General features: G+C 35.9%; 1 protein-coding gene across 1 annotated transcript; it reads left to right on the top strand.

Annotated features, from left to right (window-relative positions):
* The first annotated feature begins 24963 nt into the window (after positions 1 to 24963).
* On the top strand, positions 24964 to 65050 carry LOC149237569 (uncharacterized). The gene is made up of 6 exons (XM_089369318.1): positions 24964 to 25002; positions 25646 to 25861; positions 26239 to 26320; positions 27699 to 27838; positions 47207 to 47279; positions 64731 to 65050. The coding sequence occupies exons 1-6, from the start codon at positions 24964 to 24966 to the stop codon at positions 65048 to 65050; spliced, it is 870 nt and encodes a 289-aa protein (XP_089225444.1).
* The last annotated feature ends 7039 nt before the right edge of the window (positions 65051 to 72089 follow it).

Below are 72089 nucleotides of genomic sequence, written 5' to 3'. Positions count from 1 at the left end.
ATTGCACAATGTTAGACCTTTGGAAAAGGAAGCATAAAAGTTTTCAATATCTATATGCTTTTCTAAGTATAATCAAATTGGAAAGCAGGTATCATCCACAAGGATATTAGACTATATTACCGGAGATCAATCGTGTTCTATTTGGACACTAAGTCACATGATATGAGCCATCCAACACAAGGGAGAATTGCTTATTATGATTGTTTTGAGTCGCAGGGTGTTAACATGGATCACACTTTGGAATTTGGAAAAATGAATAAAAAATTATTTATGTATAAGTATAATCTAGCAAATTCAAATTTAACTTTGATTTTACTATCTTGGATCTTAAAAAGATTACTTTAAATAATATAAAACAATTATGTATTACACCAAATTTTGTTACTTACATACAAGGTAAACATTTTCAAAAAATTACTCTAAATAGCATCAGACACAATTAGCTATATTCATCTAACCTTATTACATACAAGGGCTTGTTTTTCAAATATTCAAAAATAACTAAGAGTTACAAGAGCAGTTAACTTCCTTGCACTTCAAACATTCACTAATTATTCAAAGTGTGAAGAACATTTAAAGAAATTTTTTCACAATATTTTTTATATCAAGATGTAATGATCACTTTGCATTTTCAATAATCTTGTTAGAGATTTCTGGAATAACACTGTGTAAAATGTGTAATGTGTCCAACATTTCGGATGGTGACTCCATCCATCACTAGGGACCAACAATCTTCTAACATTCACTAGTTGAATGTGTAACGAATTTTCTGCATATTATTTTTAATATTAGTATACAACAATGATTTTTTATTTCAAATAAATTAATTGTTATTACAACATTCACCAATTGATCAAAGTTCTAATAAGATTTTTTTTGGTTCTAATAACATATATTTTTAATACATTTTCTTTTAGTAATGGAGAGACTTTCATTAATTAGAAAGAGTTATAATAGAAATTAACCATGGTTTGTCTTGGCCTTTCATTAGAGAAACAAGATCCAAAAAAAATAGTAAGACATCAGTTCAAAAAAAATAATAATGTTTTAACATTTTCAAGAAGATAATATATGTCCTCAATACTATAATAAGACCAAGACATATCAATGGAAGAGTTTATAGTGATAACTAGCTATGAACATATACCTAGACCACAAAAAGTGACCTTTAGAACCACAATAATAATAGCCATAAATAAAAATCTACTAAACATTTGGAAACTTAAGAGGAGGTGGAAACCTCAATGGGTTCGCGATTCATAGGATTGTTAGAAGGGGTTGCCCCCTTGCCATGTAGAATGTTAGTCTCAATCCTTTCCAAGCACTTATCTATTTCTTGGAACTGAATTTGAAGTTTATCCATCATTAACATGATATCATATTTTGCAGCATTCCTCTCAAAGAGGAATGTACCTAGAAGCGATTTTGATTTCTAGTATAGGTTGATTGTATGAAGGTACTAATTATGTCTACCCCTCATTTACCTAGTATTTAATTCTCAATCAACAATAATGGAAAATACCTTTGTGTCTAAGTGACAATCTTTCTCATTAAAAATCTCCTCCTCAAGCTCTCTAATTTCCTTTTGAAAATTGGGTGGCATCTACATGTGATAGAGCTAGGCGGAGGATTTGGATCCAACCCTAGATCTTGATCCTCCATGCACACCTCTTTGACCAACACATCTAGGTGATCGAGCATGCTACCTAGTCATCTTCACAAAATATGAGCCGCCTTGAGGCTCAATCAACCAACCCTTATTAAAAAACAACCCAAGAGTATGGTACAATAACCACCTCAAATAGAGAAAGCCCAAAATCCACCTGGGAGCTAGAGACAACAACCACCTTGAAATTGGAATTCCCAAAAGAAAACCAAAGAAGGGATAACACAAAGAATTCTCTAAAACTTCTATGAAGGAGAAGAGGAAGACGAAACCACAAGACATAAATTGAAGAGTGGCCCAAAGGAAAACATAATATACTTGAAACTAAATTCGTGTGGAGCTTTGCTGTATGCCACGAACATAGGGAGCCCCTTGAGCCAAAGGAAGGAGATGTTTCTAGACTAATAATTCAACACCGAGTGCAATGAGACACAATAAGTGGGTGGCAGACAAAATTTACCTAAGACCAGACTCTCAAGGAGAAACCAAGCAAACAAGGAACATAACTGAAATGATTAGAGGATAAGAGGCCTGGTCCTTTCCCCAAGAAAAAGCTAGTTGAAACACAAATGCTGGTAAATTTCCTCTAGGGACCAAAATGAAAAAATTACCAAATACCATTCAACCAGAGCATGGGTTAGAAAATATCACCAAATTAGTGAACCATTGAACCATGTCATCTCTTGTTGTATTAGCCACAATCATTAACCAACATATAATTCTTTGGGGAAACTTCTTAAAATCAATACCCAAAAATATCACCAAAGTAGTGAACCATTGAACCATGCCATCTCTTGTTGTATTACCCACAATCATTAACCAACATATAATTCTTTGGGGAAACTTCTTAAAATCAATACCCATGCAATCAAGCAATTTGACAAATACACGAAAGTAATCACCAAGATTGGAATTCATAATCATAATGAATGCAACTAACATCATGTCTCTTCTACTAAGGGAGAGTGACATCCATATCTCCCTCATCTAATCCTTATGGTATATGTGAAATGCCACCTTCACTTTCACCTTCACCTCCTCCTCCTCCCACCTCCCTTCTCTTTTTTAATATATATTAATTCATTTAAATAAAATTAAAATTCTAAAAAAACATAAAAATTTTATAAAAATAATATTAATTTATTTTATGTTTTCAAATATATATAAAATATTAAATCCATATAAATTTTATAGTTTATAGGAAAATTAATATTATAATTGAAAGTCTAAAACAACCATAATTACATCCATATAAACTTGAAGTTATTAATTCTACCTCAACATAATGCTCATTTGACCCACTAAATAAGCTAAAAAGTTCATTTGATACCCACTAAGTAGATTTAAAAATAATAACTAGTATCCAAAATATTAAAAAATATATATTAACAATATATTCATAATGATTTAGATATGGAGAAAGTATACTATGTCCAAATGCACTTAAAATATTATAAGTTGGGGTATTTTATTTGTACCATATGAACACTAGAATGAAAGTCATATGAAAGGTTATATAGACCTTTATGGCAAGCTGCATGAGAATGTTTCCCCACACCATCTACCTTTTTTCCTCGTTTGCCCTCTATTGATGGGTTGATTACTTCTGATGGCACATTGTCTTAAATATAATAACGATTGGCTTTTGTCATGTAAAAATGGTTTGTAAAATGATTGTGTATTTGATTGTTTATCATTTTATATATATCTATATATATATACTGTTTTTATTTTTTTATTTTATATATAAATACTTTTAAAATTATCAAATTAATTTAATAAGTTATAAATATATTATATTTATCTATTAAAAAGATGTAATTTAATTATTTATAATTTAGTGTTTAAAATGTATTTAAATAACTAAAATTTTAATTTATAAAAAAAATATTAAATAAAATGTTCCAAAAATAATATTCATAAAAAGTCAAATAATTGAATTATACCATTAAAAACTATATATTATATAGATATTAACGACTTTCTTCAAAATTACTTAAAAATACATCTAATTGACCATATATATATATATTCATCTGTATCTTTGAAGTGAAGATATTTATTTATGTATATTTTACATTCTCAAAATATTTATTTATATTTTGAATCTCAAAGTAGCTAATTGATATATTTATATATATTTTGAATGTATATAATTATAATTTTGAATTTTATTATTTGATTATTATTTAAAAATTAAATAGTATATTATATAATATTTTTAAATAAAAAATAAAATTTGAAAGTAAATTAAATATTTTATTTTATTTTTAATTTTAAGATTTAATAAATCAATATTAATCAAAATATTAAGTTATAAATATATTATATTTAATTTATTGAAAAAGATGCAATTTAATTATTAATATTTTTTAGTGTTTAAAATGTATTATTAGATATAAAAATAAATTTATTATTTTGAAATATTTTTATTATATTTAAATTAATTTAAAAAATAAATAAAAAATTTATTAAATAAAATTGTCCAAGAATGATATTCATAAAAAAAATCAAATTATTAAATTATACGATTAAAAACTATATATTATAAATATATAAACGAATTTCCTCAAAACCATTAAAATTACATCTAATTGACTACATAGGAATGAATGAAGAAGAGTATATATATATATATATATGAATGAATGAATGAAAGAAATATATATATATATATAGAGAGAGAGAGATATGTGGCCGTATTGATTTGAATCCTTGAAGTGAAGATATTTATTTATATATATATTTTCAAAATATTTATTTATATTTGAATTTCAATGTAGCTAATTCATATATTTATATATATTCTGAATATATATAAGTATATTGGATTATTATTTAAAAATTAAATAGTATATTATCTAATATTTTTAAATATAAAAATAAAATTGAAAAATAAATTAAATATTTTATTTTTTAATTTTAAGATTTAATAAATCAATATTAATTAAAATAAAATATCAAATATTATTATATAATACAAAATTATGTTATTGAAAATAGTAATACAATTCTTTAATAAAACATGTTGACAAGCTTTGATGTATCTAAATAATCAGAAATTTAATACCCTCACTAATCAAAAATATTTAATTTTCTTGCAAAATCTCATTGTTAATAATGCAAATATTATTTTGTGGACTATACTCGTTTTTATGTTATGTGTCTATGATGGGTGGTCAGGTCAATGAATTGCAGTTGTGTTAGCGCTTTAACGAAACATGTCATGTGAAAGAATGTTATGGAAACCTATCACCGACCTATGGATCTAAGGCATGTGAGGGACGCAGAGACTTCAATAAACAAATCTTCAATTAAACCTATAAAATTTAATAAGACATTATAATTAAACCTTTTAACACTTTATTCTTACTAGTACATTGGCCTTGTATTGGATATTATTAAATATTAAGGAATTTATTATGCCCTTTAAGCAGATTTTTTTATTGAAGACAATTCCAGCCATGTCTGGCTAGGAAAAATGATTAAAAAGTTAGTCCCAGTTATTAATTTATTGGCCATGGGAAATTATGAAAAAGTTAGCCCCATCTATTATCTTTATTAATGTATGGACCAGAAATATACGAATGGTACTAAAGTATAGAACAAAAGTCTATGTGAAATATGCCATTGCATTGCCATGGGTGAGAATTATTTATATTAAAATGGTCTTTAATTTGTTATGTGTTGCGTATTTGTGTTTCAAACTGCTGTTATACTTAACAATTTTAAAACAAATTAGGTTTTATGAAATTTTATAATTCTAAAAGTTATTAATGTAAAATTAAATTAAAATATAAATTTTATTGAGTAATATGCTAATATTCTAAAATAAAGTAATATTAAAGTTTAAAGTTTTCCTGGATGTATATTCACAAATATGAGGAGTTTAAAGTTTTCCTATGTGTATATTTACAAATATGAGGATTTTAAAGTTTTCCTACATATATATTCACAAATAAGATGATAATAATATAATTTAAAAGGCTAAATTTAACTATATATTAAATTTGATATATGAGAATCTTTATGTATTTAAAAATATATATTAAATTTGATATATGAGAATCTTTATGTAATTACAAATATATATTTGTATAATAAATAAAGTTTTTATCATTTTTAAAGACTATATGATTTTTAAGTATAAATGTATTATTAAAGAAAATTGTTGTTTCACATGTAACATTCAAAGTCTTGAATAAATCTTGAATCTTTAGTAAATATTAAATTGAGTTTATAATTTTTTTCAGTTTGTTAGTAAATTGTGGGATTAGTTTTTAACTAAAAAATCATGATCTATGGGATTTTAAGTTGTCAAATCATATGAGGATCGCACGTAACCTAAGCCACAACAACCTTTAACATCATTGGATATTTTGTACCCACCGAGTTTTAAAGTGGCGACCTTCACACAAGGAGTGCTTTAAGAGAGCACCTTATTGCCAATTATTCTTCATGACATGGATCAAATTATGCTTGCAATTTAATTCTAATTAAATAAAATGTATATGTAAATACACCTCATATAAAAAATCTCTCTCTCTCTAGATTTTTACACCTAAAAAGATGTGGTGCACTCTAAAGCTCAAGGTGAGACACATCCATTTATATGTCATGTCACATCATGTTATTAACATTTACATTTTGTCTCCATGTAACAAATTAATGTTGATGTCATAATGCATTCACGTTTCGTTTACATACTATATAAAAGCTAGAAATATGTTTTGAACATTGGATAAATTGTGTTTTCCTTGATTAAGATGATTAGTGTAATGTTTATTTTTGAAATCACACAATTATGTAGAAATTGGAACAATCTTGCATAAATATTGAAAAAGTCAAACATGTTCTTAGAAATTGTGCAACCCTTAACACAATGAAAATTGATCAAGTGGTCGTATCCCCCAGAATAAAGATTTTAAGGTTTTCTAGAAGATGGATCATTTATTCACCAAAATTCCTAGAGAGGTTTAATCCACTAAAAAAATCCTCTCCTTAACTAATTTGAGACCTTCAATCCATTATAGAGATGTTTTGTAAATTCTTCTTAATTGGAGTAATCATCATGCCATATTCTTCTAAATTGCTCACTCTCATGTGCAAAGATGGAGAAGACATTTGAAGGAAGAACTAGAAACCCTAGCGAGGAGAAAACTTGGAAGAGAAAAGGTTTGAGCCCACCTCATCATTTACATGGTAATCTATCATGCAATTTTTTTCTTTCAAATTAAGGTTTATTTTGATTATTAGTATAAACAAAGTGTACAAGCCTTAACACAAAAAGGTAGGTCACATGCGCAACCTCTACAAAGAAAAATTAAAAAACAACTCCATGTGTTATTGTCACTGAAATACCCACAAACTGTAAGTAAAAACGTCAAGAGGATTTCCTTAATCCAAAACAAACAAAGCCAAATTGACATGAAAATAATTGAGCATTAAAATAACATGTAGGTAAATGTGCTCGAGTAGATAAAGAACCAATCATGTGATTCATTGGAGGAGTTTAGTCATAACAATTCAAGTGTTAACCGCATCCCAAGCTCAAGGATCAACATCAATAGGTTGGACAAAATCTTGACTATCCCTTGCAAACTTTATAGACTTGGGACCCTCAAAAATGGCTAAGGCTAAAGTTGGAAAGTTATTTTCTTGTTTTCATGGCACTAGCAACCAACTCTTCCCACACTCTCAAATATGTCTTCCAACTTAGTGGATGGGCCTTCTATCCTCCCTATATGATCCCATGTATTTGAGCCAAGAAGGGCCACATTGTTCTCTATTTATAATATAGGGAAGCCACCCCAATACCCTTCTAAACCTACATAACAATATGCAAACACATGCTAACAACAATTAGAGTGTTATCATACCATGACTTGGAAAGCAATAACATAATTGAAAGAAACATCATTGTGTTGTTTCCATAACCAAAATAATATCTCAAGTTACTCTCATAGGGAATTCAATTACCTGACAAGGCAATGTTCCAAGTAAGAAAGATATTATATTTATATTTATATATGTAATACCTACATTAGTCTTATTAATATTTTTGATATATACGCAAACATAAAAATAATTAAATTAATATTTTTGATATATATGTATAGAGGTAATTCTAGCAAATTTAGATTTTTCAAAAACAAAATTCAAACATATATAAATAGAATATTAGAGGTTGAAACTTAATTGTAAAAAATGGAAAATAGAAACAATCCACCCAAGAAGGAGAGGTTGAAGGAAACTATAATTTGAGAGATAATATTAAAGAGTTAGAAGAAACACTAACTAACAATTTGGCCCTAATTAGTTTGGAAAATAAATTGGATATCAAACTCATAAAAAAAGAAATGAATAATCTAACTGAGTTGGATCATGAGCATAACAAAAGAGGTTTGAATTCATAATATTTGTTATGCAAGAGAAAAAATATGAGGATATGCTAACAATAGTAAAATAAGAACAAAATAATAAGTCACAAATTGACACAAACTACTTGATAGACACAAAGAGGTTTGGAAATATAATTGAACATAAAAATGGGTTGATTCATGTCAATGTGAGCTCTAATGATCATAAAATGACATACTCAATAAATTTTCGAGCTTAAAATATTAATATATATGAATAAATACCTCATTCCAAAGGAACAAGTTGAATTGAGGAAGGAAGTTCAAAAGGGAAAAGATGTGAGGAATAAAGGAAGAAAAATGAGAAATAACTAAAAATTGAAAATATATTATCAAGATTAGAAACTAATCCGAACTTAAACAGGAATGCGACAAATTACAGATATAGTCATAAATACATAGATGCAACAGAAAAAAACACTTCATTTCATTAATAGAAAAATATTGAACTATGCTTACAAACAAAATGGAAATAAGATAGCTCAGGTGATGGTAGCTTATCTCTAAGAAGAGATGTGGCGGCTATATGCCAACTGAACTATGTTACAATTAGGCTCAAGGGCCTATTTATTATTGAAAAACATGAGAAAACCCTAAACAACCAAAACCCTAACCCCAAGAGATGTAACCCAAGTTTTGTGGGCCCCGTTGGGGTTAGATGGGCAGCCAACTTCCCGGGGTTGTAACTTGGTCATATTATCTTTGTTTGGCACGTACGATACCTTGTTGGAAATGTCTCTCTAAGTACTACAGGTTCTGTGGCAGGGCCTTGCCTATGGTTATGGGCCTGCAAAGGACCTCAAAAAAACATCGTTTAGGGGGTCAAAACTGCTCTAGAAGTTCAGGACCCGAAAAACTGCTAAAAATAGTAAATGTTGAAACAAACAAGGAAACATACGAAACTGAATTAAGGGTCTAGGTGGAATAGGCGGGTGGCCACCAATATCCACCTAGATCATTCCTCCCCCTTTAGGAAGCAATGGTTCGCATTGCATGCAGAGCCTCCATGAAGTGAGGAAATTTTTGTTGAACCTGGTCCCCGGTGAACCACTTGCCCTAGTGAAGGAGTTGCCCTGCTTTAACAACTCACTATAGTTGTATCCTCTGTTGGCGAGTGTTCTTGATCTATGTGTCCATGATTTGATTAGTTGTGGCATGTTCCATGCAGTCCAAGTTGAGCTCTGTTGGTGTGAGTTGTTTTTGCAATGTCCAATGTGTCCAACAATGGTGGAAAGTATCGTCAAAGGCAGTCTACATTGAACACTGGGTGCAGACCAAGGAACGGTAGGATGCTGAGATCAAAGACACTGTCACTAAAAACCTTGGTGATGGTGTATGGTCCATATCGGAGCAGGTAAAGCTTGTGGTGGGGTCTAACGAGATGCTCCTTCTCCATATGTAGTCAAACTTTGTCACCCACCTAGAACTTGTGTGGCACTCGATGTTGATCATGGCACTACTTTTACTTAGCATTGGCTCTCTCCAATATATCATGGACCTAGTGGCGAATGTGTTGAATGTACTCAATGAAGCTATTAGCTCTTTCGGCTTTAGATTGGACGTGAGACGAATCTGCTTAAGTGGCTGCAAATGGTATCGCCACATCAATGGGACATAATGGATGAAATCTCAGCCCTACCTGAAGGGGTTGTGGCCTGTTGAGTTGTGGAGAGCTCTGTTGTAGTTGTGTTGGACATAAGGGAGACATTCATCCCATGTGCGTGGATGCTTTGAGTTGTACATGCACAAAATGTGTACAATCATCATGTTGGCAACCTTTGTTTTGTCATTAGTTTGTGGATGGAAAGTCGTGGACTTAGTAAGTTTTGTATCCATCATTGACCAGAGACTAGACCAAAATGCACTTAGGAATCTACTATCTTGGTCTGAGACAATGGACTGTGGAATCCCAAATTGTACCCACGCTCGCTCAAAAAAGATCTTAGCAATGGCCTCTGTTGTGATACTCTTCTTGCAGGCTTCCATGATGTCCATCTTGGAGAATTTGTCGACGACCATGAAAACGCAATTGTTTTCATGCTTAGTAGAAGGAAGGCCTGACATGTAATCCATGGAGACAGATTCCCAAGGCTGACCAGGAGTAGGTAGAGGAGTATACAAGCCTTGCTTCTTGATGGTTGGTTTGATAATTGGGCAGGACCTAATGCACTTCCCAACATCCTAACGAGGTTTTGTCTAATAAAAATACTTCTGCAATACCACAATTATTTTCTCTACTCCGAAATGTCTAGCAACCCAACTGTAGTGCGCCTCCCAAATCATCTTGGCATGCTCGCTTGAAGGAACACCTATGTGTCACAAGTGGCATAACAGTGCATCTTGAAGGTGAAAATTTGGAACTTGCTTCCCTTACAAGAGTGTCCTATATGTGCTGCTGAATTCTGGATTGCTCTTGTAAAGATGCGGCCACCCTGATGTCTCGTGCCCACAAGAGCCGAGCATAGTGATCAGCGTCATGACCGATGGTCAATTGGACAATCACCGACATTATTGGTGTTTCCATTCTTATACTTAATGTTCAAATGGAACTGTTGCAGGTAGGTGGACCATTTCTGATAGCGATTGTTCCACAACTTACCCTATGTCAGTATGAACTGCAGGGGTCAGTGGTCTATCTGGATTACCGTTTCCTTCCCTAGAATTTAATGCTTCCATTGATGACAGGCCTGCACAATTGAATACATTTCTTTCTCATAATTGGGATACTTTCATACTGTTTTTGAAAGTCTCTCACCTTGGTAAGCCACTGGATGCCCATATTGAGTAAGAACTACACCAATAGCATAGTTAGAGGAGTTTATCTCAATCTCAAATGGTTTCTGTAGGTCTGGTAATATAAGCATGGTGCAAAGCAGAGGCAATGCTTCAACTTTGAAAACGCTTTTTGTTTGGTTTGATACCAAAAATACTTTGCTTTCACTTCACCCTTGGTGACTTGACTTAAAAGCCAAGTGATATGAGAGAACCCCAACATGAACTTGTGATAGAAATTAGCAGGACCCAAAAAGTTGCGGAGCTTTGTTAGAGTGGTTGGGGCTGGCCAATCCCGAATGACTTGTATCTTAGCTAGGTCCACATGTACATCCTTCTCATCAATGATGTACCCCAGATATTGAACCTGGGTCAGCCCAAAAGTGCATTTCTCCAAGTTAGCACACAACTTGTGTTGTCACGGGGTTTGAAGGACCCATTGAATATGGTGGAGGTTCTCTTCCCACCTTTGGATGAAGACCAAGATGTCATCTAAATACACCACCATGAATGCATTGGTTAAGGGTCGTAAGATGTCGTCCATCAGTCTCATGAAGGTCGCAGGGGCATTCATCAATTTGAACGACATGACCAACTATTCGAAAAGGCCCTCCTTGGATTTGAAGGCAGACTTCCACACATCAGAGGGTTTGATAGGCACCTAGTGATAACCTAACTTCAAGTCAATCTTGCTAAAATATTTGGCCCCCTTGAGCTGGTCCAAAAGCTCATCAATCGATGGGATTGGGTACCTATTTTGGACTGTGATCTTGTTTAGTGCCCAATAGTCAATACAGAGTCACCAGGTCCCATCCTTCTTTTGTACCAATACAATTTGGCTCGCACAGGGTGATGAACTTGGCCTGATGTGCCCTTTCTATAATAATTCTTGAATCTACCTCTTGATTTCATCGCTCTACAGAATAGAGGGTCGATAGATCGGTCCATTGGGCAGCACATGCCTGGGGTCATATCAATAGAGTGCTTGACCTGACAGTGCAGAGGTACCCCTGTAGGTGATGTGAAAATATTCATGTACTCCTCCATGAACTTATCCATCTATTTTTGATGTTTAGAGGAGCCCTACCTAGAATCCGAGGCCATAACCTTATTCTTACCCTGAGGGCGAATCATAAGGAAAACAAATTTCCTAGTTTGGGGAATGACCTTACTGCATTTCTTTGTAGTGATCAAAGAGATGGTTGTAGGCAGGGCTACCTCTGGTACCTTGTACAACTTATTGGCCAAAGTAATAATCATAGAGTAAGGTCTAGACTCATATACAACATGTTTCCTCCACAAGTATGGTTGTCCTAACAATACATCACAAACTTCAAGGGGAGCAACATCACACAGTACCTCATCCATGAAGGTCTTGATGTTGTCGGGAAGGTGACACCGCTGGCTAACGTAAAGATCTTGTCCTTGGTGAAGCCACCTAATGGTGTATGACTGTGGATGTTTTGTATTCTTTAGGCCCAACCGCTTCATGACCTCTGCTAAAATGAGGTTCTTTTTGGCTCCTGCTGTTGACAATGAACTGCAATGGGGAACCCTTCACCCACATCTATAAGTGGAAGAGGTGTTCCCCCTCCTTCGGATCTACAGGCTCAATCTTCTGGATCTTGGTGGTGGCCACGATGGCACTGGGCTCTGCATCGATGATCTTCTTCCCTTTATCATTCCCCTTATCGATTTTTGATTCAGAGGCAGAACATGTGCATGATTCAGAGGCCTTCAGCTCGGGCACCAATGACTGCTTGGCCCGACATTCACTTGTGTTGTGAGTGGAGCTCTTATGGAAGTCACACCATTTTCCCGTGTCCTTCTTTGTCTTCGTGGTTTGGTTATTTTCTTACGACTTCGACGAGTTGTCTTGGGTAGCCCCACCTTGGCTTTGTTCTTTGCTCTGTGGTTGGGGGGCACCTTTTCCTTGCTTTGGATTCGCAGATCCAAAGTACCACTTCTTCTGTTTAAACTTTTACCCAATATTGACAACATATTGGTACACCATATCGAACGAGGAAATTTCCAGGAACTCCATCTCGTCCTAAATGTACTTATGTAGAAAACCACGGTACTTGAGTACCAAATTCCACTCAGTATCCTTGATACCCAGCTTCATGCGAAGGGTATGGAAAATATTTATGAACTCTAGCACATCTTGGTCCCTTCCCTGCTGTAGCGTGGTCCACTTTATGTATTTATCTTCATAGCTCCCGATAAGGTAATATTGTCCCTTGATGGCATCTCAGAGAGAATCCCAAGTGGGTGCGACTGAACACAAAAAGGTTTCACTCTTGTCCTTTTGTTCACAGAAGGTTTCCCACCAATCCTTGACATGTGGGGTGGCTTTAAGAAGTGCAAAAGTAATCTTTTCCTAATTGGAAAATTCATGAACTGAAAAATATCATTCCAACATATTTAACCATTTATATATGGTGTCTGCATCTATCAGGCCCTCAAATATGGGAATATCAAAGTTAAGTTGTACCTTCAAAGGAGTGGCGCTTCCAGAGTGTCTACTGGATGAATATGCATCACCTGTGCGTAGCCGTCGAAGGATCTGGGAAAACTTATCCATCATCGCGTTCTTGTATCACTCGAGGGCTTCGTTGAGAAACATTTTGAAAGGATCTCCTGCCCCCTCTTTTTTCTTTTCTTCTACCATGGGAGCTCATCGGGGTTTATGAGGCTAATCTTGCAATGATTCAACCAAATCGATCCCTAACTCCTTATACCCTGACCTCGTTGAGGACATGCAAAGAAAAACAGAGAAAGAGCATACTTCTCTAATACCACTGATCTGAAGTATAAAAGAAATGCAACAAATTACAGATATAATCATCAATACGTAGATGCGACAGAAAAATAGTTCATTTCATTAATAGAAAAATATTGAACTACGCTTACAAACAGGAATGGAAATAAGATAGCTCGAGCGATGGTAGCTTATCTCTGAGAAGAGATGTGGTGGCTACATGCCAATTGAACTGTGTTACGATAAGGCTCAAGGGCCTATTTATTATTGAAAACATGATAAAACCCTACAAAACTAAAACCCTAACCCCAAAAGATGTAACCCAATATTTTGTGGGCCCCGTTGGGGTTAGTTGGGCAGCCAACTTCTCGGGGTCATAACTTGGTCATATTATCTTTGTTTGGTGTGTATGATACCTTATTGGGAAGGTATCTCTAAGTACTACAGGTTTTGTCATAGGCCCATCCCTACAGTTATGAGCCTGCAATGGACCTCAAAAAAACATTGTTTAAGGGTTCAAAATTGCTCCGGAAGTTTAGGACCCAAAAAACTACTAAAAATAGTAAATGATGAAATAAACAAGGAAACAAATGAAACTAACTAGAGGGTCTAGGTGGAATAGGTGGGTGGCCACCAATATCTACCTAGAGCAGGGACAAAAGTAACAATACTAAATAGGAATTTTGGACACCTTGGATCCCCTCTTGAACTGTTATGGCTTTACGTTGTGCAAAGATCCTTTGCTAAGTTAGATCCTAAGAGAATTTGCTGTTATTTTTCTAGTTGAAATGTGGGAGCATGAAAATTTAAGGCCACTAACATAAAAGGATTTGTCTTGTGGTCAACACAGGAAAAGAAATCCTACCGCAGAGGTATTGGAGCCATATTTTGTCACATAAAAAATAACATCTCTCCTCACATTTGGCTTCACAATATATACTCTCTCAATAAATACATTTGGATAGAGATCTCAAACTAGTGCTAAGAAGATGTATATAGTAATATATTATTTCACACCAATTAATTCTAATTTTTATAAGAAATACAAACTAGAAAAAAAATTCTCCCTACAGTACCCTAAAACAAAATATTTATAGTCTACGAAGTTAAGGTAATATCGTGTTGTTGTGAGACTTTAATGATAGGAAAAAATTGACCAAGCGATTCTTTTAAGAAATGATTCCAACCATAATCCTTTATTGCTAGATTAAGAGCTCGTTTTAGATAGTAGATATATAATAAACTCTAAACACTTAACTGAGAATTTGTTTAGTGTTGAGCTAGTCCAACTTTGTGGTTCTCAAAGTCTAATAATTTGCAATGGTGTAATGAAGTGGCTAAACTCCAACTAGATGAATTGTATTCATGGGTTGGGAAGTGCTGTCATGTAATGTGTGATATATGATATTCTCGTATACAACCAAATAGTAAATTTTGACATTTTAAATGAGCATGAACCTGATTCTCATTAGAGTCCTTTAACTCTAGCTCTAGAATTTGTCATGCACAATATCCCCCCTAAAGAAAAATTCTATAATCAAAGGCACATATTTCTGGAAAAAAAAAATGATCTTTTCTTAAATGGATTAGATAGTGAATTAAATCTCCTATCTTATAATGACAACAATGGAGACCTTTAGTTTTATTTTATGACTACCCTTTCTACTCCATTATCGAGTTCTTGATCAAGGTATTATGTAAAAAGGAAAATAAAACTACCAATCTTGGTGTGATAGCAAGTGTAAAATCTCTAGGAAGACTATTAGGGATGCTTCTAATGAGTTCATAAAACCTAATAAGATAATTATGTATAAAGACCTAATTAAAAGAGAAAAAATTTATTGCACAAATAAAAAGCAAGAGTAGCTTTTGGACATATCTAAACTTGATCCTAGAAAGTTCTAAAGGAAAAATTTAACCATAATACTAAAGAAGATAATATGACTCCCTTCAAGGAATAGAATTCCTACCTTAAAATTATTTATGAATCTTCTAATGTCGTGGACACCATTCCAAACATTTTTATAAAGATTGAATATTTTTCTATGGAATACATAGAGTTTAGGGTTAAGCAAACTAGGAAAGTTGAGGACATTGAAGGATACCATGCTGAAATCTTAAAAGTGGAGGGCCGATCTTCATCCCTCATATACACAAGGTCATGAATTTAGCAATCAAGCAAGGCTTCACTAGGCTTTGGACACAAAGTCTCAATGTTTCTTTTTTAAAAGTGGAGATAAAGACAATCATGCTAATTATAGGACAATTATGATTAGCCTCATTTTAGCCAAGTTACATGGAATGATTTTGGAAAAAAAGATTAGCATGTGGCTAGAAAGGCATGGAAAAAGAGGCAAAGGTTAGGTTAGGTTTAGGAGTTTTAATTCAATCGTAAACAACTTTTTTACTCTTAGGATAATTGCAGCAATGGAGTGATATAATAATAAAGCCAATTTTATTTGTTGTTTCGTTGATTTTAGAAAAACTTTTGACATAATGGCCATCACAAACCTTTGGAATAAGTTGGAAGAGAAAAAAGTTCCTTTCAAGTTGAGTTTTGTTGCGATAAGGCTATATGAGAAGGTTGTTGCCAAGTTTAGGAACAATGAATGTTGTCCGGAAAAAATAAAAAAATAAATAAAAATAAAAATTAATTAATTAATTAAATTAATATATATATATATATATATATATATATATATATATATATAGGAGTCAAACAAGGTTGTCCCTGTCCCCAACCTTTATAAGCATATACATTGAAATGTTAGAAAATGTTTTGGAAGAATTAAATTGTGTCCACCCACTTCTTGTTGGTATAGTCATCTTTTTTATTCTTAATGATGAGGATAAAGTGATAAGGCTTTTCAATCGAAGTACTTCACATATATATTCCTTGGCTCAAAGATTGTCTCAACAGTCTTCTGATCAATTAGTGTTGGTTACCCTGGAAGTGAAACAAGAATTTTTAGTATGGACATGGAGTTTTTATCTATTTAATCTTTTTTTGTTATCAATATAAATATATGGATGCACTTTACAAAAAAAGAGATGATGATAAAGCTCTTATATCAAGGAATCCCCATGATCTTGGCAAACAACTAAGAATCCTAAGGATTTCTGCGCCAATATGGGTATGATTATTAATACTAACAAAATGATATTTATGATAATTAAATCCAAAAAAGATCATCTATGGTACTTTCATATATGACAATAATACCTTGGAGGAAGTGCCATCATACAAATATATTAGCAACAATATTCATAACAAGCTCAAACTATAGCATCAAGAAAAGGATAAATGGAGGCTGAAAAGTTAATTATGGCTTGAAAACAATTGTAAATTAGTGGACCTTTGGATATGGGATAAGAAAAACCTCCTCTTTGAGACTCTTGTTACTCCTATTATTTTTTATGGATGAAAATCTTAGGGATATAGTATCTCTAGAAAATCATGGAGAAAGGTAGAGTAGATCCAAAAGAATTTTATAACTTACAATCTCAAAATTATCAATGATACAACCTATTTTATCCTTCTCTTAGAAACAATTCATTCCCCATTGAGATCATGACTATGACCAAGTATGTAATGTGTAAGATCAAGTCAAATAACATGGAAAACAAAACGCTTCAAACAAGACCACCTTCGAATCAAGCACGGATGGCATAAGGATCACCAATCTTGGCTAAACCATTAGGGCATAAAGAAAGAGATATATTGCATAGTAAGGATAATATTAAAAATATATTTAAATCTAAAGTTAAGGAGAAATTATGGTGTAATCAAGACTTGGAGGGCATGAGAAAATGAAAATATTATAAGGAGATTATCAACCCTAATCTAGAAGATTAGAAGTATCGCTATGTTTTAATTAGTGTAAAGAATAAAAATCAATATTGCTAAAATAAAGAATGGATTCTCATGAGCTCTGTAGTGAAATTGGGCATTGAATAATCCCAAAACATTATGCTATGAAAAAAACTTCCATCCTTATGATACTAAAATGGTTGAAGATGAAATATACTTTCTCTAAGAATGTCTAACTTACTTATATCTTAGATTTCAATTTAAAAATATTAGTCACAACACCAACTTTCATAATCTTCTAATTCAATAAAACCATGGTGATCTTGGATTTTTTCTCTTAATATTTTTTTGAGCATAGAAATAAAATTTTAAATAAATCCAAATACTCCTTTACTTCTTAAAATATTGTGCCAGATTAGAAAATCTTGATACTCTTTAAAACAGTGTAACCCCACTATTAAGTCCCATACTCAACCCCTCCCATCAAATTTAAATACACTTTTCTACACCTCATAAATGACATTCCTTTTACATCTATTCTCAACCCAAGCATAGAGTTAACTCATCTCTAAACAACCTTAAACATTGGTTCCCAACTAGAAATACAATTTAACTTAGTTTTTTGATTAAAAAAACTCATAGTTTTCATGGAAGGAGAAATTCTTCCTTGAGACAGACCGAAGGCATTTGTGGATTAAGAAAACCCAATATCATGAGATGACGGTGAAGCAGCAAGTAGTCAATCATTGACACATACACAATAGCTTTATTTCATGGAGATCAGTTTTCTATGGCACCGAGATCTTGAACATAACAGTAATTTGTCATAATACCGAGATCCATAACTGAGTTGTTGGCTTGTCATAATACACTTTCATTATTAGTCCCTACTGCTACGGCATAGGATTATAGTAATCAATTTTGATCTAGTCTAATAACTTGGCACAAAAATTCATATACCTTCAAATTTTTAAACCATGCTTTGTTACCTATGATGTCCCCACCACATTTCTTTGACCAATCAAGTATAAAACTTTTTTCTATTGACGAATGAGTTAAATTTTCATTTTATTTGGCCTCGTACCGAGGCAAGTATGAGGCTGAACTTAGATTAAGTATGGGCAAACCAGAAAAGTTCATGTTCACACAAACTAATGTTAGCATTAATTTTGAACATTAGATGCTCAGATATATTTGAAAACTATGGCTCCCAAATAGCATAAGATAAAATAGTGTCCATTGCTTTACATGTACCCACCAGTTATGTCTGCATATAACAGGTGTCATACAGGTTAACAAGTGCCATACCAGGTGCCACATGTGCCATACCAGGTGCCACACACTGTAACATTTGTCTTTTCATAAAACTGCCATCGCATAGCATTGTCATTGTTGCAGAAGCAAACATGAACAACTCAAGAAAACAAGAAAACAAGAATGGTTATCCAAACAATAATTGATATCAAGTTGTAGTCGCTCTAAGGTTGTGGGTGATATCTGATCTCTGGTTGTGGGTGATCTCTGATCTATGTAGAACTGACGTTGTGAGTGATCTTCGAAAATAAATAATGATAGACTGCTCAACCTGAGTTCTGCTGAATTCCTCCCTCTGCTCGGCCTGAGTTCTGTTGAAGTCCTCCCTCTGCTCGACCAGAGTTCAAAGCAGATTTTTGTAAGGCATTTTGCATTCACTCTGCAATTCTCCATAATCAATTTGTTGTAGGTTTTAACCCTGTACAGAAATTACCTGCATACGAATTCTTAAACAAAGAAAATAAACAATGCGAGAGCATAACCCATAAAACACATATGCACAGAGATTTTTCCCTGGATCCCAAAATCGGGACTACCAGCTTGATTTTTCATTATGTTCCTTTCAATGTTACAATACATATTTATACATGCTGAAGCATCCAATACCATGGACCGAAAACCATCGCGTCCAATACCATGGACCGAAAAACCATCGTGTCCAAAAAACATGTGCGAAAATCATGCACAAAACCATAGGTGGGTCCGCCCAACCTAACATATGGTCCAAAACCAAAATTTTCCGGGGCGCTGCCCCGGACCCCATAAAGTGGGGTTACGGGTGCCCTTCAAACCCCCTATTAACTACGTGGAAAGAATATAACACAACCCAACAATCTCCCACTTGTTGTTTTCTTTCCACAGGGGGCCACAGGAGAGCTTAGTCATTTTTTCAGCCCTGAGATTCCCATTGCTTCTCTACACCAAGAGAAATTCTCAGAGCTCACAGATTTTTTCAATGCATCTACAGTATTCTTCAAAGTGTCCACCTTTACCAGCAACACCTTTCTGTCTTCTATCATATCCCTCACAAAGTGATACTGAACATCAATGTGCTTTGTCTTTGAATGATAAGCAGGGTTCTTTGCCAAGAAAATTGCACTTTGGCTGTCACAGTCTATTCTTATAGCTCCCTGTACTAACCCCATACTTGAACACAATCTCTGCAACCAAACTGCTTCCTTGCTTGCATGAGTGGTTGCCATGTATTCTGCCTCTGTAGTTGATAGTGCCACTACAGATTGTTTCTTACTCATCCAACTGACTGCACCTCCAAATAGGTTAAACACATACCCACTTATAGATCTTCTCTGATCCAGATCTCCAGCCCAGTCTGCATCAACAAAGCCATGAATATCCAACACTCTGTCCAATCCTGGTCTTCCTTGGTAGCACAAACCATAATCACTAGTGCCACGCAAATACCTAAAAACCCGCTTCACTGCTATCCAGTGCTCCTTCCCAGGTTTTGACATAAACCTGCTCAATACTCCCACTGCATGTGCAATGTCTGGTCTAGTACAGACCATTGCATACATCAGGCTACCCACTGCACTTGCATATGGAACACGGGACATGTCCTCTTCCTCTTCTTGTGTCTTGGGACACTGTTCAGCAGATAACCTCACACCTACAGGAATAGGAACCTTCACCGGTTTACTATCCTGCATATTAAACCTCTGGAGTATTGTCTCGACATACTTCCTCTAGTTTAACTAGAGCTTCCTCTTTGACCGATCTCTTTTAAGTTCCATGCCCAAAATATAGTTTGCAGCACCAAGATCTTTCATGTCGAATTTGGAGGACAATTGGGTCTTCAAATCCTGGATAATTTCTTTGTCATTTCCAACCAGCAACATATCATCCACATACAAGACCAGATAAATAATACGGTCACCAATTAATTTAAAATACACACAATGATCTGCTTTGCTTTTAGTGAAGCCAAGTCCCCATATAAATGTATCAAATTTCTGATACCACATCCTTGGTGACTGTTTTAACCCATACAGAGACTTCTTTAACTTGCATACCAGTTCTTTCTTACCCTTCACCGCAAAGCCTTCAGGTTGCTTCATGTAGATTTCCTCTTCCAAATCCCCGTGAAGAAATGTTGTCTTCACATCCATCCGTTCTACCTCAAAATCAAAAGCAGCAGCAACAGATAAAAGTAATCTAATAGAAGTTATCTTGGCAACAGGAGAAAAAATATCACCAAAATCAATTCCCGGCACCTGGGAATAACCTTTTGCTACCAACCGAGCTTTGTATTTCTCCACCTTTCCTTCTGCATTTGTCTTCTTCTTGAACACCCATTTGCTGCCAATGGGTTTCCTTCCAGCCGGCAACTCCACCAGATCCCAAGCCTCATTTTTGTGCAAAGATGCCATTTCATTGACCATGGCCTCTTTCCAGAGTTTTCCATCCTCTGAATCCACTGCTTCCTTCACAGTTCTGGGATCATTATCAGTAACAGACAAAGCAAAATTTGAACTGAAAGCAGATGGACTATACCTTTCTGGCTGCCTTCTTTCTCGAACTGATCTTCTCACAGCCGGAGTTTGTGGCTCTTCATCTTCTGATTCCTCCTCTGCTACAGAGTCTGATTCTTCCTCCTTTGGCTCAAACTCTATCTTCTCAGGTTCCTTTGGTTGGACTTCATGTTGAATAACATCTTTTACCTCTCTGAACAACACATCTCGGCTGTACACAACCTTCCGTGTGACTGGGTTCCAAAGCTTATAACCCTTTAAACCATCCTTATACCCAATAAAGATGCACTTTTCAGATTTACTATCCAACTTGGTTCGTTTCTCCTTTGGAACATTTACATATGCATCACATCCAAATACCCTTAGATGTGAAAGAGAGGGTTTCTTACCAATCCATACTTCTTGTGGAGTCTTATCCTCCAACGCTGATGAAGGTGATCTGTTGATCAGGTAACATGCAGTATCCACTGCCTCTGCCCAGAATTCCTGTCCTAACCCAGCACCATTGAGCATGCTTCTTGCCCTTTCCATCAACGTCTTGTTCATTCTTTCTGCGACTCCATTTTGCTGAGGTGTATATGGAGTAGTCTTCTGATGTGCTATACCACACTTCTTACAAAATTCTTCAAATTCCTTGCTGCAAAATTCTCCACCATTATCTGTCCTCAGCACCTTTATCTTCTTCTCTGTCTGATTTTCCACCAGAGCCTTAAATTCTTTAAACCTGTCAAAGACTTCAGATTTCTTCTTAAGAAAATATATCCATGTATTCCTTGAGAAGTCATCTATGAATGATACATAGTACACAGACTTACCCAGTGATGGAACCTTCACAGGTCCAAACACATCACTGTGCACAAGCTCTAATATCTGTTTCGTCCTCTTACCACCAGAGGGGAAACTCAACCGATTCTGCTTCCCATATACACAATTTTCACAGAAATCAAAATCCAGAGAGCTATTATTCATACCTTCTACCATACCTTTACCATGAAGTATTCGAAGGCCCTTCTCTCCAATATGTCCAAGCCTTTGATGCCACAACATGGTCTTCTCTCCAGAGACCACTAGATTCTCTACTCCATTTTCAGGAACCATAGAACTATTGCACCCATCAACAACAGTGCTACCTTGCAGCTTGTACAGAGTTCCAATCCGAACTCCCCGCATTAATATCAGTGCTCCTCGAATCATCTTGCAGGTATCTTTCTCGAACACCGTCTTTACACCTGCATCATCCAACTTGCTTACAGAAATTAGATTTCTGGCCAATGCAGGAATATGTAGAACACCCGGAAGTGTTCTAACCCTTCCACCTTGCAACTTCAACTTTACTTTTCCCCGACCAATGATTCTAGCCTTCCTATCATCTCCTAAGAAGACATCACCACCATCGTATTTCTCATACTCACAGAACCACTCTCTATGGGGAGTGAAGTGAAAGGATGCACCTGAGTCAATCAACCATGCCTCATGATCTACATGTGTACTTGAAGAAGCCAAGTACACATCCCCACCTTCATCTGAGGTGGTTTTCGCCTCTGCAGAAGGAGCATCATCAGATCCTTTCCTTTATCAGGAGATTTAGATTTACAATCCCTTCTGAAGTGCCCTTCCTTTCTGCATCTCCAGCACACCACCTTTGTAGGTTTTCCTGGAGATTTAGATCTCCCTCTAGATTTAGATCTCCCACTCGATGACTTATTTTTGTTTCTATTCTGGGACCGTCCTCGTACAGACAAGGCATCACCATTCTGGTTGTCCATATTTTTCCGTCTCATCTCCTCCGTCAGCAAGGCTGAGACTATTTCATCAAACTGCAAAGCAGTTGCATTGCTACCTATTGCAATAACCAGACTATCCCACGAATCTGGTAGAGAACACAACAGACTGATGCACTTATCTTCATCTGAAATTTTAATATCAACAGATAATAACTGACTTACCACAGTATTAAACGCATTCAGATGCTCTGTCACCGAGTCTCCATCTTTCATCCTCAGGTTATACAGCTTTTTCCACAGGAACAGTTTATTCACCAGAGACTTAGATTGGTACAAAGTCCCTAACTTGACCCACAAAGCCTTTGCTGTAGCTTCCCCTGATACATTCAGCAATACTGAATCCGAGACACACAATCGTATTGTGCTCTTTGCCTTCTGATCCAACTTCTTCCATTCTTCATCGGTCACTCCCGATGGTTTAGTACCCGGATCTACCGCGATCCACTGATCTTTATCCACCAACATATCCTCCATCTTGAGTTTCCACAACTCAAAATTCTGACCATTGAACTTCTCAATCTCTATCTTTCCACTGCTCACCATCTTCTTTCACCACCAGAATTGATCTCGCAGATCTCCCACTGAACATGGTCTACCACAGGCCCGAGCGAAACCCCTCAGCAACAAAGGCGTCCCCTTGAAGCCAAAACACCTCTGATACCAAATGTAGGTTTTAACCCTGTACAGAAATTACCTGCATACGAATTCTTAAACAAAGAAAATAAACAATGTGAGAGCATAACCCATAAAACACATATGCACAGAGATTTTTCCTTGGATCCCAAAACCGGGACTACCAGCTTGATTTTTCATTATGTTCCTTTCAATGTTACAATACATATTTATACATGCCAAAGCATCCAATACCATGGACCGAAAACCATCGCGTCCAATACCATGGACCGAAAAACCATTGCGTCCAAAAAAACATGTGCGAAAATCATGCACAAAACCATAGGTGGGTCCGCCCAACCTAACATATGGTCCAAAACCAAAATTTTCCGGGGCGCTGCCCCGGACCCCATAAAGTGGGGTTACGGGTGCCCTTCAAACCCCCTATTAACTACGTGGAAAGAATATAACGCAACCCAACATTTGTATCCCTTTAGAATCCACAACAATTTTAGCTTAATAAAGCCCAGGAATATTGTCACCATTTAGACTTCAAAGCTGGTTTTCAAATGAATTAGTATGAAAATGAATTTTAACAGTGGTACATAATTGTTTTGCTACAGAATTAAACATAAGAACTTTAAACTAGGACTAGGTTTCTTCTCTATTTCATTGATGCTACTTACGATTTCTGTAAACAATGCAAGGCCAAACTGGATGCCTGTCAAAGGTGCCTGCGGGAACCAAGCAACTTCTTCCATCTCTAGACGATGCGCCTCAACCCTCATTCCTTCCCTCAACTCCAAATTTCTACTTCCTGCAATAATGTTGAATTGTTGGATATGAAATTAAAAAAAATTCTTTCAAACAGATGGATTCCTTTTGTCAACACCCCACCACAAGATCAATTCCCTTCGAATCGAGATGGTTTTTGCACAAAATAAAATAAAATTATTGCTCATTGTTTCCTCAAAGAAGTAATAGAGATACCCTTCAGGGGCATTGCACATAGAGATCTTGACATGCTTCTTCGACCTTGCTGGCATGCTAGGTTCTGCATATGCATCTAATCCACTAAACCCTGACCCACCTTCACTCGATTTATTAGCACATTGCTTTTCCCCCTTTCGCTGGATTTAGTAGTGCATTTCTTTGCTTCATATCAATTCATATATCAGACGAGGTTGGGTATTGAATGAGGAAGGGTCTTAAAGATTACAGAGAATATTATCACAACATTTCAGGTTGGTTCATTAAAGGATAGGTTAATAGGCCATAAAGAGGCATGTGTCATACATGCAGGTGGGTCACACATATGCACTTTGCATGGTGATCATGGCGACAAGTAAAATGGGGCCCATGACAAGTGGAATGGTAAACTAAATAAATATCATCAAATGGTACACGGTGAATCCATATGTTGTATAACCGGAGGGCTATTGTATAGTCTGTATTTTGGGTGTTGATTGTCAAATCCCCTTTTTTCTTGTAAAGGGGTTGTTGTAAGCATCTGACAGCTTTTGGATATTTTGGGTGAAACTGCTTCATATATTAATTACTAAGCAAACAATATGTAGAAAGATAACAACATATGTAGAAGAGATGGGAGTATGGTTTATTTGTTCGTTTAAGGAATATATTGTTTTGACCAGACTATAATGATAAAATTAAGAAGAAAATTTTCTTATTTGGGGAGAGGTTAACCAAGGAAAATTAAATCATCCTTGCCTTTTTCTTTCACAATTTCTCCCAAAATAAGCTCCTTGGAGCTTTAGTTGCACACTTGTTAATCATATCATTTTATTTTGTTTCTAGATATGTTGAGACAGAAGTATCACCTATAAGTTTTTGGTGAGGTTTATTCATTATTTTTTAATATCTATAGTTAGAGTTCATTTACATTGATTAAATTTTTCATGATTGCTTGTCCTCATGCAACCAGGCAGTTAGCTTCGAGGAAGGAGACTGACCTAACTCTTTTCTTTTCAAGTTACATCCTCTGTTGTGAGCCATCAAGAACAGATCAAGGTCGATACGAAAGTGGAATCAAGATTTGGAGTTGAGGCTAGCACAGTCTAAGTTAGAAAAACATAACACATTGTTGACTAACCAAAATGTTCCATTAGGAAACTTCATCGTTGTTGGAGATGATGATGATGAAGTTCAGCTGTTGTCCACAAGAATATTTGGTCATGATGGAGTTTGGCTAACATCTTCAAGGCTCTCTGTACAAGTATGTTCCTGTTATGATCTAGTTCCTTATGTTGTATTATGTAGTTGCTTTTTTGTTAAAGTGTTCTTATGATAGTGCTAGATGGTCATCAATGTTTTGCAAGATTGAAACTCTGTTATCTTATATGTGTCTTCATTTCGAGGTTAAATTTGTAATTGTATTAACAGAAGTTAAAAGCTAGCATTAGGTACTTGAGAATGATATAAGTAGCCATATGTTTTAATGTTATATGTGTTAGGTTTGTTTTGAATTTTTGTTTTGAGGAGCCGATTTATATATGAACTAAGTGTATGGAACTAACTATTTATATTAGTTATAACTTATGGGTTGGAACTATATATTTATGGAAATAATTTGTTTCTATTTTCTATGTTCAGTCAAGAAATGGAGTTTCTCAGAGGACTATTCGGGTGCCAGAAATAAGGGAGGAGGATCAAGAGCTACAAGTTGGATTTGGAGGTGCATTTGTAGACCTTGTCATGATAGGGATAATTTTGGAAGATTTTGAAGATGACTGTCTATGATGTGAATGCAATTGACATTGAAATGTTATTGTTAATTTAGTAGAGCATTACTTGAAATGCACTCAATTAATGTTTACCTTTTTTCCCAGAGTCACCATTCCCTGGTGAAGCAAACAAATTCCCGTAACTTTCCTTCCATGCAAAAGAAGGAAAATAAATTCACATAGGAATTATGAAACTGAGGTTTACCAATATCTGTAAAGGATTCTATAATCAAGTTATGCATTAAAGGTGCTTCTATGGTATTCACAAGTCTTTAGCCTACTTCCAGGTTAACCTTTTCTGTAACAGTAAACACATCCTTATTACTTACCAAAGAAGGCAAAAGCCATGTGGAGCTAAAGTTCACATACCTATGGAGTGTACTCCATAATGGAATATTAGAAAATGAAGCATTCCTAAGACATGGTCCAGTCAAAATTCTCGAAGCAAGTGTCATAGATTCATGACCAAATTTTTTATCTTTCCTACATCTCAGTTTGACCTTAATTTCTTATCTTTCCTACATCTCAGTTTGACCTTCTATTAGATGTATGGTTTAAACCTTAGTGTGTTTTCTCTAATGATATTTATGCGGTGTTATATGGTGTGGTCTTGAGATTGTGTATTCTAGTCGATAATATTTTCTGTTCACATCATCATTTCTAGGATTTTTATCTCTAAAATATATATTTTTCTTTTGTCGATGTAGTGTACTAGAAATGATATCATTTGAAGTTAGGTTCTATTCCTGCTTTTGTTTGTCTGTTAATCCATTGTCTGAATAGGGAAAGACTGATCAATGTTATTTCATTAGCATACACCCATAATTGAATAACTGAGGGGAAGAATTGGCAAGATGCTTCTTACATCCACCACATATTAAGATGTGGGAAAGTCTCTGCTTAAAATTCCAACTGCTTCCAAGTACAATATGAATGTTAACATGTGTGATTTCATTAGCATACACCCATAATTGATAGAGAAAATATAGGTTGTATTGGTAGCACAAATTAAATTGATCCACTAGTTTACTGATTTAATCTAAATTTGAGATTGTAGTTTTGTCCTTGATCCATGGGATCAATTAGACTGTTTTGTTAGGTGTCTGGATTCTAATTTAGTCAAACACAACTTTTAGGTTGTAGAATTATAGTTTTGCATGGGGTAGATTGAAGTGATGCACAAGATGAGTCTGATTTTCACCAGTTGTTGGCAGAATGGGTATAATGTTTATATGAAATCCTATTGACTTGGGTTGTCTACTCTATAACAGTTTTGTAGGTTTTATCACATAAGTTATTTATCACTTTACTTTTATTAATGTGTTTCAGGAACTTCAACACGTTTTTATGTAGTGCATATACCATCTCTGAGCCATCGATGTTGGCTTCACCAAATGAAAATGGTTCCTCCTATTGTGCCAATAAATATCTCTGATGATGGTGACGGAGAAGTTCAAAGACCTGTTAAGGTAAGTTAATGCCAGATCTTATTCTTTTTCTTATGAAATCATGGCTTTGGGAATGTGATGCTCATCAATTCCAACATTTTTTTTCTATCTTTTATAGGAAATTTCTTTTAATATATTGACACTGGACAACTTATGCTTGCAATTAATGTGTTATACACACTTGGATTTTATATCATTGATTTTATGAGGTGCTTTAATGATTTTTCAAATTTTGACACATTTGCTAGGCTGCACAAGTAATAACTAAATCATGTGATAAATAATCAAAATGAGTATTATGTATACTATTATATTTTCGGATAAAATGTTTTCATTTTTCCATGCATTTTTTGTGCTCTTCGACCTTGCAATGGCCTATTAAATAAAAATAAACCTACTTTTTGATATCTTTGAGTTTTGTTGCTGTGGTATGCAGTTGATTCCTCCCATCAATGGATTTCCTTGAAACTTTCTGTAGGAATTGGAATGCTACCTTTCCTTATCAAGGAAAAAAATGTAACTTCATATTTAAAAGGAGAAAAAAGTTACATTTTGCAAGTACAACTAGGTACACAAAGAAACCATTTGTCCTAAAATTAAAAAACAACTCCTATCCACTGTAAAATCTCATTGCCTACTATATAAGGTCAAGGAAGAGCGTCCACTAGCACCAGGGTTTCTTCTGCAGCTTCTAAACCTTTTTTTTGACAAACTGTATGCTTTTTTTCTGATCAAGAACTGATTGAAGGGAGTCTGTCAGGGTAGTATACTGATTTGTTTATTCATTAAATCTGCAAAGAACACAAAATCTTGGCCTTTGCTAACCAAAAGAATAATCTAGATTTTAGGGGTGCATTCCATTCCACAGTTTCTTTGATTCCACCACCAGCATGCTTCATTTTGCTCATTTCCCAAGAAATTGGCTGTTAACCCAGACTTGCCTTACGATTTTCACTCCTATTATTGTTTTAGCACATCAAAACTCTTCTTCCAAACTCAGCCTTATTGAATAGGTTTGCAATTTTTGAATAAAGGAGATCCACTATTCTTCTTATGACTATTTAATCCAAAAAATTTCACATCTTTCTGACCATGTTGTCACATTGAGTTTTGTTTTGGTGCATTTGCATTAGCTAATGTCAAGATTTCTTGTTGACTTGTGTCCCCAAGTCAAGTCATCTAATAAGTTGTGTAGGCAGCTGGCCATTAGAGTCCACTCATTTATCAATACCTAGTTTTGTGCTTCGTCATTTTTTACTTTTCAAAATAGCCAGGTTTAAATGATAAGAAAGGTTGGGACTAGAGTCTTCCAAATAATTGAAGCATTTGCTATAGGTTTGATGGACATTTTGTCTCCCAAATAAATAGGGAAAATATATTTGGTCCTCATTACTTGCTGCCAGAGACCTTGAGTTAATCATTCTTATAAACTCTTAGCTACATAAGTGAGGGATGTTTTTCAGTCCCTAGCCTCTAAGGGCATTATATTATTCTTATCTTTTCCATTTGACTAGAGGATTTTCCTCCCTTCGCCCCAACCCCCAAATAAAACTAGAGTATTTTCTTCCGATTTTCTCCTATATCCATACTGGCATATAAGGCATCCTCCTAATCTCGTCTTGATATCCATGGTCATTAGATTTAACCATGAACTTTCTTTCTGTGGCCTAACCATATAGATCTAATGCAGCTCTAAGCTCTTCATCCTCTCTTCCTAAGCCATCCCTATCAGCCATACATCATTAGCCCTGGTCCCGAAGAGCCTGCTTTGGCCTTCAGCCACAAAACGAAACAATTGGGGGATGATGGTAGGCTCCACTGCCTTGGTCCCCTGGCGGGCTTGAAGAACTGAGAGGCAGACCTATTCATCAAGACCAAGGAAGAGAAAGAAAATAAACGTCTCTCAACCCATTAACAAAAGCAAAGACAGAGCCTTGTATGTCTAAGAATGAGCCTTAGACACAACAATCTAACTTGATTACTATAGCAGCTAGATTTTTCACTTTTATAGCATGCAGACTTTTATGGGAGCTATACCATTAGCATCAGTGGTATTACTTTCTGCAAGAAACCTAAACTACTCAGGAGAGGGGACTTCAGCTAGATTAAGCTTTAATCTTCTAACATTTGGAGATGATCTTATATGATTGCATAACGAAATGGGTTTGAAATCATCAAAGTAATCTGGTGTCAGATTTATGGATTCAAGCCAAAATACTAATAGTTGTGTTTTCACTTCCAAGATTCTTTTTAAAGACTTGGATTCTTCAACCACAACTAAGATATTATTTGCCAAGGTATGTGGTACAATTGTTTGTTTTTTTACCAGCTTGTGTCTTGACATTATATAGACCCTCAAGCTCATTTTCTGCCCCCAAATTTTTGTAAGCTTCATAAATAACAACGATATAACTTTTTGCAGCTTTCCTGCCTGGTTCTTTTACCTTTTAATAAATCCTCAAGGTCATGTTTTCAATGCATCAAACATTTAAAAAGGTAATTGGTGGGCTCCAGTATTGTAGCAATAATGCTACAACTCCTGGAACTCCCTTCTTTAATTTTATCAACCCGGTAGTTCGTAACAAACTTGGAAGCGACGGTGCTGTATGCACAAGTACTAGCTCTTGCCGCAGCTATCACTTGGTCAGCTGGCACAAGCCCACTAGGAGCTTAAGCCAACTTCTATGAGCTCTTAGAAGAAGCTTTTTAATTGATGGATGAAAGCTAACTCGAAGGAAGCTAATCTAATTGCAAAAAGAAACTGAAAGCCAAAAAGAAACGCAAACCCTAGCAAACCCTAATTCTACCAGCTAGTCCTACTGACGCAAAGGAGAGCATGCAAACTACTGAAAGAGATGCCATTACTTCTATGAAGGTAAAATACATGTGTCTAGACTACCTCTATCTGAAGAAAACATCTTTTTGTATTTTTGATTAGGTTGTTGGAATTATCATGCATGTGCTTTTAACTATTTTTGACTGTGCAGAGGTGGATCAAGGAGGAGAAATGCTTGGAAGAGGTCAGGAACGTTTAGAGAGGGTCTAAGGAGTCCCCCACACCCTTCCAGAGAGTTTCACAGAGTTTGGCTATCAAGAAACCTCATTCGTGAGCTTCTACAGGAAGTCTGCAGGGGTTCTACAGGATGTTTAGGATTTCTACAGGATGTTCTGTAATTTTTCTACAGGATGTTCAGAAATGGGGTTTTGAAGCATGGATGGAGGAGAAAAGGTGGAGGAATGAGTATGGAGGTGAAATAGGGGTGTAGGGGAGTTCAAGACTTGGAGGATGGAGTTGAGGAGTGGCGTAGATGGTGAGATCTGTTCAAGGAGGGATGAAACGATGTTGCACAAGAATATGAGAATCATGGCAAAGTAAGCAGATGAGGCAAATGTAAGGTAAGGGTTCTAAGTGAAGGGTGAAGCAGGTAGGTTCGATGGAGTATGGGCAGGTAAGGAAGGATAACAGGTACTCTGCAAGTGGTTTTTCAAACTAAACAAACAAACACTTATAAAACCTATGACCTAGTTACTTCACTCTAATCTGACCTAACAGCAAAAGGAAATGAACAAAAGTTTATTTGCAAGGAAACCATGTGAAACAACTATGCAACTAAGCAATCATAAACCTAAACATGCATCCAAAACTGATATCAAGTTCTGCAAATGAGATTCGAACACTAATAATTGCATGGTGAAGCAAAGAATGTGTTTTTGTGGGCAGCAAGGTTACATTGGTCCCAGCTCATGATTCCACTGAAGGGGAGGTGAGATCCAAAGTACTTGGTAGCCTTTTTCTGAATATATTCCATGTGATTAACCTATCAAGTAAATCTGAACATGAAGAACCTTTTTAATCATCGAAAGCAACCTAAATAACAACACAATATTTAAATCTAAATAGCAGATTTTATTCTAAGAATGCAGCAAAAACACATAAATATAAATAAAGGAGGTACTGGGCACTTGAGATGGGCCCAACCCCAAGAGCTACAGCCTTCTTAGAGAGATTTAGAGCTGGTGCAAAGCTGGATTCATCTTTATTGAGCAAGAAAAGAAGAGTTACATCAAAACTGTCCACAAGGAGAACTTGAAAACGAGCTGAAAGCAAAGCTAATCTATTGCCTCAAAATCGAAATACAAACTAGCTAACTTCTACCTACAAAATGACTAACCACTAGCTACAAAATGACTAACCACTAGCTAACCCCCAATGAGGCCCTAAGCCTTCTTATTTATACAAATTGAGGACCCCAACAGTCCTCCTAAACTTTAGGGACTCGGCTGCCCAAAACTTGTAGTTAACAGCAGTCCTACTTGACTTGCTTGGCTGCCCTTGTGCTAATTGATTTGGTGGCCCTTGAACTCCGAGCTGATGGTGGAGAATTCGAGGTAAGGGCCCATAAATGAAGGGGACACCTTCCTACAAATCCTCTCCCTTGTTCTCCCACGAATTTGGCTGCCAAGTGCTCATTAAGACCTTCAATTTTGTCTCCAAATTGACCAAAAAGGCTACACAAAGCACCCAATAGACTTGTTGGCATAATGACTAACCCAATTCACTCTATTAGCATAAATATAATCAAAAACATGCAATAAACTAATGAGAATGGTGGATTAAGTCGAATTAGGAGGTTGAATGAGCCCAAATAATTATCCATTTTTGGGGCTCATCAGTAATATCCAATCCAGTAGCACATTGCTTTTCCTTTAATTGGGAAATGCTATATCAATTGCAACATGGAGGGGTATAGAAGTTTTAATTGTTGCAGAAACCACAAATTACAACAGTTTTGTTTTATGCATGTCAAGAATATTGTGTTTCCTAATACTTGACTCATGATGCATCTGCAAAATGCCTTCTTATTAATGGGCCAACAGTAGTTGCTTCAATGACGGGAAAGATTCTTGTTGTGTACCCTAACTATGTTGGAGATATCAAACATGGTTATCAATGCCATAGCTCTGAATTCTGGGGTGAATACAAGGATGTTGAGCATTTGTGGGTTACATACATTGTCAATTTTAATGAAATTATTTATGGTGCTGATGTAAAAGTACTTTTTACTCATGATGGGACTGCTGCAAGTAGCCTTTTTATTTATGTTTAGGAAAATTCCTATTGCAGAAAGCAAAAAGTCAAATTCTGTTTCAACCTTTCTATCATTAATCAGGAGAACTTTTATGCACAATACTCTCCTATATAGTGAATTCTGGTTTACCTGCAAATTATGACCCCTGTTCACTATTGTTGTTGGCTATCACCAATTTGGATGCTCTGCCTCTCTAAGCAGTGTATAGCATAAACTAAGTTGTTAGCTATATTAGGGATACTATGTTCTAATACCAATTATAAAAAAGAAAAAGAACCACTTAGAGCGTAAGAGAATAAGAAGTTATCCCTCTGGACAGTTCTACATAGTCTGGTTTGGTTGCCATATATAGATAGGGGCGTCCACAGGTAAGGCGCTAGTCCTCAGTGGTGCAGTGAGCTCACCTGTCTAATGAGTTGAACTGGTTTCTTAAGGTGCTAGTCCTCAGTGGTGTAGTGAGCTCACCCGTCTAATGAGTTTAATTGGTCTCTTAAGGTGCTAGTCCTCAGTGGTGCAGTGAGCTCACCTGTCTAATGAGTTGAACTGGTCTCTTGAGTCAGGGCACACAGGCTTACAGATCCATGAAACCATTTGTATCAAGTGAGATTAGTAATGTTGCTCAGTAGAAAGGAGATTCACTCCAGCCAAAGCTTCCTTGAAGCACCTGACAATGGACAAGATCATACGACATGAATAAGTGATTGTAACTTCAATACATGTCTTTAACTCACTCTAATTGTGATAGTTTGGCCTAAAGTTTGTGTTGTTAGGGGGGCAGAGTGTATTGATAATGTATCGACAGTCTTTGAAATCTGTATAATTTGATCCCATAGAATAATAAAATTCTTTTCTTGCCAAATATGACATCTTCTATGTCCCTTGTGACATTTTTCCTGCAAAATCAATATTTTTCTTCCTTGTTAGAGTAGGTTATTATTATTGCTTTGAACATCCACATAGGGCAGGGATTAGCTGTCCCACAACCCCTCTTGTTTTACAATGTTTTTGGATTTACGACAAAAAGTGGTAATTGACTGTAGTGATAATTATAATAGATTTTTCAGAAAATGTTTGTGGAATTTTATGTTAGGGAAGAATATTAAGAGCTAAAAAATAGAATATGAGAAAATAACGATAGTAATTCTATTTATGATGAAACGGTGAAGTTACATTTTTGCATATAATGAAACTGTGAAGTTATATTTTGTATCTATATTTTAAGAGTGTATTTTCAATAAAAAATTTATCAATATTTTTTTTTTTTTTTTTTTTTAAAGATAAAACAACTAAATAGAAACAAAACATATATTAGCCAAAGAACTATAAAAAAATTGGAGATTTGATTGTCTTTTTTACATTGGAAATAATGGAAACCAACATACAGGACCAAAAATCTGCATATGGCCAACAAGACATCTTTAGAACCCACTCAAAGGTCATTGGCAAGCAAGACCACAAGCCAAAAACCCCCAACAACGAAAAAATGAGCACAAAATAAGTGCACATAACTAACAACGACAATTTGTAAAATCGCCTAGATTTACGATCCAGGTTTTGAAAAGTGTTTTTTTTGCAATCAAATCAGGGGTTATAGGTCCTATTGGTACAGATACCCCCTGATGTTGTCCTGCATCGGTATGAAACCACGCATAGGTGAATTTTTAAAAAGTAGCAAATATGCTGACTCCGGGAATTTCATTTATAAATTTTATCAAATAAATGGAATGCAAGCTTGAATATATATCTATCCAAAACAAATAACAACCTATAATTAAATTATAATTACCTATGTATTTTCTAAATGAATTTATAAATCATTTCATCCACTGTAAGTAAATTGAAGGGCTTTGAGATTCATCAAGCATTATTTTCATTCAATCATTCCTAAAAACACATGACAAGCATCTTGAACTATTGCAATACATAATGATTGAAAATTACCTCAATGATTCTCTTTGAAACTCTTGTCTTCCATCTTTTTTTTAGCATTTTTATTTTAATGGCTGATTTAGTGAACCCTCCCAATATATTTCAGGTATGTGTCCATTTCTTGCTCTGTTAGGCTACAAATTAACACATATTCATGCATAATTATTAAAAAAAATAATATAATTTCCCATTCATAGATTTTTTCAAACACTTTGCAAAATAAGGACTAGGGAAACAAAAGCACCAACAATCGGGACTGGGGGGTCAACGCCTAGACGGACATGGAGGAGCAATAGGAATGAAATCATATACTTGGCACGACCTTTCTATTAAGTGGTATTATAACATCTTAAATGTCATGACATATTGATAAATAGATTCACTTCTTAATTAGTCTCGTAACTAGTATCATCTGAGTAACTCACCATTCTACTCCATGGGGGTGTTTAGACATGGCTTAGTAAGCTCATACTGTTTAAGTCGATACTCAACATACTTCTCTGTCTATTAATGGGTCATTAGTCATTGGTAATGCTTGAACCGATATAGCTAGCCAGGGAATACAAGCTTAGTTATTTTATGACCTCGTCACCAAATATCCTAAGAATATGCTATTAGGGGCTCCTTAGGGTGTATAAACAACACAAATTGAGAGGCTCTATGGTTCAAGGTAAAGATCCGAAGATCTCAAAATGATGAGAGCAATAATTATAGGCTTCTTCACAGATCAAAGAGAATCTTACAATCAAGACTTAACAAGTACACCAACAAGGTGACCAGTTACTACCCTCGAGAAAGATCAATTAGCAAACTTGTGACCAAATCTAAGGTCATAGATTTTGTCAAAAACCTTGGAAAATATCCTGAAACATTTTTTAAAACATGTTTCTAATTACCTGAAACAAAACCAAAACTCATGAAACTCTTACCCAAGTCCTTTGGAATCTCTTTATTACAATTACCTTTAGCAATATTTGGCTTTCCTTTCTCAAATGCTACAATATCAATGTTAGTACAATAAACTACAACAATAATAATTCCATAACATGTTGAGATCTAAACATCCATTCATATAGACCAACATTAGTCTTCATTCTCAACTATCCAATAAGATTCCAAATTACATAAACTAAAATGAGATTCTTACAACAATTTAAATTTCTACTTTTTATTTTATGCTAAAGCTATACTATAATTTTAGGACAATAAAAATTATACTTGAAGAGATATTCAACTCCAATCGCTGAGAATATGATCCATCTTTGATCCCTTAACCAACTCATTTTAACCATCCGGTTTTCCACCCAACCATATCCAGGGAGAACTTCTCCCCCTAGAACCCCCGAGCTGTAAAAGTTCACAAGTAGTACCAAAATATAGCAGTAGAGAGATATAAAATGCAAGTTGAGGAAGATAAGTTTTACTTCCTCTCAATAGTAAGACATTTGTTCAAAAAAATAATAATGTATTAACATTTTCAAGAAGATAATATATGTCCTCAAAACTATAATAAGACCAAGGCATATCACTGGAAGATTTTATAGTGATAATTAGCTATGAACATATACCTAGACCACAAAAACTGACCTTTAGAACCACAATAACAATAACCATAAATAGAAATCTACTAAACATTTGGAAACTTAAGAGGAGGTGGAAACTTCAATGGGTTCAAGATTCATATGATTGTCAGGAGGGGTTGACCCCCTACCATGTATAATGTCAGTCTCAATCCTTTTCAAGCACTTATCCATTTCTCGGAACTAAATTTGGAGCTTATCCATCATTAACAGGATATCATATTTTGCAGCATACATCTCAAGGAGGAATTTACCTAGAAGAGATTTTAATTTCCAGTATATGTTGCATGTATGAAGGTACTAATTGTGTCTACCCCTCATGTCCCTCGTATCTAATATCAAATCAACAACAATGGAAAATACCTTGCTGTCTAAGTGACAATCTTACTCATTAACAATCTCTTCCTCAAGTTATCTAATTTTCCTATTGAATATTGGGTGGCATGTACAAGTGATAGAGCGAGAAAGAGGATTGGGATCCAACCCTAACTCTTGACCCTCCATGCACACTTCTGTGACCAACACCTCTAGGTGATCAAGTATGCTGCCTAAACATCTTCATAAAAGATGAGTTGACTTGAGCCTCAATCAACCAACCCTTATTAACAAACAACCGAGGATCAGGATATGACAACCACCTCAAATAGAGTAAACCCAAAATCCACCTAGGAGCCAGAGCCAACAACCACCTTGAAAATGGCATCCCCAGAAGCAAACCAAAGAAGGGATAACATGAAGAATTCTCTAAGACTTGTATAAAGTAGAAGAGGAAGACCAAACCACAAGACATCAAATGAAGAGTAGCCCAAAGGAAAACATGATATACTTGAAACTAAAGTTGCATGGAGCTTTGGTGTATGCCACGAACACAGAGAGCCCACTAAGCCAAAGGAAGGAGATGTTGTTTCTAAACTAATAAGCCAAAATTGAGTGCAATGCAACATAATAAGTGGGTAACACAAATAAAATTTACCTAAGACCAAACTCTCAAGGAGAAACCAAACAAACAAGGAACATAACTGAAATGCTCAGATTGTAAGAGGCTTGTTCCTATCCCCAAGAAAAATCTAGTTGAAACAAAAATGTTGGTGAATTTCCTCCAAAGACCAAAATGAAAAAATTACCAAATACCATTCAACCAGAGTATGGGTTAGTAAATATCACCAAAGTAGTGAACCATTGAACCATGCCATCTCTTATTGTATTGGTCACAATAATTAACCAACAGATAATTATCTAGGAAAACTTCTTAGAATCAATATCCAGACAACCAAGCAATTTTATAAACACATGAGAGTAATTACCAAGGGTAGAATTCATAATCATAATGAATGCACCTAACATTGTGTCTCTTCTAATAAGAGAAAATGACATCCATATCTCCCTCATCTCATACTCATGGAATATGTGAGATGCCACCTTCACCTCCTCTCACCTCCCTTCTCTTTTTTAATATGTACTAATTCCTCTAAATAAAATTTTAATTTTAATTAAAAAAACTTACAATTTTTATCAAAATAATATAAATATATTTTATATTTTCAAATATATATTATAAAATATTTTTTAATATGTACTATTTCCACTAAATAAAATTAAATTTTTAATAAAAAAACTTATAATTTTTATCAAAATAATATAAATATATTTTATATTTTCAAATATGTATAAAATATTAAATCCATATAAATTTTATAGTTTATATAAAAATTAGTATTATAATTGAAACTTAAAACAACCATAAGTACATCCATATAAACTTGAAGTTATTAATTCTACCTCAACATGATGCTCATTTGACCCACTAAATAAGCTAAAAAGTTCATTTGATAGGTTTAAAAATAATAACTAATATTTAAATATTAAAATATATATATATATATTAACAATATATTCATAATGATTTAGATATGGAGAAAGGATACTATATCCACATACATGTAAACTAATATAAGTTAGCGTGTTCTATTTGTCTTTCTCAAAATCACTAAAAACACATTTAATTGACTATATATGAATGAATATGAGTTGTAGGAAGTTGACGGATAGAGCGTGGGTGAATAGCTAGGGTTACAGGCTTTTGCAGAGGTTTTTCTCCATGGAAGGATGCAAAGGAGGGAGCTCCACTCCCTCCTACAAGCAGGCTGTGGCCAGCAGGGGTAAAAAACCAATAGAAAATGATAGAAGTCCTTCAGAAGGAAGGAAAAGGAACGATGAAGAGGAGTAAGATGATACTAAATCAATGGAGAATAATAGCACTACAGAAAATGAGGAAGAAGACAAGGAACAGGGAACAAAAGACAAAGCACCAAAGGGACCATGTAAACCCAGAGCTGCAATCACTGCAGGCACACAGGGACCACATGCAGACATATGCAATCATTTGTAAATTCATGGGTTTATGGCCCACTAAAAAAGCTTTACAAACATGGATTAAATACCACTGGAAACCAAAAGGAAGTATAGACCTACATCTTGGGTCAAAGGGATTCTTCATTGTAGTCTTTGCAAATATTGAAGATAAGGACAGAGTGTTTGAAGGAGGGCCCTACTTTTATGCAGTAGTAGGCCTCTATATGCGACCATGGATTATGAATTTTGTCCCGGAGCGTGAGACTTTTACTTCAGTCCCGGTTTGGGTAAGACTCTACTCTCTACCTCTTGATTACTGGCAAACGAAATCCTTATCTTCCATAGGAAATAAGTTAGGACGTTTTGTCAAAGCTTCTGAGGCCACTAGAAGGGGAAAATATACTTCCTTTGCAAGAATATGTGTTGAGATGGATCTCTCTGGAGCTCTATTGGATGAGGTAATCTTGGAAGTGTTTGATGAAGAATGGGTGCAAACAGTAGATTATGAACATATTCCATTATGATGTCACAAATGCCATGAGCATGGGCACCTATTCAGAGACTGCCCTCTCAGTAGAATAGAGAACAAGAGTAAAGCTAACACAATGAAAGATACTGAAAGCTTTCACAAAGTGGTACATAAAGGAAAAGGAGGCAAAAGGGGGCCAAAGCTACATCAAATAGAAGGGAAACAAGCCAGTCAGAACAGGTTCCAAGTACTCAAAGAAGAAGAAGTGATAACAAAAGCAGATCAATGAAAGGGAGGAAGTCTGGGGGAGGAGAGAAAGAAGAAGATGGGGAACAAACACAAGACACTAATAAACAGAAAGAAACTCTGATGAGTGATGCAGAATTGGAGATGGACTAGGAAATGACCCAGAGTGAGATGGAAATGGAGGACCACGAACTACATGAGATTCTTGATAAAGAGAATCTAGATCTGGAAGGATTCTTGAAACAAGGAACCAGGGAAGGGGTAGACTCATTACCTCCAGAGGAGTTCAATAGAGTTTAGCAGTTGTTCATATGGAAAACTCAGACCAAAGGACAGGAGAGGAAAGGAAACAATAAAAGGCAGGGCAGCAAAGGTGTGAAAACTATGAAAACCACACCAAGATTAGCACCTAGAAACCCAGGAAAGAAAAAAGGAAGGAAAAAGCAGAACGAGCTATTGATGGAATGCAGAAAGCTAATGATAGATTTAGGTAAGATGAAATACCTAACCAGCTACTCCTTTACAAATCTTTAATAATGAAGTTCACTTCTTGGAATATCAGTGGTCTAGGTAGTAAAAGAAAACAAAGATTACTTAGTAATAGAATGAAACAAGCAGCTCTGAATGTGATCTTCATCCAGGAAACTAAATGTTCCATTCAAAAAATAAAAGAAATTCATAGCAAATGGCTCAATCGATTTAAGTTTCTGGAAGTCAAAGCAGAGAATATAGCAGGAGGCATACTCACTCTTTGGAACCCCCAAAAAATTGGCATAATAGATGTTGAGGCATCTAGGGATTATTTATCAGTGGTCATTCAACTTGTGGGAGATAAGGAAACCTACCTGGTCATGAATGTATATGGCCCCCAAAGAATGGATGATAAACTTAGGTTTCTAGATTCTCTGGAGGATCTCAGAGATAGACATGCAGGAATACCATGGATCTTGGGGGGTGATTTCAACATGATCAAATCACTTTCGGAGAAAAAAGGGGGAACCAGAATTCTAAGCAAAGACTCTTTAGCATTTCAAACCTTTATAGATAATTTGAAGCTAGTGGACATTGTAACGAGTAATGGTCTCTTTACTTGGAACAATAAAAGAGGAGGAGAGTCTCAGGTTGCCTCAAAATTAGACAGATTCATAATCTCAGAGGACCTTATGCTCATTGACAAGGAAATGATAGCAAGTGTTCTCCCCTTCAGAGGCTTAGATCACTAGCTGATTCAATTGGAGGTTCAAGGCATTGGTACCCCCAGGAATAGACCTTTTATATTTGAGAATATCTAGCTCTCCCACCCAGATTTCATTAGCAACATTGCCAACTGGTGGTCAGAAGATTTGAATATTCAGGGCTCAAGAATGTTCCTTCTTCAAAAAAGACTAAAACACATCAAGCTCAGGCTCAAAGATTGGAACAAGAATGAATATGGCAATATTTTTTAAGAAAAAAAATCTGTTGAAGGTAAAATGCAGGAACTCAACTAAGCCCTTATCATGGATGGCTTTGATAAAGTTAGAAGTGATCAAGTTACCAAATATCATCAAGACTAGGAGAATTTATGTAAACAAGAGGAAATATTTTGGAAACAAAAATCTAGAGTTCAATGGCTAAAAGAAGGAGAGCGAAACACTAGATTTTTCCATAGATCCACTATGGTGAATAGAGCTCATAACAGGATTTCTTCGATCAAGGATGAGGGAGGTAATCTTCTCAATTCTCATGAAGAAATAGAAGTTGTGCTAGTTCAGCACTTTCGAGGTATAGCAAAGGAAACCATTTCAGATAGAGAACATTCCATCAGGGACTTAACAAGACATATACCTAGGCTGGTGTCTAGAGAGGACAATTTCAACCTTAATAGGCTAGTGACTGAAGAGGAGGTTAGTGAGGTCCTCAAAGAAATGCAGAATGGTAAGGCACCAGGCCCTGATGGTTTCAATGTGGATTTCTTTAAAGCTTGCTGGAATATAGTCAAACAAGATATTCTGAATGTAGTAGAATATTCCAGGATGAATAGAACTATTTTGAAGGTGCTCAATACCTCCTTTATCTCCCTGATCCCTAAACAGGACTTGGCTCAAACTCCTGACAGGTTTAGACCCATAGCTTTGTGCAATGTGGTTTACAAGATAATATCCAAGGTTGTGGCCAATAGACTTAAACCCCGTCTTCCTACACTAGTTTCTGTGGAACAATCCGGATATGTGGAAGGTAGACAAATTCTCTATAACATCATTCAAGCACATGAGGTGGTGCACTCTCTGATTAGCAATAGGAAGGTTGGAATGATCGTGCAATTGGACATAGCCAAAGCTTATGATAAGCTAAATTGGACCTATATTAGGAAAGTTCTTATTGCATTTGGGTTTGATCACAACTGGGTTAGATGGGTCATGGCCCTGGTCACTTCTTCCAGCTTTTCAATTTAGGTTAATGGTTCTCCCTCGGAGACTTTTATTCCTTCGAGAGGACTCAGGCAGGGAGACCCACTCTCTCCCTTTCTCTTCATCCTCATGATGGAAGGACTAGGTCTATCAAACATGCAAAAGAAATTGGTAAGATTAAAGGTCTCCAACTTTCTAACAATGGACAGGCCTTGACTCATCAACAATTTGTTGATCATACCATGTTGCAGGGAATCCCCATGGTCAAAGAAGCTCTTGCGTATAAACAAATCCTGAGTGACTTTGCCATGGCTTCAAGTATGGAAGTTAATCTCTCCAAATCTAAGATTTTTTTCTTTAATACTAATATTTCTATTAAGAGGAATATATCTAGAATTATGGGCTTTCAAAGGGATATCCTCCCATCAAAATATTTGGGAGTTCCTCTAACTGCTAAACCTTTGCACAAGAGCATTTGGGAGCCAATGATTAATAAGATGTAGGATAAAATCAAGAAATGGACTATTAGATCTTTAAACTTGGCTGGTAGGTTGGTTCTCACAAAGGCTGTTCTTCAATCAATCCCAGTCTTCATGCTATCAGCTCTCCCAGCACCAAAAAGGGTCTTGCAAAAATTTAGATCCATACAAAGAGACTTTCTTTGGGGTAAGGGGGAGGAAAGAAAGAAATGGGCCTCGGTTTCCTGGGATAAAATCTGCAAACCTAAAAACCATGGGGGACTTGGATTGGAGGATCCAAAGATTCTTAGAAAGGTTTTAGGGGAAAAATTATGGTGGCACTGGGTCAAAGATCCATAGGCTTAGTGGGCTAGTATCTGGAAAGAAAAATATGCTAGAACTTGGCAAAATAGTGATCACATAAGAATTTCTAGAAGTATAAAGGGCTCACACATCTGGAATAAGGCCTGAGAGAACAGAGGATTAGTACAAAAAAACAGCATCTAGGAAATCAGAGAAGGAAATATGGCTTTATTTTGGGATTATAAATGGCAACAAGAACCTATACTGTTAATAGAGGACTTTTTGGATCTCAAGAATGAGATAGAAACCAAAGGGTTATCTAAGGTAAAAGATTTTTGGGATCAAACCAACAGTGCAAGAAAATGGAGAACCTAGAGGAACTTGGATTACAGGGATGACAGTCCCTTGAAAGAAAAAGCAAATGAGCCTATGAAATTGTTGGAGCAAAGGAAGATATTAGTGACAGGAGGACATGACCAACTTAGATGGGGCAACAATAATGAGGGTTCCTTTAATCTTAAGGAGGGAAAATGCTTACTCCTTGATCTGGATTCCCATGTTTTGAATAGGATTTGGACGAACCTATGGAGGCATCAAGGCTGGATGAAAATCAAACTTTTCACGTGGCTGGTTTATCATAAGAAAATTTTGACTTGGGATAACATAAGGAAGAGGGGTGTTCTGGGGCCTTCCAGATGCCAGCTCTGTGAAGCCCAAGAGGAAACAATGGAGCACCTTCTTAATAATTGCAGTTTCACCTCCTGGTTGTGGGATACTTTTGCCTCTATTTTCCAATAGACCGACAGGGACCAAGGGAGTATTATCAATACCCTAACCAATTGGAGACATAACTTTTCAGATTATGAATTTCTGGGCACTGCTTGGGCTCTTATGCTAGGCTTCATTATATGGAATGTCTGGAAAGAAAGGAACAAAAGAATCTTCAAGAATGAAAAAAGTCCCTCCCAACGCCTTTTTGAGTAGATCTTAAACCAAATTAAGGAGACGATTGGCACCACAGTGCAGAACCCCCCTAAGAACCCACCATCAGATGTTGAATTGTGGATTCTTCGTTAGCTAGGTATGCAGGGGCTCATTCCTCAGGAGCTGGATAGGAAGGTAAGGAAGATGGATACTAAACAGGATTTTTTGCACCCTCCCCCTCGGGGTTTTTTGAAATACAACATTGATGGGGCTTCAAAAGGCAACCCGGGAACTGTTGGCTGTGGAGGGGTGTTAAGGGATGAAAATGGAAGCATTCTTTTCATCTTCCATTGCCATTTAGGAAGAGCCACTAACAATTTCGCGGAACTAATGGCTATGGAACAATGTCTAGATTTCATGAAGCAGGATAACCACCAAAATGTGATTGTCGAAGTTGATTCTGAGCTAATTATTAACTCAGTCAAGAGAATCAGTTGTGGCACGACGCTGGAAAAAGTCTCTAAACACTGGAGGCTGATCCAGGTTTTTCAAAGGATTCAGCTTCACCTCCAGTGCCTGCGCACAGTTAGTTTTAATCATGTGCAAAGAAAGGCCAATAAATTGGCAGATATTCTAGCCAATCAAGGAGTGATCTGTACCGAGAGCAGGGTCACAATGGAGTGGCAAGAGATGCCTCAGAATAGACTAAAGGCGTATTGTCACGACCAAGCTGATGAAGATAGGATGGTGTTTCGTAACAGAGCCATGGAGGCGGGGTCTAGATGACTAGGTTTCATTTTGTTTCGTTGCCTTTTTCACAGTCTGGTCTTAGCATCAATGGTGGCCTCCAAATCCTAGATAAATACAGATACAGATGCTCTAGAGGGAAGCTGCTCGGAAGACTCAGGTTAATGGAGGGTTGGTCGGATGGTTGGCATAGAAGGATTAGTGCGAGGTGTTGGAATCCGGGCTTTCTCGGCGGTCGTAATACCCCTGGTTCTCTTTCAATGGAAACATTACCACTCTCAGGACGGTATATGGTATATCGCATGCATTTTAAGCGGGAAGCAGTTTTGATGAAATGGGAGTGATTCCATTCATCAAGCTACACGTGGCCAAGGGGAGGGATGGAATACTGCCCTCATCGCGCGCTAATGTTCAGTGATTTAGACCTGTGTGATATGAGCCTTGCCATCGGATTAAACAAGGTGGATCTACGGTCAGGAATGATCATGCATGTAGGTGGGTCCAGGGGGTTAAGCGTCGCGCTTCTAGGTACCGTGATATCTTCCACTGCCATTGGATCGGGAGAGGAGATTTGACGGTGGAGATTAAAGATGCAAGTCTGGATGCGGAATATATTCGTTTCATGGCAGGAATTGTTGATTTGAGCACATTCATCAAGTTCATGGGTTATTTCCCTAGGTAGACCCAATATCCTTTCAGATTGATACCCTTCTCTCTGTAGGCCTGATTTTAAATGTAAAGTGGGGGCTTGGCGCCAGCCCGAATTGAATCTCTTCTGTTGGATTTCGGTGGGATGATTGAACGGTCTTAACATTTTATGTCTTTTGAAATTTTTGAGGTTTTGTAGGTAGGGTTCAAGGTTTCGGCCTTTAGCTTAATGCCCTTGGCCCACAGTTCTTCGTGGGCTCTTGTATTTTATGTAATTTATTTTCCTTATTAATGAAATAGAAGGTACGACTCTTGCTTCAAAAAAAAAAAAGACTATATATGAATGAATGAGGAAGTATTTATTTATATTTTTGAATTTCTAGATATATATATATATATATATATATATATATATATATATATATATATATATATATATATATATATATATATATAGGGTAAGCAACCTAAAGAAAAAAGAAGAAAAAAAAAGAAAAGAAAAGAAAAAAAAAGTCCAAAAAGGGCGCTAGCACACATAGCGTCTTTTAACCTTTTTTTTTTATTTTGGAGCCCCCAAAAAGGTCGACTTATCTAAAAAGGTTGACAACTCTTTTTGTACGATGCAAATCACATCCTAAGAAAAGAGTTGTCAGCTTTTTTAAATAAGTCAAACTTTTGGGGGCCAAAAAATGAGAAAAAAAAAGGATAATAGACAGTCTGTGTGCTAGCGCCCTTTTTGAGCTTTTTTTCTTTTTTCTTTTTTCTTTAGGATGCTGCCCTTTAAAAAAAAAAAATCGACTTCTTTTTCCAAGTAGATAAGGGCATAGGAAAGCCTTTTTATGGGCTAAATATTTATTTATATCTTTGAATTGAAGATATTTATTTATGTATATTTTATATTTAGGAAATATTCATTTATATTTTTGAATCTCAAATTAGCTAATTGCGAAACAATGATATATATTTATGTATATTTTGAATAGTATATAATTATAATTTTGGGTTTTACTATTATTGGATTATTATTTTAAAATGTAAATCTTATATTATATAATATTTATTAAATATAAAAAAAAAAATTAAAAAAAAATTAAATATTTTATTATTAATTTTAAAATTTAATAAATTAAAATAAATAAAAATAAAATATCAAATATTATATAATATGAAAATTATAATGTTGAGGATGGTAAATGATCGAAAATTTAATCCCCATGACATGACATATCTGACATATCTCACCAACCTTAGGTTAAAAATATTTATTTTCTTTACTTTAATTTTTTAAATCTTATTGTTAATAATGCATATCTTATTTTGTGCACTATACTCGTTTTTATGTTAGTTGCCTATGATGGGTGATCAATGAGTTGCACTTGTGTTAGTGCTTTAAAGAAACATGTCATGTGAATGAATGCTAGGAAACCTATCACCGACTTATGGACCTAAGGCATGTGAAGGAAGCACAGACTTCAATAAACAAATCTTCAATTAATATACGTAGCTAACCTTAATATTTCTTTGATTCTCTTATTCAATCTTATAAAATTTAATAAGACATTATAATTAAAACTTTAGCACTTTATTCTTACTAGTACATTGGCATTGTATTGGATATTATTAAATATTAAGGAATTTATTATGCCCTTTACATTGCCCTTTAAGCAGATATTTTAATTGAATACAATTCCAGCCTTGTCTGGCTAGGAAAAATGATTAAAAAGTTAGTTCCAGTGATTAATTTATTGGCCATGTGAAATTATGAAGAAGTTAGCCCCATCTATTATATTTATTAATGTATGGACCATAAATTTACGAATGGTATTAAAATATAGAACAAAAGTCTATGTGAAATATGACATTGCATTGCCATGGGTGAGAATTATTTATATTAAAATGGTCTTTAATTGGCTATGTTGCGTATTTGTGTTTCAAACTGCTGTTATACTCAACCATTTTAAAACAAATTAGGTTTTATAATTTATAATTATTAAAAGTCATTAATATAAAATTAAATTAAAAATAATTCACAGGTTTTGGATTGACGGTGAATGGGTGTGCTGTTAAGACACTCTTTGCGATAAGTCACTGGTTCAAATCCTCGTAGATACTTAGGTTAATCTTAACTAAAAAAATAAATAAAAATAAATAAATTAAAAATATATAAATTTTATTTTCAATTAAAGTTTAAACTTTTTTTATATGTATATTCACAAATATGAGGAGTTTAAAGTTTTCCATGTGTATATTCAGAAATATGAGGAGTTTAAAGTTTTGCATGAGTATATTCACAAATATGATGATAATAATAATCTGAAAGTCAAAGGTTAGCTATATGTTATACCAAGTTAGCTATATGTTAAATTTGGTATAAGAGAATCTTTATATTTATGTATTTACAAATATATATATATTTGTATAATAAATAAAGTTTTTATCATTTAAGTATAAATGTAATTATTAAAGAAAAGTGTTGTTTGACATGTAACATTTAAAGTTATGCAAAAAATTTGAATATTTAGTAAATATTAAATTGAGTTTATAATTTTTGTTAGTTTGTTAGTAAATTGTGGGAGTAGTCTTTAATTAAAAAATCATGATCTATGGGATTTTAACTTGTCAAACACTTGAGGATCGTACATAACCCAAACCACATCAACATTTAACATCGTTGGATATTTTGTACCCATGGAGTTTTAAGTGGTGACCTTCACACAAGGAGTTCCTTAAGAGATCATCCTATTGCCAATTGTTCTTCATGGCATGGGTCAAATTATGCTTGCAATTTAATTCTAATTAAATAAAATGTATATGTAAGAACACCTCATGTTAAGAAACCAACTCACAAAAAGATAGAAAAGATAGATCAACGACTTCATAATCAGCCTCTTCAAGGGGCAACCTACTTTACATTACACAAATGAACAATTCTTGGATGATACAAATGACAAAACCTCCTTTCTATATATAGGAGTCTAAGGGGTCACAATATAATCAAAGTCGACATAACAATAATAATATAAGGGCACAACAATAACAATAGTGGGCTTCTATGGGGCACAATAATAACAATATGGGGACAATAGGGTCACAACAATAACAATAAGGGCTAAAATGACAATAGTAATGGGGGAATCACTAGTATTATAGGGACCTAACATGCCCCTCTCCTTCAAAAAAGTGTTGTCCTCAATGCTTGAGTAGTTCTGGATGCTTCTGTATAAAATTCTCATCCTCCCATGTGGAATCTTCAGCAGATAAGTTCTTCCACTTGACGAGATACTTCGAAATTGATCGATTTCGTAGCTGTCTAGTTCTTGTTTTTGTGAATGCTTTAGGCTCTAATATGATTTTTCCTTCCTCGTAAAGTTCTGGAAATATTGTTTGAACTGGGAGCTTGTCACCAATAACCTTCTTTAAGCATGAAACATGGAAAACTGGGTGCACTCGGGAAGTTGCATGAAGCTCCAATTTGTATGCCATAATACCAATCTTTTGCAACACCTTGTACGGACCATAATACTTTAGTGATAATTTATTATCCTTCTTAGCTTGCTTGAGGGACATTTGTTTATATGGTTGTAATTGTAGAAATACCTAGTCATCTACATCAAAACTTCTTTCACTGCGATGTTGATCTACCTGTTGTTTCATTCTATTTTGTGCCAAAGTTAGGTTATCCTTTAAGAGTTGGAGAACTTGTTGTTGATGCTCAATGTGATCTTCTAATGCTTGAACCTTAGAATTTTCTCTTAAATATGATGTGATGAATGGTGGGTGATATTCATAAAGTGCCATAAATGGGGTCATTTTTGCTGCACTATGGAAGGAAGTGTTCTACCACCATTCAGCCAGAGGCAACCATTTGACCCATTGTGTCTGTTTATCAAATACAAAGAAACGAAGATATCCTTCCAAACATTTGTTTACTATCTCAGTTTTCCCATCAGATTAAGGATGATAAGATGAGATATGAGCTAACTGAGTACCAAGACAAGAAAATAATTTTGTCCAAAAATTTCCAGTGAAAATGGGATCTCTATTTCTTACAATAATCTTTGGGTTTCCATGTAGCTTTTGAATTGTTTCCATAAATGCAGTAGAAACTATACTATCCTTAAATGGATGAGACAATGCACAAAAGTGTGCATACTTGGTAAGTCTGTCAACTACCACCATGATGACACTCTTTCCTTTGAACTTGGGTAAACCTATGATAAAATCCATTGAAACCTCCTCCCAACATTGACTTAGAATGGATAAAGGTTGTAATAGACCTGGGGTCTTAATTGTTTCAACTTAATTTTGTTGACAAACCAAACATTCCGCTACAAGATTTTGAATATCAGATTTAAGGCCATCCCAAAAAAATTCCTTCTTAACCCTGTGGTAAGTTTTTAAAAATCTCGAGTGCCCTCCTAAGTGGGAGGCGTGCAATTCCATAAGAATCTTTTATTTGAGTTGGGAATTCTGACATAGGTATAAGCGATCTTTGTACTATAACGAATCATTTTTCCAGCTAAATGTATCAGATGTACTAGGATCTTGTTGTAACTTTTCAATGAGTGTCCACACTTTTTCATCATTCTTCCATTCATCCCTTGCTTCGTTTATTCAATCTCGTTGGATAATAAAAATGGCACAAAGCAATGCTTCCACATCCTCATCCTTTCTTGAGAGTGCATCTGCCACAACGTTTTGCTTCCCTTTTTTTGTAGATGATTTCAAAGTCATAACCCAACATCTTTGTTACCCATTTTTGTTGTTCTTCTGAAGATAATCTTTGTTCTAAAAAGTATTTAAGACTATCATGATCCGTTTTTACCTTGAAGTGTCTTCCCATTAGGTAGGGTCGCCATTTCTTAAGTGCGTGTAGTATTGCTAACATTTCCTTCTCATAAATAGCTTTGTGTAAATACTTTCCTTTGATTGGATGACTTTCAAAAGCAATGCGCTTTTCTTATTCTATTAAAACAACACCAATTTCATTTCCTAAGCCATCACATTCCACAATAAAGGTTTTTGTGAAGTCTGACGTAGCTAAGACCGGTGCTTGGCACATTGCCTCTTTAAGATGTTCAAAGGCCTTTGTTTCTTCTGGAGTCCATAAAAATGCATCTTTCTTAATTAATTTTGTTAGAGGTGCTGCTATTCTCCCATAATTCTTAACAAACTTACGATAATACCCTGTCAACATGAGAAATCCTCACAGATGCTTTATGGATGTGGGGATTTTCCATTCCTTAATGGCTTTAATTTTGTTAGGGTCTACCTTAACACCTTCATGAGATACAATATGACCTAGATATTCCACCTCTTGTACTCCAAAGAAACATTTGGATCTTTTTTCATATAATTGTTTCTCCTCCAATAGTTTGAGCACCCTGTCAACATGTTGAACATAATCCTTCCAAGACTTGCTATAGATTAGCATATCATCAAAAAATACTAACACAATTTTCTAAGGAAGGGTTTGAAAATGGAATTCATCAAACCTTGAAATGAAGAAGGTGCATTGGTAAGGCCAAAAGGCATGACCAAAAATTCATAATGGCCCTCATGAGTTCTAAATGTTGTTTTTAGAATGTCTTCAACCTTCATTATGATTTGATGATATCCTGAATGAAGATCCAACTTGGTGAAGTAAATTGATCCATGCAATTCATCCAATAGTTCATCAATGACATGAATGGGAAATTTATATTTAATAGTGAGCTTGTTGAGATCCCTATAATCCAAACACATGCACCATGATCCATCCTTCTTGTGCACCAAAATTATTGGCGCAGAGAAAGAACTTTGACTAGGTTGAATTATACCAACCTCTAGCATTTCTGCAACCATACATTCAATTTCACTCTTTTTGGCATAGGGATATCTGTAAGGCCTTATGTTTGGAGTAACACTTCCTGGAATCAAATGAATAGCATGATTATGATCATGAATAGGTGGGAGACCTTTGGGAGTCTCAAATACCTTGGAATGATTGTCCAAGAATTTTTGGAGATCTAGAGAAATAGATGATTTCGATGTGGGAACCTCTAATGAACATAATTGTGCAATTACGCCTCGTTGTTCTTTCTTTATAAGCTTTGTCATTACATTAGAGCTGATTATCTTTCCTAGTTTCCTTGTGATACCTATTAATTCAACTTCCTTTCCTTCCGAAGAAAATTTTATGAAAAGTTTTTGAAAATTAAAAGCTATTGTACCCAAGGATTGTAGCCATTAGACTCCTAGTACAACATCAGCACCGCCCATTGGAATGGAAAGCATTGGGCTATTCAATACATACTCTCCCATGGATAGCTTAATATATGGCACTTTCTATAGAAATTTATGGTTCCTCCACTTGCAACCATCACTTGACACTCTGGTGCTGGATATAGGAATCAATTCAATTCCTTGGCTATCTTACAATGAATAAAATTATGGGTACTGCCCGAAACAATCAACGCTATTACCTTTTTCTTCTTGATATGTCCTTCTATCTTGATAGTTTGAGGAGTGGTAATTCTGGCCAATGCATTACAAGATATGGTCAGATTCATTTCTTATTTCTCTAAGGTTTGTTCCTGGTGTATATCCTCTTCTTTTCACATTTCTTGTTCCTTTTATTCCTCCTCTTCACAATCTATGTACAATAATTTCTTCTCGGCACACTTATGACCTTTAGTGTATTTGATATCACAATTGTAACAAACCCCTTTTTCTCTTTTTTCTTCCAATTATTGGGGTGTCAACCTTGTAGGTTGTGGAAGGCTAGGGGAAACAACACTTCCATCTTTATAGTTGTGAGTGGTAGGCTTCCTTGTTGCCATAATTTTTCTTCCAATTTTTCTTGCCAACCTGAATGCCTTCTCCAATGAGTCAGGTTCCCAAAGGTGAACCTCATGTTGGATGTTATCCTTTAAAGTCCCTATGAACACAACAATCATATTCTCCTCTGGGATATCACTTACCCTTATATTCAATTTTTGGAAGTCCTCAATGTGCTTCATCATTGAACCCTTTCGTTTGAGGTTTATCAATTGGCTAAAAAAAGTGTTGCTTTCTGTATCCTCATAATGTGTTGTCATTTCTTCTGTAAAAATTGCCCAAGTGACAATTTTTTTTATGAGAGAAAAGCCATCGATACCATACAAACTTATTTGGTTCCAAATATAAAGTTGCAGTGCATACCTTTTGTGTTTTTTGCACATTATGGAGATCAAAATATTGCTCCATCTGTAGTATCCATTTTATGGGATCCTTGCCATCAAATTTCCTCATATTGATCTTTGGAACATGGTGGGTCTTCAATCCAACATTAGAGTCCATGACATCATGATTAACATTTATTTTTTTCTCATCCTGAGTTTCCTTTACTACCCTTTCACCATTAGTAAGCATTTATTGTAGCAACTTAGTCAAATCTATCTTCAAACCTTCCATTTCGCCTTTCAATTTTTCTTCTATACCATCCATCTTAGCATCCATGCCATCCATCTTAGCTTCCATACCATCCATATTAACTTCCACGCCATTCATATTGGCTTCCATGCCTTTCTTTAAACCATCAATATTAGCTTCTGTTACCTTTGTGAGAGTGAAATTGGTTGCACTTGGTCTCATAATTTTGATATGTCATGTTGCATTTCTTCCTCTTCTTCATGAGTCATGCTAGATATTTCTGGTTGCTTACTAGATGTTTCCATTTTCTTTCTTCGAGGAATCAATTAATGATAATTATGCTTCACTATGCCCTTTGAACTTCAAACTAATTTTTCAACCCAAACTTATGCAAAATTTTAAAAAGAGTACACAACTTTTTTTCACTTTGTAGAAGCTCGATATTGAATCTATTGTATCTCTGTAATTGAGGATCTCCAAGGTCTAAAATTGCTTCCTATGGTAGCCCTCTGAATCCTCTTTCCAATGCCACCAGTCTGATCAAAATTGAATTCTCCAAGAAATAGTTATGCCCAATCTCCCAAGATGACCTGATTATATAATTTTTTAGTAGAGCGAACTTGTATGGCGTGCCACGTGTGATTGTTTCGACCTTTAGATCTAAAAAAGATACAAATAAAACTACAGTTAGTCCTCTTTTTGTAACTTCTTACTAAATTTCAATCTGATGCTCAGAGAGAAAGTTATGACGATTTTTCCAAGGTCACATGTTTGGAATGTAATTCGGGAGTCTACAAAAACCCTAACTTCCTCAGATCATATCTTCGAAAATATAGTGAGACAAGATCTGAAATTCAAACCCAAGGTTCAGACCGATTTCTATTCAAATGGGTTTTTTAGCTTTTGAAACTTCGTAGAGAAAAAATTATAGCGAAAAATGCCACGATGACCTGTTTGGAGCAATGAAACCCTAGAATCCGAAGCTCTAATACCAAATGTTAAGAAACCAGCTCACAAAAATATAGAAAAGATAGATCAATGACTTCAGAATCAGCCTCTTCGAGGGGTCACAATATAATCAAAGCCGACATAACAATAATAATATAAGGGCACAACAATAACAATAGTGGGCTTCTATGGTGCATAATAATAACAATATGGAGACAATAGGGACACAAAAATAACAATAAGGGCTACAATGACAATAGTAATGGGGGAATCACTAGTAATATAGGGACCTAACGCCTCATATAAAAAAAATCTCTCTCTCTCTCTCTAGATTTTTACACCTAAAAATATGTGGTGCACTCTAAAGCTCAAAGTGAGACACATCCATTTGTATGTCATGTCACATCATGTTATTAACATTTACATTTTGTCTCCATGTAACAAATTAATGTTGATGCCATAATGCATTCATGTTTGGTTTACATACTATATAAAAGCTAGAAATACGTTTTGAAATTTGGATAAATTTTGTTTTCCTTGATTAAGTTGATTAGTGTATTGTTTATTTTTGAAGTCACACAATTATGTAGAAATTGGAACAATCTTGCATGAATATTGAAAACTTCAAACTTGTTCTTAGAAATTGTGCAACCCTTAACACAATGAAAATTGATCAAGTGGTCCTACCCACCAGAATAAATATTTTAAGGTTTTCTAGAAGATGGATCATTTATTCACCAAAATTCCTAGAGAGGCTTAATCCACTAAAAATATCCTCTTCGTAGCTAATTTCAGCCCTTCAATCCATTATAGAGATATTTTTTTGTAAATTCTTCTTAATTGGATTAATCATCATGTCATATTCTTCTAAATTTCCCACTTTCATGTGCACAGATGGAGAAGACATTTGAAGGAAGAACTAGAAACCCTAGCGAGGAGAAAACTTTGAAGATAAAAGGTTTTCACCTACCTCATCATATACATGGTAATTTATCACACAATTTTTTTTTTTTCAAATTAAGGTCTATATTGATTATTAATATAAACAAATTGTACAAGCATTAACACAAAAAGGTAGGTCACATGCACAACCTCTACAAAGAAAAACTCGAAAAACAACTCCATGTGTTACTGTCACTGTCACTGAAAGACCCACAAAGTGTGAGTAAAAATGTCAAGTGGATTGCCTTAATACAAAAAAAAGCCAAATTGACATGAAAATCATTGAGAATTAAAATAACATGTAGGTAAATGTGCTCGAGTAGAAAAAGAAGCAATCATGTGATTCATTGGAGGAACTTGGTGTTGGAAGCAGGTTCTCCCAAGGACAGTTTTGGGGCTAAAAGCCCATGTTTTGGTCAAATTTTGTAATAAACTTGTAAAGACTCTGCATTTTGTGGTCGCAAAGCGCAAAGGTGTCATAAGTCATAAAGGGTTGTCCGCCCTTAATTTTGTAAAGTAAAGTCAGTTGTAAGAGATCTACCTATGGTCTGCGGACCATGGGATTGTATAAAAAGGGCTAAGCTCTAAGTAGTTTTAGAGACATCAACCAGAAGATCATTTAAGAGAGTCATAGCTCTGAAGTAAGAAGTCTAAGTTTTGGGTCATAGCGTAGGTAGAGGCTCTGCAGCCAAGTGCACAGAGGCCTAGGGTAGAAGTCTGAAGCTGAGTGCATGGACTCCTGCAGCTGTGTGCGCAGGATGGATAGAGTCTATAATCACTTGGAAGATATCAATAAAAAGAAGTATTCTGCAATTTTGTGTCTTTGTTCCTGTTAATGCATCTTGACATGTTATGTATGGATTTCCTTTATAATTCTTATGTGATGTGCGAATGTATGTAATTATGTTGGTTAACTGAATGCAAATAAGGATATTTGTTTACTCAGTGCTAACTGTGAGCGTATAATAAGATAAGTAAGATTCTTAATATAACTTGACAATACGTTCAATATGTTAAAACAACACACAAGTGTCTAGATCGAAGGTTAGGGTTGCGTGAAGGCCAACCGTACCCTTTCGTGGAGGTATCGAAGGGAGGAATAAGGAGTTAGGTAGACAGAGCCCTAGAACTAAGTAACCTGAGCGAAGGTAGGAGCAGAAGGAATAAAACAACATCACGACCATCTCAGGGTGCAGAAACTTGGTTCTAGCATCCCCCCATACTGCTTCGGGTGAGACTTCGGTCCGTGCTCCACAGGCTGATGCCAAAATGGCTAGTAGTGTAGGGATGTGTTTGGCTAACTAACGTTGAACCTGGGTCAGGCCCCAACAAGCCAACAAATGGTTCCGTTGCCAGGAATGGAATCTGCATAAGAGATATGTGATGTCATATCACTAGAATCCAACTAAGAAAGAGATCGGAGGCTGGTTGGATAGGAAGATCCACGAATTCGTAGTGCAGGAGAACAGAAACCCACGACTGACAAAGGAACAGTGGCTGGACAAGTACCTGTATACAGAGATCCACGAGATCTTTTTTTTCTCCTTTCCAATTGAGCTATACGAATGGATCGCGAAGCTAGCAAATAGCCAAGGAAGGTGGAAACTTGACGGTCCCATTGTGTGGACCCCGGAGCTAGTACATAAATTGGAAGCATCTGAGGAAAATATCACCCGCACTGTCAATCACTGGCTCGATTGTGTCATAGGAGGATTTGTGACTGAATTCGCGGTCGACATCTTAGTCAGCTACAGCGAGGCGAAGCGGCGCTTTTTCAAAGGACCGCGAGGTAAGTACATGAAATCTTTGAATACCTGGATTAAAATGCTATTGTGCGAAAAACGGGTTATGCAGCTACCTTGATGTTCGGAGCTATGCGAAGCGGAAAAAATTACAGGAACGAAGGAAAAAAGGGTCCTGAATATAGTCCATTGATTTCACCTCCATTAGGTGATGAAGAAGGGATAGCGCAGCTTTCTCTGAGAAGTCATAGCCAGTTAATAAGACAAGGATTCTCGCAAATACCACCTCCACCCACACCACCTCTACCTTCACCACCATCGCCTGCGACTTCACCCATACCACCTCCACCTCCACCGTAATTTATGTTGTGTGTGGAGCATGATTGTTCAGAGGTCTTTGTTTCAGCCGGATGTATACCCCAGGATGTTTGTACACCCCTCCACGCGGGGGGGTGCGGGGGGGACTTGTCCCCCCGCGGGGCTTCGGGGGGGTCGAGGGCCAGCGGTCCCCCGGCGGGGGCTCAGGGGTGCTAAAAACAAATGTAAAATTGCCTTGTAAAAGTATAGTAATTTCTAGTCAATCTGGGCCATTCATTAGGCAGATGATCTGACGGTATAACTTATGTTTAGTTTAGGGATTTTTGCCCTAGAATGAAACCCCTCTCTTTGTATGAGGGCATTGTATTTGAGGCTATGTGATAGATGTGTATTCTGTGAGCGAGAAACAGAGAGGTGAGACTGTGAGAGAAAACAGAGGATATTACAGTGGATTTGCTGTAGGTTGTGTCTCTTCATTTTGCTGGATAATAGAAAGGAAGGACTGGCTGTTCAGGGTGGACGTAGCCCAAACTGGGTGAACCACATATATCTGTGTCTCTCTTGTTTTGTGCGTTTTCTGTGTTTATATTTCTGCAATATTTTATGTGTTCCATTGCTCCGTAATATATAATTTTCTAACAATTTAGTATGGAAAATTCAGTGAAGTTACCTTTGTTTAAAGGCTTGGGGAATGAGGACTCGGACCAATTATATTTCATTGTAAAAGTTGTATGGGAAGCTCGGGCGTTATAGATGATAACATGAAGAAGGCAGCATTGGTTAGTGCTCTGCAGGATTGCATGCTAACCTGATACATCAAGTACTCTAATAATAACTCGAATGCTTAAGTGGCAGACATCTAGACCGTGTTGAACAAAGAATTCAGTAGGCCTAAATCTGAAGCACAGTCTATTGTGGGGTTCAAGGAAATCACGATCCAACTAGGCGAGACACCTTGGGAATTAGATCAGAGATTGAAGTGTAAAATCCGAGAAGCTAATATGAACTTGACAGACGGGAAGCATCGCGACTGGTTTGTGGCTTCATTACTACCACACTTAAGGGTTGCGCTGTCACAACAGAAGATAACAACTCAGGCGGAGGCCTTGGAGATTGCAATGAGACTGCATGAAACACTGATGCAAGATCCAAATCTGGGGGTTCAGCAGATCCATGCGCATTTGAAAAATCTGTGCCTTGGGATGCAAAGTCTAAAGTAGGACAAAACGGTTCGAGCAAAGGTGCACGAAGAGGTATGGTGCTTGAAATGCAAGAGTCATGGGCATGACGAGGACCATTGCCTGATATTTGCGAACTACATTGTAGGAGGAGGACTGATGCCTTTGAGGCCGGAATCTTAAGCAGGACCAAGCATGGGGCCTGCATTGTGGTGCGCTATATGTCAGGTAGCAAGAAAACATGGCATGAATAACTGTCATTTGTTGCATAAGTTTGTATAGACACCGAAACAACTGCTCTAAAACTTTTGTAGGTCGGTAGGGCATGATGAGCGCAACTGTAGAAGCTATAACTTGATGATGGATAGAACACTCGTATATAGAGTTCAGGAAGAAGCGTGGCCCCTTGACCAGAGCACAGGGATGGCATGGACAGGATTTCAAGGGCGCAGACGAGGCCGAGGCGGAGGAGGAACTGGAAGAGGTCGGGGACAGTTGATTTGCTACAATTGTGGAAGGCGAGGACACTATGCCCATGATTGCACTAACCCAACATGTCCATCGTGCAAGTATTGCACCTTGTTTGATCATGAAACAAAAGATTGTCCTACACTGATAGCAAGCATATCACAACAGGAGATGACAAGGGGAAACAACCAAAAGACAATACATGGGTGTGAAAAGCTCCAGTGAAGGAGGCTAAGTTCGATTTGGAGTGCGCACGTGAAACCTTCATGGAGGTGAAGAAGAGCTTTGCTAAGGCTTCCACCTCGAGAAGCAAGGATAAGCTTGATCAAGAGATGGATCCTTCTATTCTTACAATCTTCTTGGAGACTTGCATGAAGCTACTACGTGATAGCAAGGCTGTGAAGGGGCTACAGGAGCTCATAAATAGATGTGCCGGAAACGCTTCAGCTGAGCCGCACGTAGTGCAAAAGCTTGGTAAGCATAAAACAAGGACGGGACAGGAGATGAGATTGATCGCGCAGATAGGAGAGTATGAAATGGATTAGGTTATTTTGGACCTGGGGTCATATGTGAATGTCCTACCAAATCAAACTTGGGAACAGCTGGGGAGGCCCACGCTACAGTGGTCTCCAATTCAGCTAAGGATGGTGAATCAGCAAAAGATCATCCCCATGGGGCAGCTACAGGGGATGACTATAGATATTGAAGGTGCGAGTGTGCTGGCTGACTTTGAAGTAATAGAAATTGTGAATGAAAACAACCCCTATCCTACGCTCTTGGGAATTGATTGGGCTACTGATATGAATGGGGTAATCAATCTAAAGAAATGAAAGATGATATTTGAGAAGAAATCGCTCTGCGTAATAGTACCCCTGGATCCTTCTGAAGGATCACACTACACTGAACCAGTCCACGATTATGAGAATGATGATGATTTGGACTGTATCTATGTTGGGCCAATATTGGGTGAATCCCACCGCGGATGGAAGAATTACGTGGGATCACAAGAGTTCTTGCACCTCAAACTCTGATGAAGAATTAAAGTGTTGGTAGAATCGGTTACATGAAGTAACCACGCTAAGCTGTAACATGATGACCCAGTCGCTGCACTATGTGTCATCAAAGGTAAGAAATCTGCTTACTTATGATGGCCTAAATTATGTTGATATATTTTTGGATGCATTTGAGAGGGAGGTACCAGAAAAATAGCGGTTCCAGGTGTTGGACAAGGGAAGCTTTAATGATTGGCGTGAATGTAGGAAGATGATGAGAACTCGCTTTGGGAAGCCGAAGGTGCGAATGATAGACAAGTATGATGGGAAGGATGACCTACGTGTGCACTTAGCCAAATGGGCTCAGGCTTATGGAGAAAAGCCCCAGCCTGAATGGGTGCACTTGTTTTGTCACACCCTGGATGTCATTCTGATGAACTGGTATGTGGAAATAGAGCTCCGCCATGGTACAGGTGAATGGGATATTCTGCGCGAAGGATTCATAATGACATTCAAACAATGTAAACTTTGAAGTGGGAACTATAAACTCAAAACGGGAACTCTGGCCAAAAAACGCCAAAAGAACATCAAAAACAGTGCTAAAAACAAAAAGTGTGTATACTGGAACGATGGTTTTTTTTTAGGGACAGTTTTGAACATGTTTTAAAATGGCAGTGAAAATGAAATTTTCATGCAAAATATAGTGTGAAAACGAAAACGTGATGATACTGGAACGATGATTTTTTTTTAGGGTCAATCTTCAAAATTTTAAAGAAATGCTAGTAAAACCAAATTTTTAGTGTGGATAAAAAAGTTGTTTATGAGGAAAAAAACACACTAATGTTTTTGGTAGAATAACATTTTTCTTTCCTAAGTATAAATTCAACATGTTCTCAACCATAACATGCTAGATACAAAAGAAATTGAAATTTTTTCAACCATAAAATAAAAAAACCATGACATTATGAACAAATTACATCACTAAATGAATTCAAAAGTCATTATTTGTATATTGAAGCAAACATACATTATATCTCTAATTTAATATTTCATTTTAGATATTCTAAACAATAAAAATTATCATAATTAAGACATATAATCCAACAACATAAAAATGACTCATAACTTCTCATTTAACACCATATGGAAATCAAAAATTTTATTTCAAGATACGATGCATACATCAGTTAGATAAACTGTCTTAAACAATTATTCAAAATCACTCATATTTTCTTGCACACCATCAGAATTCACATCTTCAGATGAGTGACTGGATGCTGATGAAGATGTTCCATATTCTTCTCTTTCATCAACTAGTGCCCCATCTGAGTCCACATGCATGCCCATCATTGTAGGTTTCAAAATTCTTCTAGATCTACGACTGGTTTCAGTAGACTCCCATCTCAACACTGTTCCTTTTGGTAACAACTTTTTTAGAATCTCTATCGTCTTGAAGCGAAGAGTTCCTCCCTTTGTTAAATTGAAGTCATAAACAAGTATGTCAACATCCTCCAATTTTAATATGTATGTGTGGCGACGATTTATATTCGTACCCTTTCTTTTTCTCTTTCTGCCATTTTTTTTGTCAACTACCATCTCTGACTTATACACACCATTGAATGGGTGTGTATTTGTGGCATACCAATGTACTTCAACATTTGTAACATCCTCATTTTCTATAAATACCTTTATAACTTTAGCAACCCAAAATAGATAGCCATTGGGATCTCCATCTGCTAGCACTACGATCATGCAACCCTCATTAATATCTTGTACTGAACCCCTGTAAAGGTCTTCCATGGCTTCACATTGTGCACAAGATCTTCTGGAACCAATATACATCTCTCTTTCCTCTGACTGTGAAGAATTAATAATACCTTGAGATTGTTGCTATTTAACAATGTTTATTTCCTCATGTGCACTCGACACATTTTGTGGCCAAATAAATGGATTTTCAAAGGTGTATCTTCATTTGTTGTTGTTGAAATGATATCACTTTGATTATTGAAAAATGACTCCCACAAAACTGAATCATCAATTTCAAAGTACTTATATGTATATCTAATACATTTTTTTAGTTTCTTCTAGGCAATCAGAATAATTTAAATCTCTATTTTGTCTGCGTGCATTATGAAATTCACCAACTGATTGTAATAACAATATTTTTTATGCAAATATTGGATGATCTGGAATGAACTTCAAAAATTGAAAACTTGATGACGGTGCCCATTCTGCAGTAGTTGAATACTTCTTGCCCCATATTAGTGTTTTCCCATCAATTTTTTTGATACGAAATTGATGTTGGAAGCTAATGTCATTAAGTTGTTCAATGCATTTCCCCTCACCATATGATCCCATAATAAACCTTCGCATGTCAACATTTTCTTCCAACACATCAAAAGTAGGCTCTGGCATGTATGATTTCTTAATACATTCAATTAGTGATGGCAAGCTCCCAACTTCATTCCTCCTCAATGTGACTGAAAAACAACTGAAAATCTGATCAATATGGTCATGAGTGTGCCCAACAAGAAGGAAACCAACCTTTACCTTCTGAAAAATTCTCAATTCAACAAACATGTTTAGTGTTGTCCAATTGTAGATACAAAAATTCAGGAAGATTACCAGACCAATGAGAAAGCACATCATGAATTATGGTTATGGTCAAATTTGCATCATTATGAATATTTGGAGCTGTGAAGTACACCCTTGGAAACATTTTCCCATTGAAGACCATACAACTAACCAAGTGATACTGAATAAAATTTTCCTCCTGTAAATTTTTGGGTGTGCGAACAAAATTTGGTAAAAGTGTTTTCTTCTGGTCCATACCATCAATTATCAAACCCAAATATTTATTTGGATTATCATAACACTTTTTTCGATGCTTGTACAACTTTTTCCTTTCATTTTTTTATTGTTCGCGATGCTCCTAAAGTTCTTTGACAATTGAATCTACACAACATAAAAGAAAGCCATTAAGAAATATGTTTTCATACTTGATGAATATATAATTTTAAAAGTTAAAGTTATGAATGCTTACCTCTTTCTGACCCTTCACATTTGTCCCTTTTTTATTTAAGAGAAGCACATGTACTGCAAATCCACATCCTTGTCTTTTTAGGAATATGGAAATTGTTGAATTCTTTCTTCCATACCTTCACAAAATATTGATATGTAATAAACTGGCCATGTCCCTTAGCACCTTCTACATATTCTTTGTATAAGTTTTAGATTTCTCGTCTTGAAAAATTATCTGGAATATGTATTGTCTCTCTATTTGGCATACACGCTCCATGCTTTGAAAAGAAATCTTTCATCCATGACATTGCAGTATTTGATAATGGCCCAAACTGTCTTTTATGACGTACTTCTGAATACAATGTGGGATCCTTTTCCAGATTTTCTTGAATTCTCGAGAGACGAAAATTCCCAATCAAATGGAACATTTTGAAAGCTTTTCTACAGATAAATAAAGTCCTATATGATAATCATAACCTGACAATGTAGATTGCATGCACCCAACTAAATATGAATTTTGCATGCTTTTATTCATTGACAAATATCTCTTCCTGCTCTCTAATGAAAATTTGAAATCCATATGTTTCAAGCAATCTTTTTGGCAACATTCACTTGAAATGAGTGCACTGATAGAACTTCTTCTTGTCAGATATTCTGCTCTACCCCTTGTATAACTAGAACATCTTGCATTGATATGAAAAGGTCTGCTCCTACTCCTCGATACAATATTTCTTGGAAACATCTCCATCATTAGATCATCATTTGTATAAGGATTTTCATCATCATTAAGAGGAATGTTATCCACACTATGATTAGTTGTGCTTTTCAAATATTGACTTGGAGGATATTCTTCATCTTCCCCTTCTTCAGTGCTACTGTCATAGTCCTTAGAATTCAGACTCATTGGAAAATTTGACTCGATGTTTATTGGATATTCTTCCTTATGTGCATTTTCAGTGCTGCTCTCATAGTCCATAGAATTAGGACTAAGTGCATCTCCTATCCTTCATCACTACTACTCTCATAGTCCTTAGAATTAGGACTAAGAGGACATTGTGACACTCCATTCTTTTGAAATTCATCATCACGCTCTTCATCACTATTGCTCTCATAGTCCTTAGAATCAGGACTAAGTGGACACTGTGACACTCCATTCTTTTGAAATTCATCATCCCGCTCTTCATCACTGCTACTCTCATAGTCCTTAGAATTAGGACTAATTGGACACCATGACACTCCATACTTTTGAAATTCATCTTCCCGCTCTTCATCACTGCTGCTCTCATAGTCCTTAGAATTAGGACTAATTGGACACCGTGACACTCCATACTTTTGAAATTCATCAAAGCTACTCTCATAGTCCTTAGAATTAGGACTAACTGGACACCGTGACACTCCAACATTTTGAAATTCATGATCATGCTCTTCATCACTACTCTCATAGTCCTTAGAATTAGGACTAAGTGGACACTTTGACACTCCATTCTTTTTAAATACGTTATCGCGCTCCTCATCATTGCTGCTCTCATAGTCCTTAGAATTAGGACTAAGTGGACACCATGACACTCCATTCTTTTGAAATTCGTCATCATGCTCTTCAACACTGTTGCTCTCATAGTCCTTATAATTAGGACTAAGAAGACACAATGAAACTCCATTATTTTGAACTTCACCATCATGCTTTTCATCACTATTGCTCTCATAGTCCTTAGAATTAGGACTAAGTGGACACCGTGACACTCCATTCTTTTGAAATTTGTCATCAAGCTCATCATCACTACTGCTTTCATAGTCCTTCGAATTCGGACTAAGTGGAATCTGTGACTCTTTATTTATTTGAAATTCTCTATCCCCTCTTTCATCAATGCTACTCTCATAGTCCTTAGGATCAGGACTAAGTGGAAGAATTGACTTTCTATTCATAGTGGAAGAATTCCCGCTATATTCATCCATATGAATAGAGTTGTTACGCGATGAAGATGTTGATGTTGTATAAATCGAAACTTCACTATCAGGACAATCCATCCCTTTCAAATAGAAGATGTTGAATGATAGAAATGGAGAGTCTCGTAAAGATATTATATAGCTTAGAGAATGAAATTTTCCCTCCAAACATTTCCCCCCCAAAAAGTTTTGCGAAAATATTTCCGTCCTAAAAGTTTGTGAGATTTATTTCTCTTCATTATTTTATTCTACAATTTAATGAAAAATGTAAACTAAATGTTTTTATGAAATAAATCACTAAAGTTAAAATTGTAAACTACAACTTCTACCTAAATTATTTTAATAGTCAAAGTATACAATATTTACTAAACAATTGAATGTTTTTTCTTAATTTTTATAATACATTCTGAAACAAATTAATCCCACATTCACTCCACTGTAAAACAATTCCATAATATTCACTTTATCATATTTTCCTTCATTGCCATAAAAAATTAACATGTTAAATTTTTTTAAAACTAATTAATCCCGCATTCACCGTATGGTAAAACATCTCCATAATTTCACCTATATACTAAATTCCATTATCACCATTACTCGCATTACGTCAAGGTTTTATGAGGTTCTTTGGAAGACTTGGAGCAAATTTGTAGAGCAGTTACATTGCTATCAACAACATATTCAATAAAAAATTCTCGCAATTGAAAGGTCAATTAATCTTTTTCCTTGAAAATTTTCATATTAAATTAGTTTAATGAAATAGATTTTTATTTTTTTTTAAATTAATACTTTTTGTCAACCAAATTAACCAATACTTCCATCCTGAGCATAGTGGGCCTAGTAAAGCTGGGCACCCCCACCCCGTGCCACCCCAGCAGCTCGCCTGCCCGCCCGGGGTGGCCAGCCGATTCTGAGAATCGGCCGGCCACCCCAAGTGGGTGGGCGGGCCACTGGGGTGGTGCAGGGTGGGCAGCAGCGGGGGGTGGGTCAGGTGGGGTGGGATGGCCGGGTGGGATGGGGTGGGGTGGCGTGGGGCGGGGTGGATGGGATGGCGGGTGGGTGGTCGGGCGAGCGAGCGAGTGGGGTGCTGGGTCGGGTGGGGCAAGTGGGGCGCTAGGTGGGGTGGTGTGGCCGGGCGGGAGGGTGGGGTGACTGTGCAAGTAGGTGGGGTGGTCGGGCAAGCGGGTGGGGCGATGGGTGAGGTGGTCAGGTGGGCGGGTGGGGTGGGGTGGGGTGAGGTGGTCGGGTGGGCGCGTGGCCAGGCGGGCAGGTGGGCCGCTAGGGTGGCGCAAGGTGAGGGGAGGTACCCTCACCCCGTGCCACCCCGACGGCCCACCCGCCCACTCACCCCCTTGTCCACTCGGTGCCCATCCGACCACCCCGGTGCCCACTCACCTGCCCCACCCTCCGCCCACCCACCTGCATGCCCACCCAGTGCCCGCGCCTGCTTGCTCGCCCACCCACCCGTCCACCCACTCGCCTGCCCACCCGAAGCCCACCTGCCCACTCGCTCGCCCGCAGGGTCCTGGCGGCCCACCTGCCCACAAGATGGCAGGCAATTTTCTTAGTGTTAATATTTTTTAATTTCAATTATCTGATTATACAAATTAAAAATTTATGATATATTTTCATTGTGGATTTAAGTTAATATGTTTTCGTTATTTACTTATTTATGTGTTTTTATTGTTTGAGAAAATGGCATCAAAGAAGATTTCTGTGAATATTTCTGGACCAAAGACTCTTAAAGGTGCATCTTCAAAAAACATTGGTGAACGAACTCCACCTGAGCTCATGGCTACAAATCTTTCAAGTGCCTCAAATGATAAGAAAATGATTTCATACTGGAAGAATTCAAAAGAGGTGAAATGTCCATCAAGAATATGGTATGTGAAAGAAAGAGAAAGCCAAAATGTGAATATATATCTATATATTGATATACCGAATGATAATGGAATTTATGATGTGATGGGAAGAGTCGTAGATATGCGTTTGGTACCGGACGCTGAAGTTGTTTACATACTTGCAAAAGCTCCCAAGTCACATGAAAGGATTAAATATCGGCTATCATATTCATTGTATGACACAAGAGAGGTATCTACAAAGCTGTGTAAACAAATTGTAAATAAGATGAAACAAAACATCATACGTATTGTTATTTGTTTTTGTATTTTTTGTTCTTGAAAGTGTTTCGCTATATTTTTTTAACTTTTTTTTTTATTGACATATGATATTTTGTTTGGCAGAATTTTATTGAAAGTTGTTCAATTAGGTTGGGAGGCATTCATTTCATAAAGCATGATATCATGAAAGTTGTCAGCAGTTTTTACTCAGTGTCAGAAGAAGATATGGAAAACAAGCAAAATGTAGTAATTGATGATGCTACAAAACTACATCCAAAGGATCAGAAAAAAAGCCTCTAGTGGATAAATCTAGCAAGGGTAGACAAGTTACTTTTGAGGATGATGAAGTTGAAACTGACAGTGAAGCATATGTTGTCGTTATTGAAGATGACATTGGAATTGAGAAGAGTCATAAAAGACTAAAAGTAAAAATGCCCAAAAATAAATCTGTTGAGAATGTTATGACGAAGAAAAGTAAAGTTGAAGATTTTGAAGTAGTCATTACCAACAATCAAGAACCTAGTGAAACTTCAAAAGAAAGCAAAGCAATTGTTACACCAGGAGCTAATTTAGAGGATGGCATTATCAAAACAAAACAAAATGCCATTTGATAGAATTTGACAAAAAAAACTTAATCGATGGTGGTCGTACATTTCAACTTAATGTCAGACAAACCTATAAGGCAAGTGAAGGACAATGTCAATATCAAGTCAGAAAGCCACACCATCTGCATGTTCACAACTTGAAGACATTGATGAAGTACAATCCATATGCTCATGTCTTTAATTATGTGCTTCTTATTGATCCAGTTCAAGTTCCCAACAAAGAAGCATTTTATAAGTTAAAATGTTTTGAATAAAATTATTATGTGCTTGGGGGAACCATCCTATACAAGCTCAAAGACAATTGATGGAGGAATATCCCAATAACCCATGTTTTGAAACAATGAAATGTATCATTTATGCTAGTTTATCAGATACAGAAGCAAAGTTAGTGGCATGGGATCATAATTCAGATAAGGAATATAGGATGTCTATGACTTTTATCCAAAAGGTTAGATTTATTCCTAATGAATTTCAAGAAAAATGTGGTGGGGATAGGATAAATGTTACTGCAGATTTCCGAAGGGAATGTTGTATGGAAATAGGCTATCAAATTGAAGAGAAAACCATTTCAACAGGTGTAAAACGCAACACTGTTAGTGATTTATTCAGAGGTGTTGATAACATTTTCCAATTGGCATTTAGAACTGGAGATGTTTGGAAGTTGATTGATGAGATTTTTAGCATATGGGAAAACATTGGCATTAAAACCAGAAGGTCAAAAAGTCTAAGCCATTGATATGTAGCAACAGTAAATCAGCTCCTAAAATGAAGCAGCTTCCAGAAGATATGACTATCACACCTTGGAGAGCAATGCAAGGAGTGAAAGATGAAAAAATTGTCAAAACAATATTATCTCGTGTGAGGTCAGGGGAATTATCATTGGAGGGAATGTCTGAGGAATTTCAAAAATAAGTTTGTTGAATTATTTTTATTTTTTTCTAGATTATGATTTTCTTTTGAATAAAACATGTTGTTCTTGGTAGTATTTGTTATACATATCATTATATTAACTTTTTGTTATTTTATCTATGTAGTCACAAATTTTACATGAAAATTCAAGAACAAATGGTTAAATTGTTGAATAAAGATAGTTGGGATGATGTTATACACAACTATCTAGATTCAAGTTCTACATCAACATTAAAAGCTTTTTATCTTGCATTTAAAAAGGTATCTTGATTTACACATTCATTTTTATTCATTTGTGTATTATTTTTAATTTATAACTTACACATATATTTGTTTATTTTATAAAATATGAAGAAGGATGATAATGGAGCACTAGATAGCTTCAGAACCTTTATTGAAAAAATAAAGATCAAAAGACTGAGGAAGCAACGTATTAAAAATGTTGAACTTGATCCAACTCTTACTGATTTCATTTGGAATGGGCTAGACACTATTCAATATCAAGTAATACAAGGCGACTGTGAAGACATTTCTAAACTCATACCTAAAAGGGATTATGCCCTAGTTATTGCAGATATTCCCCATGGCTTCAGTATTCCAAACATTGACTATGATAGTGACCCTTATACTTATCAAGCTCTTAGTAAAGTGGTTGCAGGAATTGTAGAAGTCACGCCATCACCATTAGGGAGATTTGTGATATTTCATTCAGACACACAATTGGCAATGATATTGTCAAGCTTCAAGGGGAAAACAAATTCAAGGATGCAGCTTACATGGTAAAACGTTTAAAATGTATACTTGATTAATGTTGAAAAAATTATTTATGTACAAGTTGATTGAACTTTTACAATTTCATGTTACAGGCAAAAGTCAAATCTCATTAACTGTGAAGATCAACTATTTATAAATGATTGTGAGTTCATTCATATTGATAGTTGGGTAAAAGATGATAGCTATATGTCTATGATTTTTAATTGGGTAGACAAAAAGAGTCATAGCCAAATACTGACTTATGATGTTGTTGTGAGAAAACTAACATATGAAGACAAAGAAGCAAAATGATAGATAGTTAACATTTACAAAAACCACAATTATTGATTAACTATCTTATAGGCATGTGTTAAAATGAAGAAGATTGGGTTCTCGATTTCATTTCTGGCTCAGGTAAGTTTTATTATATGGAATTGAATTTCAATATGTTATTTTTTAATTAATATGTAGTACTAATTTACTTCATTATTTCTTTTGTGCTTGATAATTAGGTACAACACTAGTATGCTGTCTTCGAAAAGGAAGAAATTGAATTGCAATTGAAAAAGATCCATTACAGTGAAATTTCATTTAGTAAAGAATTAATGCTCTTCAATTTCTTCCAGATGCAATGCAAGAAATTGGGTTGAAGAAAGGAGACTTTAGTGAATCACGTGTGACAAAAAAGGCAAAGGAGCGCCAACCACCATTACATGGGATGTTTGGAAAGACATACATTGGGAGACTCACAAACATCAAAGATCCATAAGAAGACGAAAATGAGCAAAAGGAAGCAGAAAATATTATGGAAGAAGACAAAGATGAAACTCTAGAGGACAAAGAGTTTGGATTATGTGACATTGTTGATTAAATTTAAGTTATGCTTGGAAATCAAGCTCATTTTTTGTAACTATTAAGTAGTTATACTTGTAATGTTTTGACTTTAACATTTTATGAGAAGAATATACACTCAATTAAGGTTGTGATGCGTTCAATATTTGTAATATGTGATTTTCACATTAATTTTTAAGTTAATCATTATTTTTTGAAAAAAAATGATTATTATTATTTTTTTGACATGAAATTCATTAAAAAAAACTATTATTTAACCATTTTTAGTTAAAATTTTTGTATAAAAATTGTGATTTTCACATGTCAATTGTAGCAAAAAATTATCAAAACGTGTAGTTTTTTAGTTATATTTATGTTAAAACTGGCTATTTTTATGTCCATTGTTAAAAAATATTGTTTTTTAGAAACAATTATTTCTTTTAGATTGAAAAATTAATTAACGATGTATAAATATGTAGAATATCAAAAATTCAAAATATCAACCTTCTTCTTTAAATATGCAAAACAATAAAAAACTCACTACAAAAAAATTAAAACTAAAATAAAAACAAGAAAATATGAAGAAAAAGACCACTTCAAAAATTATTAAATTTACAAAATAATTATTTACATCTCATACATTAGAAAATAAAAAAAATTAAAAAAAAAAAGTCTTTTAACAAAAGGGCTTGGTGTAGAATTACCACATTTTTAAATCAACATAAAAAACACTACCATTCTAAAACGCAATGTACAGAAAAAAATTTATAGTGTCAAAAACTATGCTCTAAAAAACACGTGTGTTCTACATTACCCCTTTTCAAAATCGGGTCACTTTTTTGCTATCTCTACAAAACGGGTAACAGTATGGGTTCCTGTTTCAAAGTTTACATTGTTTTCAGTTTTAAAGATGGGTTTGACTGTATTGATGAGGCGCTACAAGAGGTGAAATAAGAAATCTTTAGGATACTACAAGATCCTTTAGACCTGATTCAGCTTAAGTGGGCTACTCATTTGAGTCACGCACTAGAATGCTATAATGTAACTGTTGAAGAAGAGGATGAGGATCCGCGAAAGATTAACATCCCTGAAATAGAAGGTCACCGCGAGGTTGAAGGACCGCAGATTGAGAACCATGATATAACCGCGTCGTTGAAAACAAAATAGGTAAACATTGGTATGGAGGCAGAACCTAAATTCGCGAAGATTGTAGATTACTAGGATGACGCGATGGTGGATAAGGTCGTTGAATTGCTCTATGAATACCAGGATTTATTCCATACCAAGTTTATCGATCTAAAAAGGATAATCGGGGACCTAGGTGTTATGAAGATCACGTTGAAGCCTGACGTGAAGCCAGTTAAGCAAAGGATTACTGTCGTAATCCAAAGTATAAGGAAAAGGTCCGCTTAGAGCTAGACAAGATGCTCATGACAAGCATTATTGAGCTTGTGGAAGAATATGACTGGGTAAGCCCAATGGTGGTACAAGAGAAGAAACAGAAGGATGAAATAAGGATATGCGTGGATCTCAGAAAGTTGAATGACTCTTGCGTACATGATCCTTTCCTTTCTCGACTCCGTTCACTGATGAAGTGTTGGATAATGTAGGTGGCTAGGAAGCATATTCCTTCGTTGGTGGGTTCTCAGGGTACCACCAAATCAAAATTGTGCTGGAGGATAGGAGCAAGACAACCTTCACTACTGAGTGGGGTTGTTTTGAGTACACTGTAATGTCATTTGGATTGAAGAATGCACCTGCAATTTTCTCGCACGTAGTTGTTGATGCATTCAAAGAGTTTATTCATAAGTTCCTGGAAATATACTTTGACGATTGGACTATGTTTGGGTTGGTGAAATGCCATGTAGCAAGCTTGCACCTGATGTTAGATACCTGTCAAAGATACTAGATTGCGCTCAATATGAAGAAGTGCTTAGTTCTATTTCCATTTGGGACCCTGCTGGGTCATATGGTTTGTAGACAGGGACTGATCGTAGACCCCACAAAGATCATGCCGATACTGAACTTGGAGGCACCAAGAAGTGTGAAACAGTTGCTCGCTACCTTAAGAAATACTGGATATTACAAAAAGTTTATCAAAGGCTATGCTCGGATCACCGTGCCTATGGAAAAGTTATTGAAGAAGGATGTCACATTAGGTTGGAATGAGGACTGTAAAAAGAGTCTGGATGTATTGAAAGAAAACATGGTCACTGCGTCAATCCTAGTCTTCCCGGATTAGAAGAAGGAGTTTCATGTCCATGTCAATGTGTCATGTATAGCGTTGGGAGCTGTACTGACATAGCCTGGTGGAGGGGACTTGGACCATCCTATAGCGTTTGCAAGTAGAAGGTTTTCCAAGGAGGAAAATAACTATTTAACCACCGAGCGCGAAGGGTTAGCTATGGTATACATGCTTCAGAAGTTTAGGCACTACTTGATGGGAGGTCATTTTAAGATGTATACAGATCACTCTGCGCTGAAGTACCTGGACAATAAGCCTGTGATGAGGGGAAGAATTTGTGGCTCTTATTGTTCAAGGAGTATGATTTTGAAGTTATTGTGAAGCCTAGATGACTGAACGCGGGACCAGACCATATGTTGCGCATCGAAATAGGGGAAGAACCCACTAATTTGGAGGAAGGATTGCCTGATGCACAACAATTTGCAGTGCACATTGCGGGTGGTCATTTTGAGGATATAATACACTTCCTAATCCACAGGAATGGCCCCGGAAGGATACATTGTCAAGCAGAAAAAGAAATTAGTGGTGCGAACGGCAGATTTCTCTGTCATTGCCGGGAATCTGTACAAAATGGGGTCTGATGAAATATTGCGATGATATGTACCCGAGTTTGAAAGAAGTAGCATTCTCGCGAATGCTCATGGGGGCGTTGTGAGAGGATTTTATGTAGGAAGAGAAATTGCGCAAAAGATTCTACATGCAGGGTTGTGGTGTCCAACCCTCCATCA

This window comes from Pinus tabuliformis, chromosome 8 (genome assembly GCF_031772625.1).
Source record: "Pinus tabuliformis cultivar Carrire ecotype Pingquan chromosome 8, CPIR1, whole genome shotgun sequence".
Lineage (NCBI taxonomy): Eukaryota > Viridiplantae > Streptophyta > Pinopsida > Pinales > Pinaceae > Pinus > Pinus tabuliformis.
Note: the sequence above shows the minus strand (reverse complement) of the source record. Positions and strands in the feature narration are given on the sequence as shown.

Coding starts and splice junctions, on each gene's coding strand:
- LOC149237569 (XM_089369318.1), top strand. CDS start 24,964: ATGGCGACAAGTAAAATGGGGCCCATGACAAGTGGAATG. Junction 25,862..26,238: donor CTTCAAGGCTCTCTGTACAA/GTATGTTCCTGT, acceptor TTCTATGTTCAG/TCAAGAAATGGAGTTTCTCA. Junction 47,280..64,730: donor TAATAATCTGAAAGTCAAAG/GTTAGCTATATG, acceptor TCCTGAGCATAG/TGGGCCTAGTAAAGCTGGGC.